Source organism: Nicotiana attenuata, unplaced genomic scaffold, assembly GCF_001879085.1.
Source record: "Nicotiana attenuata strain UT unplaced genomic scaffold, NIATTr2, whole genome shotgun sequence".
Taxonomy (NCBI): Eukaryota; Viridiplantae; Streptophyta; class Magnoliopsida; order Solanales; family Solanaceae; genus Nicotiana; species Nicotiana attenuata.
In genome coordinates this window covers 1-62,959 of record NW_017671614.1, presented here as the reverse complement: position 1 = coordinate 62,959, position 62,959 = coordinate 1, and the positions used below count along the sequence as shown (strand labels likewise).

At 39.8% G+C, this 62,959-nt stretch overlaps 1 protein-coding gene and 1 pseudogene across 2 annotated transcripts; one reads left to right on the top strand and one right to left on the bottom strand.

Annotated features, from left to right (window-relative positions):
* Positions 1 to 19,812: 19,812 nt before the first annotated feature.
* LOC109209313 lies at positions 19,813 to 40,439 on the top strand (annotated as a pseudogene).
* Positions 40,440 to 42,297: 1,858 nt separating this feature from the next.
* LOC109209307 (ubiquitin-like-specific protease ESD4) lies at positions 42,298 to 53,526 on the bottom strand. 2 transcript variants are annotated; one of them, XM_019372555.1, is made up of 9 exons: positions 52,307 to 53,525; positions 51,953 to 52,032; positions 51,757 to 51,850; positions 51,563 to 51,661; positions 50,245 to 50,337; positions 50,047 to 50,166; positions 48,752 to 48,855; positions 43,650 to 43,722; positions 42,298 to 42,842 (listed from the first exon to the last, which is right to left on the bottom strand). In XM_019372555.1, exons 1-9 carry the CDS (start codon positions 53,174 to 53,176, stop codon positions 42,780 to 42,782), a joined length of 1,596 nt encoding a protein of 531 aa, XP_019228100.1. In that variant the 5' UTR covers positions 53,177 to 53,525; the 3' UTR covers positions 42,298 to 42,779. The 2 variants fall into 2 exon arrangements, with proteins under 2 accessions (XP_019228100.1, XP_019228101.1); XM_019372556.1 differs by lacking the exons at positions 42,298 to 42,842; positions 43,650 to 43,722 and having other exon boundaries at positions 48,769 to 48,855; positions 50,047 to 50,126; positions 52,307 to 53,526.
* Between the last annotated feature and the right edge of the window lie 9,433 nt (positions 53,527 to 62,959).

Genomic DNA, 62,959 nt, shown 5'->3' with positions numbered 1-62,959 from the left:
TAAATTAAAAAGAAAAAAAGGGAAACTCAGAAAACCAAATATTTTTTAAAAGCCCTCTTCGAAAAGTAAGAGGCAACATCCAAAATCCAAAAAAAAATATTTTTCTTCTTCTTAGAATAAGAAAAAACAATTGAAAATTCAAACTAAAATGTTTTTCTTTTACTTTTGAAATTCCCAAAGTTCAAATCAAAAGAAAAGGAATTTTCAGAAGTCTTTGTTTCAAAGAATAAAAAAAAAGAGTCAAAATGAAAAATCCAGAATAAAATATATTTCCTTTCTTCTTTTAAAGCATTTCTTTCGAAAATTCAAAAAAAAAAACAAAGAATTGAAAAAAAAAATTCTTTCCCTTAAAGCTTTCATGGTCTGAGTCTTATAAAAAGTAACCAAAAAAAGAGTTAGTTTATTTACTCCATTCTCGATCTTCCCGAACTACACAAGATCTGATTCATACGGGGTCATGATACGTAGGCAATCCCCATCGGAGTTCGATCATACGCCATAAAATTAATTGAGTAGAAAAATAACTAAGAAAAAAAAAACGAAAGAAAAATTGAGTAGAAAAAAAGGAAAAGAAAAGAAAGAGTAGAAAAGAAAGAAAAGAGTGAATAAAAACAAAAGAAGAAAAGAGAGTGAACAAAAAACTCAAATAAAAATAAAATTAAAAAAAGGANTGTTCTTGAGACTTGTTGTTGTCGTCCTTGTGAATTGTTATTGTGGTGGTATTGTTTGTTAGTTGTGATTGTTCGGTGGGATCGGGTTGCGCGCCGCAACACGAAGTAATAAGGTGTGGGTTGTGGTGATAAGGGTGGCCGAGGTAATAAGGGTGGAAAGTGATTGAAATCATTATTGAAATGAAAATATGAGAAAATTGTGAAATCAATAATGTGATAATGTTGAAGGGGAAGAGGAGAGATTGTGAAACTTGTACCAAGTTATATGTGATTAAAATTGTGAAATCATTGATGTGATAATGTTGAAGGGGAAGAGGAGAGATTGTGAAACTTGTTTGGCTTTGACTGTTTCTTTCCCGTGCATTTGATCGTTGATTCTATTGATGTCTGTTACTTGTGTGTTATTTGATTTTACTTGGGGTAAAGTTTGTTCATACATACCAATACAATTCAAATGTACTGACGTCCCTTTTGCCGGGGGCGCTACATTCGTGTTATGATTGTAGGTGGTTCTATAGCAGGTACTCCAGTCCACCGACAGTAGCACCTCATCCACTTTCCGTCAGCTGTATTGGTGAGCCCTTTTCCTCTCGGGGCCCTGCATTGCTCATGCCGCTTTTTCTCCAGAGTCTATTTTGGTATTTGTGTAAGGTATTGCCGGAGCCTTGTTGCCAGCATTTCCATATTATTCTTTAGTTGTATTTAGAGGCTTCGTAGACAGGTTGTGGGTAGTGTCGGGCATGGGAATTTAAAATAGAAATATTGATGTTTGGCAATGATGTATAAAACTTGTAATACCTTTAAAGTGGCGAATGAAGTTGCTAATGAAAATGAAATGAAAATCGTTTGTGATATGTTTATAGAATTTGATTAATGGAGTCCATCTCTTATTTGTTCATGAGTTAGTTTGGGTAGGATGAGACCTAACAGGCTTGCTCGGTCGGGTTTACTCGGTTGAGCACCGGTCGTGCTCCTCGGATTTTGGGGCGTGACAAACTTGGTATCAGAGCCTAAGGTTTTAAAGTATCCTAGGATGTCTCGGAGCCGTGTCTAGTAGATTCCTTCTTATCGGTGTGTTGTCGACCACATCTATAAGTTGGAGGCTATTCAGATATTTAGGAATTCCACCCTTCTTTGATACTCCAATCGTGCAATAGAGCTTAAGTTAGGGAGCTGATTTCCTCTCTAAGTGTTATTCTCAAGATTGGTAACCTTGATACCATTATCCGCGAATTTGAAGCATGTGAGGAGGGATTGATCCCACCATTGAGCCCGAGTGGATTGCCCAAGGACTTGTTAGGAGAATGTATTGAGCTGTGGATTGGTAAAACATATCGCTAAGAGGGAAGTGTCCTTGTCCCTATTGATGTCTCCGCACCATCACATCATGTGGTATATCAGTATGTTACCCACGAGATAGAGCACCATCTCGAGGCTTTTAGTAATATTGATAGCTCCTTAGAGCATATGGACATGTAGCAGAAATCCTCGAGATCGGGTATCATCTCGAGGCTAGGTTGACGCAAGGGTCTTTGATCCTTCAAACGTTGTACGACGGTGTCAATCGTATGACACGGTTGTGAAATGGCCAAGGTGATCCTGCCGGTATGCCTCCCTGGAAGTGATAATGGCTTAGCCAGCATTTAATTGGCCTTCGAGGCAGGCGGACAGTCACCGCTTGCTCTATATATAGGTTTGTCTCCCCTTTTTTGAGGATTCTTTTATTTTGAGCAGCTATCCTTCTTCATAATGTTCTTTTTCTTGCGTTGGGTCTTTCACCATTTTTAATTTTGAAGCCTTCACTTAAGTTCCCGCTCCCCCTATCTTGTTTCAACATAGTTATGGCTGCTACGCTAGGATCCCTTCAGCGAGGAGAGGAATGTTCCACCTCCGGTTCTCGCCTGGTCGGTGGTACACCACCGGTGTCCGATGAGCCAACCTCGATACATTTTGTCTCGAGGGAGGACCCTTCGTCAGAAAAACCTCCAAATGTTCAAGGCCATTTGGAGTATGCTTCGAAGTTCATTTCTCTAATAGGATAGGGGCATCTCGAGTGAGTAAGGAAAGATTGCGGATGGGGGAAAAAAGTAGTATTGCAGTTACCTTCCCCGAAAGAGAGCATCATGGATCATGCAGAGGTGTTTTTGAACGTACACACGAACCCCTTTACATTGGCCCCCCTTGATAGGGTCGTGCTCGGCATCTGTCGGAAATATCGGGCTACCCTGGCACAGGTTCACCCGTTGTTTTGGAGGATAGTATTGATGATGAGATTCTTTGCGGAGGAAGCATGGCTTGAGTTCACCCTTAGTCATCTTATTAGGCTATACCGACCCTTTTACGACAGAGGCCTTCTTACCTTGCGATGCCGATCTTCCAGGCCTTTCGTTGTCGACGATGAAGAAGATGGGGACCAGGGATGGATGAGCCGATTAATCTAAGTACAGACTGTTGACATAATCCCTGTGGAGTTCCTGCCATTTCCTGAGGAATGGAATTATATACGTAACTGGTACACTTGTGTTTTCATTGTTTTGCTTATGCTGGAGGCAGGTCCTGTAAATGCATTTTTCTTCCTCTTTCTCCAGCAATTCCGTGGATGCCATACGAGGTCACTAACCTGACGGACTGGACTTGGAAGCTGGTGGCTCGCTCAACTTATAACGAGCGTAAGTGGCGAGACTTGTCTAAGGGTAGGTGGGAGGCAAAACACCATGGTATGTGCCATGTGATTTGCTTCCTTTTGAAAGGCACTTTTCTTTTTATGCTTACTGACTCCGTCATCGTAGGCATTGAGGAATTTTCAGAGATAAGGTCGTGCCCTCTCGGAGAGGGAGAAGGGTCATCAGCTTCGTGACCGAGGAATAACAAAAGCGAAAAAAATCTTTGCAAGCGAAAGTGCTCATAGCGGGACAAGTCTAGACTAGAGGCTCAGAGAAGATATATCAGCTGAGGCTGTAGCACCCGAGATTCATGGCTTTAGAGAAAAGGTTCCTCCTTTGCAGCCGTCTTCTTCTCCCGTCGAAGGTACTTCGAGGGATGTCCAAAGCCATGGGCCGCCTTCATTGAGCGGAGTATCGAGAGATCGTGTTCCAATCGGGAGTGGTTCTACCGGAGCCGATGGGTCCAGGCCAGTAGATGTGCATTCAACCTTTGACGAGGCTCAACGACTCTACTCAATGGTGAGTTTTGGTCGACTGTATTGGTTTTTTAGTTTTGAAATTTTACCTTCTCATTGAATTCCTTCTCCATAGGCTTTCGACAAGCTCAAGTCTGAGCTGCTCCATCGTGAGGCCAGGTTGCAAAAAGCCGTGGATAGGGAGAAATTCCTCAAGCTTCTTTGCAATAAAAGGGAAGATGAGTTGGTGTACTTACGGTATGAGGCGAGTCGTAGTCTGAAGTACGAAAACTACCTCGAGGGACATGTAATTTTTGTTCCGAGGGGGTGCATGTTTCCTCTTCTACCCTCTGAGATTAATGTTTTGATACTTCAGTTGCAGAAAAGGACGGAGGACCTGGAGCGCCTTTGGGGCGATGTTGGCCAGGCCAGGCATGAGCGTAACGAGCTAAGGGCTCAGATAGATGCCCATGATGTGCCCAAGAAGAATGCTCTGGCCAAGGTTTCTGCCCTCGAGGTGCAGCTCCAAAACGCTGGTGAGAATAGCTCGGTTCGAACGGATATGATTGCAAGGCTCGAGTCTGAGCTTCTGGAGATGAAGGCCGAAGTTGTGGAAGCCCGAGCTAAAGCCAAAGCGATCCGAACTAAGGCTGATAAGAAAGTGGCCGTCTATTTGAAAGACGCCGACGACGCTCAATCTGAGCTAAGGGGGGCTCTCGACCGGGAGAGCAAGAGCAAAGAGTATGCTTAGTGCAAATCACGAAGGGAAACCCTCGAAGAAATTCATGCTAGGGGCTTCGATCTCTCGGAAGAGATACTCGTAGTCCAAGGCGGATGAGTACGAAGCCAAGTTCTTTTTGTCCGATGCCGAAGATAATGAGGAAGAGGCTGATGAGGCCGCAGTCCCCGAGGGGAAAATAGACTAGGCTTTTTTCTTTTTGATTCTTTGTACAATGTTCTTAGAGAACTTTGTAAATGTAGCCTAGCGTTGTTTCATATATGCATATATAAAGAAACCTTTCGGTTTTCTCCTTTCATGAGTTTCTATTTGCTTGTGCATGTCTCTCTTCGTTTTGAATTTGTACGTTCGTCGGTGGTTGGCCAGACGATTTGGCTTTTGAGTAGGAACCCTTAGGTTTACAATTCGGCCCTGAGGCTTGTTGGGCTGGCCCGTAGGCTCTTTACGTATGAGGTCGGTACGACCTTTTTAATTTTATGCTGGCGACAGTGGCTCTTACGCCTTTGCCCTTAGGCGTATTCAGTTAACTGTTTCGGGCTCAGTCTTCGAGTCGAATTTCGACTCGAGCTTATTGACCCTTAAGATTTTGAATGTTAAGCTGGCCCTTAGGCTCTTACGCGTTGGGTCGGTACGACCTTTATTATGGGCTGGCGATAGTTGCTCTTACGTATTGGGTCGGTACGACCTCTTAGTGTAGGCTGGCGACAATGGCTCTTACGCATTGGGTCAGTACGACCTCTTAGTGTGGGCTTTATTTTTCCCTCGTTAAAGACTTTTGAAGTTTTTATGTTCGCCCGACTCTTCGACGGTTCGATAAGAACCTCGATTATGAGCCGTTTATGCGGCGATAGATGAGCACCTCCGGAGGTTTTGCTCGATGGCTGAATGATTTCGAAGCCTGTAGTTTGGAGATGATATGATCGAAGCTCTTTCTCTTAAGTCGAGGGTATCCTGATTAACCGGTTCTGTTCGAAGTAATTGAAGGCCTGTGATTTTATGGCGACGGTTGGGCGTCCCCGAGTCGCGTTAGTTTGGCCGGTACAGCCTTGTGACCGTTAGTCATTTGTATTTGGCCGTAGCCTTTTAGTCCCCGAGTGAAGTAACTTCGGCGTCTAGATCGAGGGTATGCATTTTTAGGGGTCTTACAAGTTCGAATGTATAGCCTTAGCTTTAAGACCGGGATTATGCCTTTTTGTAAGGTCTTATTACTTTTTACATGCCTTGATTGAGGTCTTACAGTTTTGGTTACTTAGTACAAGTGTAGTTCATGCCTTGCTTGAGGTCTTACAGATTTTGCTTTTGCCTTATAAAGGTCTTACGAGCTCGAGGTTGCCCATATGGGGTTTTATCGCCTTGGGTTTTCGATAAGTCGATGGGGTGGCAGTCGGCGACAGTCCCCGAGATATTAAGAGTTTCATGGCTCTGGAGCCGTTTTGTGTGAACTTGGAATTGTCTCATTGAGGCGTTACTAGTTCAAAGTTTTTTGCCCGGAGGTCATGTGACTTTGAGTTTTTGACGTCAATCCCCGAGTGTTAGGGAATTTTCTGGCTCTGGAGCCATTTTTTGAAAAAATAGCAAATTTCTTCGAAGCGCAAAGAGTTTTGATGGGAAAAATATTTCTTGATTACTTGGCACAAGTATACATGTTTTCGCTGTCGAGGGCTCGGTTATTCTATACGGACACGGTTCATTCGACCGTTTGGCTCGATACATCATTTTCCTATCGAAACCCTTTTTAGCACATCTTAACTTCTCCGAGGAGGTGACCTCCGGGGGGGGGGGGGGGGAGCCCCCCAATATTCGAGGTTGATTGAACAGAAGCCTTGAATACTTGTTGAATTTTCCTTAGGTAGCAGATGGATGTTGCTTCGTTAAAAACCTTGCCGGTAAAACCCTTCTTGGGATAAAACCCGATTAAAGGAAAAGAGTGCAACGTATGCTTTGAAACCTAAGGTCTTCAAGCTGGAGATCGCTTCGACTGTTCCAATCGGATACCTGCGCACAGGTTAGTGTATAATGTAAATGAAAAAGGGGAATGATTATACCTTAGCGCTGATGGCGCTTCGAGCTTTGATATGCTCCAGCCGTTTGCTCCGAGGATGCGGTACGGTCCTTTACTCAATTAGTTGGGTGTAGCCGAGAATATATCTCGCTATTGCTTTTTCACTATTTGCTTATCTTTTGGCTCCTTCGATGCTAGAGGTGTTTATGTCGGTGCCACATCATGCACTGCGAACATCTCTCTCGCAGCATGTTGTTCTCTGTAGACGGTTATTATTCCGTCCTTTGTCCGAAATTTCATCATTTGATGGAGGGTGGATGGTACTTCTCTCATGCAGTGTATCCATGGCCTTCCGAACAAGGCGTTGTACCTCATGTCTCCTTCGATGACATGGAACTTGACATTTTGGGTTGTGCCGGCCACGTTGACTAGGAGGGTGATTTCTCCATTTATTTTCTCGCTCGCCATATTGAATGCATTAAGGACTCGAGGGGCGGGCACAATCTGGTCGAGTAGTTCGAGCTGCTCTACCACCCTCGACCTGATGATGTTGGCGGAGCTACCTGGATCCACAAGTACACGTTTAACTTGAGATGTATTCACAAGAAAAGAGATTACCAGTGTGTCATTATGAGGTTGAGACAGGGTTTCGATGTCCTCGTCGCTGAATGTGAGAGCATCCTCGGGTATGTAACCCCGAGTTCGCTTTTCCCTGGTGATGGATATTTTTGTTCGTTTGATGGTGGGTTCCTGTGGGATGTCGACTCCTCCAACAATAATGTGGATGACATGTTGTGGTTCTTCTGTTTCATTCTTTCCGTTCGCCTCTCTTTCCCGAAACTGATTTTTGGCTCGATCGTTGAGGAACTCTCGGAGGTGCCTTTTGCTAAGTAGTCGGGCTACTTCTTCTCGGAGTTGTCTGCAGTCCTAGGTCCTATGACCGTGTGTGCCGTGAAACTCGCACACTAGGTTGGGGTTCCTTTGCGAAGGATCTGATTGTACGAGTTTTGGCTGCCTGGTTTCTCTGATTTTACCGATGGCAGAGACGATGTCTAAAACGTCAATGTTGAAGTTATATTTTGACAATCGAAGTGCCTTTGTCGGTCCTGTGTGTCTGTCAAATCCGACTCTGCTTTCGAGTCCCCGAGGATTCTGACCTTGATCTTCGGTCATTTCGGGGTACGTTACGTCTTGGAGCGTTTCTTCTATCCTCAGTGTATGGTTGGTACCTTTCCTTGTTTCGCTTTGGCTCCTTTGCTAGAAGCCTGCTAGGATATACTGAGCCTGAGGGGGTCCTAGTTGGTCGTCCTCGACCCTGATCTTTGATTGGTATTGATTGTGGACATCCAACCAGGTCACGACGGGATATTCGACAAAGTTTTTCTTCAGCTGCTTCGAAGCTACCGAGCTTCGCTCGTTCAAACCTTGAGTGAAGGCCTGTACGGTCCAATCATCGGAGACTGGTGGTAATTCCATTCTCTCTATTTGAAAGCGAGACATAAACTCCCGCAACATCTCGTTTTCTCTTTGTTTGATTTTGAAGACGTCGGATTTCCTCGTAGCCACCTTGATGGCACAGGCATGTCCCTTTATAAAAGAATCTGCCAGCATGGCAAACGAGTCTATTGAATTCGGGGCTAGGTTGTGGTACCATATCATGTCCCCCTTCGAAAGTGTTTCTCCAAACTTCTTTAGTAGGACGGACTCAATCTCGTCGCCCTTTAGGTCGTTGCCCTTCACTGCACAAGTGTAAGCGGTGACGTGCTCGTTGGGGTCTGAGGTTCCGTTGTATTTCAGAAGGTTGGGCATTCTGAATTTCTTCGGGATGGGTTTTGGAGAAGCATCTTGTGGGAATGGCTTTTGTACGAACTTCTTCGAATCCACACCCTTCAGGATCGGCGGCGCCCCAGGATTTGATCGACCCTAGAATTGTAGGTGCTTCTATCTTCTTCTTGCCCGATTCAATCCTCTTTGTGAGATCCTCGGACATCTTTATGATAGTAGGATCGGCTGTTGACCCGTTGTTGCTTGATCTTTCTAGTATTTGTTCAGCGTGAGGAGCTGCCTCCGGTACTGCTGTGCTTGGAGGTTTTAGGTGGCTTTGTAGTTGAGCAATCGCCAGCTGTTGTGCCTGCAACATCTCAAAAATGACGTGAAGGCTAACATCTCTCTCTTCCCGAGCTGGGGTTTTTTGAGCTTCTTGTTGGTTCTCTTGGCGTGTACTCATGTCGGTGTGGGAGCTTATGTCGACGTGTTGGGCGTTGCGCGAGACCATGTCCACGGGAATTGGTTCTGGTGCATCCTCAGGGTTTCGCGGTGGTACACCAATACCTGGAACAGCTGCACCATTCTCTCCATGGTCCTCAGGACCATTGTTCTCCCGTGCATTCACTGAGTTTGACATTTTGACCTGAAATCAAAGATGCTTTGGACAAGAAAAAGTGTGAAAGATAACTTGCGTTATGTTGTCAACCAGCAAGAAAACAATCACTATTATTTTTAGCCCCACGGTGGGCGCCAAACTGTTTACCTTGAAAATGGTAATAACAATTAGATTTGATTTTGTGGTTCTAAAAATATGTGATTTATTTTTATGCTAGTTGTTAGGCAGTAGAGGCTAAATATGAGTCTAGAAAATAAGATAAGAACTCTAAAACCGTATGTTTAAGCAAACCGAGTGGCTGAGAATCGGGGCCTTGAGCCTGGTTATACGGGGCCTCGAGGTCGAGATCGATACTAAACTATGGACAACCGATAAAGGACTAACAACTTAGGGAGCTTTGATGAAATCTCTTTTTGATCAATAATGAGCAATAAATGAAGAACAAATAATAGAACACAATAAATGTAAGCAATAAATGATAGAATCAAGAGAGAATGTATTTAAGTTAGAGAGCAAAGAATGTTCTTGTATTCAATATTGTGTGTTGTATATTCCCCTCCTTACAAAATGACAAGGGTCCCCTTTATATATGAGGGGGATCCCAATATAGTACAACTGCATTTATTACAAAGAAATATAGCTGATACAACTATTTGCTAGTTTGGTGCAGACTAGTGCTTTTCTTGCAGGTTTTCTCAACTTTGATCATATGCCTTGGGAACTTCCCGATGTCTCGTGACAATCATCGGTTTGCACTGTCTCATGGTCGAGCTTTAGGAACCCTCGGGGTCAAACCCCAAGCCGAATCTTCGAGCCTTTTGGGGGCGGCCTTTACGAGGTGCCTTAACGATCACAGAATCGGACCCTCTGATTTTTACCGTATAAAGATAGTCCCCGCATTTCTTAGATTAAAATGATAAGAAACTATTTTGACACCGATCTCCTCGAGCCTCTTGTGATGACATCATGCTAATGACATGAGATTTTGTGATAACTGGGGCGTCCCATCGGTACATTTTTTCAAGGAGCATTCAATGTAGCCGATTTATTTTCTCAAAGCGATAATATTGCCGCCGATCCATCTCCCAAAAAGCATTGCTTGCGCCTGTCGGTACGTTTCACAAAGACATTGATTACGCCGTCGGTTATGCTGCCACCTTCTATAAATGGAAGCTTTCTTGATTCAAAACTTCATTCAGTCACTTTTCAACAACCTTTAACTCCTTTCTTCTCTTCGTCATCATCCAACTCTATTTCTTATGTTTAAAGCCCGTGACTGTAAGGTCACATGGCAGTGTCCTTGCCGGTTATGCCATGGCTCTTCCTCAGAGCTTTCCCCTACTGAGTGGGATCACACTGGTTTGTTGTTGTTGGCCTGGAATAATGAGAAAGGAATCCCAAATTATCTTTGCATTAAAGGACATGCGGACCATGAACTTATGCTTATCTCTCTTAACTTCCACCTGGTGTGGTGCTTCACTCCTTTTGCTTTCCATGGAGTGAGGTGGTGTCATCTACTACCTGTTGCATCCCACACTGGTGCAACATCTCAAGAAGTGGCTTCACAATAGTAGTGTGTCGAGACCCATACTCGCCAAAGTTTTCACCCAGCCACTTCTTCATCTTTTTCTGCTTCTTCATCTTTTTCCACTTTGGAGGAGGTTCTCGAAGACATCGTTTGGAAGGTCTAGATGGGGTCCCCGAGGGAATGGTTTTTGCAGAAATTGCTCCCAAAGATGTACCACCAAGAGTAGATTAACCTTTATTTATTGCCTTTCTGTTTCTTTGTAAGGACCCTTCGTGGGCTTTTGTAATCATGTGTACGGACCTCTCGGGGGCTTTTGTAATCACCGTTTATTAAAAAATATTTCTTCAATTTGTCTCTGATTTGTACCGGATTTCCCTTTATTTGCGTTTGTGAAGAACCTGAGCACGTGACTTTAACGATAGGCCCGAATACCGGACCTTGGCGTAGGAATTTCCTCGATTTTTGATTGGTTGACATGATTTTCTCTGAGACCCTTTGCCGTTCCTCGGACTAAGTCCGTGTTGACTTGATACAAACATAGGCCGGCGACTTCGAATTGAGTGAGAATGTGGCCCAGATTTTTAGAATAAAACTTAGCCCTCTAAACCCCCGTTGACAGTCCTCGAGGGATAATTTGCTCGAGCATTAGAGGAAAAAATAGCCCTTAGGCTTTCACAGACAGTCCCCGAGTGAGAGTTTGCTCGAGCTCGGGCGGCCTAAAAACTTGATTTGGACTTAGTGAAGACAGCCTTAAGGCATTATAGATAGACCCCGGATAAGGATCCGCTTGGGCTTGGATAGCCCCCGGACTAAAGTAACCGAGAGAGCGTTTCACTTGATTTAAAGGCGTAAATAGCCTTAAGGCTTAATCAGTAATTCTTGAGTGAAAAGTGGCCCGGGCCCAGGTAACTCGAGGGCTAAAGAGCCAGGCAAATGACCCATATTTGTAGAAATCCTCGAGATAGGGTACCTCCTTAGGTTAGGTTTATATGAATAGCTCCTTAGAGCTTGTCTTTTGTTTTGACAGAGATCCTCGAGTCGGGCACCATCTCGAGGCTTAGAGCAATATTGATGGCCCCGTAGAGCCTATATTCATTGTGAGCACGGGATTTTTGCCCTAAGCAATAATTCCCAAAATTTCAAACAAAACAATTTCTTTAGTATTTTGTAATTTTTTCGTGAATTTGGTGGCATTTTTTTTGATAATTGTTGCATTTTTATTCATGCATTTTAATTCATATGAAAACACAAAAATATGCATTTTTTGCATTTAGGATTTAATTTCACAATTTTAGTATTAATTAGTTTTAGAACAAAATTTAAAAAAAATTGCGAAAAATAGTTTCTTTGCACTTTTAATTGTTAATTGTTGCACTTATCTTTAAATAAAGTTTAAATAATTTTAGGAGTTAAATAGTTAGGTCTTTGTTTTGTTTAGCATTTTATAAAAATCAGAAATAATAAATACAATATAACCAAAAGGGGTGAAAAGAAAAAGAAATTAATTGGAAAATTAAAGGAAAGAATGGTCTTAAGTAGATGCCAAAATCTGGGCCCAATTGGCTTCACCCAAGCAAGTCCAATACAAAAATCACTCCAAAAACCGGCCGAATACAGTCCCTAACCCGGTCCGACCCTCCCCTCACCAAAACGACGTCGTTTCGGCCTTTTAAATCAGGACCGTCGAGATTCTTCAGATCAACGGTGGAGAACTATGGTTCTCCACGTATAAATATGTCCGAACAACCCGTCCCCCCCTCAGAACCCCCCCTACCCTCACCGTCTCTCAAACCTTGACCATGTACCACCACCGTTTCCCACTGTCACCCCACAGTCTACCACCGTCCCTCCGCCGTCCGCCGCCGGCCGGAAATCGCTCACGGCGGCGGCCAAGCTCCAAACACACCCAAATTTTCACCATCGACTCCTCTCCCCCTCCACTTTCCAATGCCCAAAATATGTTCCCTAGAATGTTAACCAATTTGCTCGAATATGCGAAAGCAGTGACGCCGCCTCCGCCGCCCACGGCGGCGCCACCACCAAATGACTCCATTTTTACACCACATGTTCTCCCCAAGATCCTCTTCCCAAACCCCTGACCAGCTTCATTCGAATCCTCTTGCATGTTCTCGAATTTCAAATCAAAATCCGGCCTAAACCCTAAATACTCCAAATAACATCAAACTGACATCATATGATCTCCTCCTCCTCCCCATGAAGAATCCACTGTCAGTGATGCTCAAATATTACTGGAGTTGCTCGAATGTTAAATCTAAGAGGCGGCAGAACCCTAGGACCCCATAAGTGAGTTCTTTCTTGTTCTTCTTTGTTAGTTTCTTCTCCATGATTGATATTTCTTCGTGATTAATCAATTTAGAGTTTGATTTTATTTCTTCTCATTTTTTTTATCAATTCGTTAGATCCAGTGTTCGAGTAGGCTAACCTGTTTCTTAATTGTTTACTCTTCATTGTCATTTAATCAATAGTGAGAATTGGTTCGTTTGTCGATTTAGTTGTGATTGAGTTCTTTAAAATCAGGGTTGATCATGATTAGGGCTTAGCTCAAGTTTGGAATTGCTTAAATTTTCTTCAGATTGTGTGTTTCGAACCTGTTTTTCTTACAGTATTTAATCAATCCTATTAGGGCACTGTTTGATTTTGGTTTGTTTAGGCTAGTAATTCTGTATTGATGTTCTTAGTAAGTTAATTAGTCTAGTTTAGTCATTTCAATTTAATCAGTAATTGTTCTTAGTCAGTGTTTGTTTTCAAGTAATCCTTAAGCTTAGGTTAGATTGATTTGGTTATAGCCGATAATGGGGATTTGGGGAATTGAGACCAGGATCGAAGGATTGATAGATTCAGGGGTTTTGTTTGGTTTTGGGTAGTAATTTCAGGGGGTGCTAAGGGTAGTTTAGGCATGGGAAAAGGGTAGTTTAATCAGATTTGATAATTGTTGAAATAAAGTAAGGGTAGAATAGGAATTGTAATGGGTATAGAACCTTCTAGGATGGACTATAGTGCAGGTTTCAGTAAACTTAGGGCAGTAACTTGAGCAACAAGTTAGGAAATCAGGGACTAAAGTGTTAAAAAATGAAATCTGGAAATTGCAGCTGATTTTTTCTATAAAAGGGCAGTCCTCTTTGCTTCATGAACAAGTTTTGGAGCTCAAAAATTCTTCCCCCAAAAATATCTTCAAGTTCCACAGAGCTGAAATTCAAATTCAGATCCAAACTCCTCTTAGATCTTAGCTTTCTTCAAAGAAAAACCAAAAAAAAAAAAAAAAATAAAAAAAAAACCAAAACTCTAAAAAGGGGTTACTGTTTCATTGCTTATTCTTAGATCACTTTCAGTTTTTTCGGATCTGAGTAGTTTGAACTAGCTGGTGGTTCAGTAGTCGTTTGTAGTTGATTTCTGGGTTCACTTGGATAATTTGATGCTGTTTGGGATTGATTTAAAAATTTCCTGATTGCTGATCCTATTTCTAGAGCCATTCGAGTCCATTTGAGTGCATTTCAAGTGATTCGTAGTTGATTGCTTGAGCCTGCTTGGTTTCAAACTTTTCTGGGCTGTTGAACTAACTTCCTAAGCTGTGTATTGTTGCGGTTTGATCATCTCTTGGTCTGCTATTGTACTGCTGCTGCTGACCTCTTCTTCTGTTAAAATTTCATTTCCAGGTACATATTCAAATCACAATTTGGTGTAGCTTTGAGTGAAGTGCTGAAATGAAAGACCTATTCATCTATTTTCTAAATATGTGTATTCATTTTGTCATAATAGCTTAGATACTGATAATGAATGTTGTTCAGGATCATCTCCAAAATTACATAGATGCTAGATGATTAAACTGGATGCTGGATTGTATAATTTGGACTTTGGACTGTTGAATCTGTTTGTGGGCATGATCAGTCTTAGTATGATTTGATGTTGGATCTAGTTTCACATTTTATGGACAAGTAAAAATCAGGACTAGTTTGGATTCACAATCGCCTGTAAAATGACATATGACATCCGTGCTAATCATGAGTTCAAGTTAAGGAGGTTGCTCAAATACTCTCGCATGAAGTAGTCTGTACTAGCAGTTTAAATTTTGCAAGTGATAAGCCTGAACGCTGATTTATTAATATGAGTGGAGTCAATTCAAACATAATTAGTCTATCTTGTGTAGTATTATTGTCGTTTTCAGTTTGTTCTTCATCTAGTGTTATCTAATAATCCACTAGCAGTTAAATGAGTGAAATAATATGAGTATTAAATTGGAAGTTGAATGATCAGTGCTTCGTTAACCTGAGGGGCATTTTGAACAACTTGAATAAGTTTCAGTAATTATCTAATACAACTGAATTGGAATTTGGCCTGGCTTAACCGTTTGGGCTCAATAGCCCATTATCAAGAAGAGTAAGTCTCAGGGCCTCAATGAACGGCCCAGGCTCAGTTGGATGCTTGTGTACGTTTGGGCCTGGGCCCAGGTCTGCTTGGTCGGTTTATGGTGTGCACATGATTTTAACTTTTCTTTTGTTGGGCTTGTCTTGGAGCCCAGTGGCTGCAATAAAGTACAAAGTCACCATTAGGTCCAATAATAAATAGTTAGGGTTTTATTAGAGACGAATAAATATAGAAAATTATAGATTGCTTTAGGATTTGCCCTTTAAAATAAATTGCAATGAGATGAGCCTCGCCAAATAGAGCAAACAAATTACGGGGCCCTCGATAAATGTACATACAAAAAAACTTAGACTTCGGGATGGGCCGTTTAGCGAATTTCACGGCCTTCCCCAAAGATAATAACACGATAGTCCCTTTAGGCGCGTTCTTAATAATCTTACCTTCTTAAATACGGGTGCACATTTATGTGACCCAAATCTAAATCTCAACGGAGTCGAAATGCGTCAAAAGCCACGGGTGCACTGGTGTAACGTGGTTCGAGATACATTTTCACGACGTTGCAATTCTTATTAAAAGACATAAAGCAAAAGTGGTTAAAACAAAAGGCACATAGGTTAGAATATGTACTAAAATCAAATAAACAAGCCAAATATGACAGTTGAGCGACCGTGCTAGAACCACGGAACCCGGGAATGCCTAACACCTTCTCCCGGGTTAACAGAATTCCTTACCCGGATTTCTGGTTCGCGGACTATTAACAGAGTCATAATTTCCTCGGTTCGGGATTCTAAACCGGTGACTTGGGACACCATTAATCTCCCAAGTNAGAGTTCGGTTAGAAATGAGACAATAAGTCCCTTTATGAGAAGGATTGTTTGGAAAAGTCAACCGAATGTTGACTTATGAGTTAGAAGGCTCGGAATGAATTTTCGATGATTCGACTAGTTTCGGGGGATGATTTGTGACTTAGGAGCGCAATCGGAATTGAGTTTGGAGGTCTGGTGTAGAATTAGGCTTGAATTGGCTAAGGTTGGATTTTGGCGGATTCCGGATGGAAGGTGAGATTTTGATCCGAGGCTCGGAATGGAATTCCGACAGTTGCAGTAGCTCCGTTAGGTGATTTTTGATATGCGTGCAAAGTTTCAGATCATTCGGAGGTGTTTAGGTCGGGTTTTAGATCAAATGCAAGTTTCGGAAGTTTTAGTTTAACTTAGGCTTGAATCCGTGGTAATTCGATGATTTTGGTGTTTATGATGGTGTTTTTATGTTACGAGCAAGTTCGAATGAAGTAATAGAACATATTTGTGCATTTGGTTGAGGTCCCGAGGGCCTCGGGGTGAATTTGGGTGGTTAAACGAGAGTTTTAAGGTGTATTGCAGGTCAGATTTTTGTTGTCATATGGTGTCTCCGCTTCTGCGGAAATGGACCGCAGAAGCGGTACCGCAGAAGCGGGTACTTGGTCGCAGAAGCGGTCGTTGGCTGGCTAGGGAAATTCCGCAGAAGCGGAAGGTGGCTCGCACCAGCGGGTCCGCAGAAGCGGTTTTGGGGGAGCCGCAGAAGCGGATTTCGCGTCGCATAAGCGAAGTCCGGGTTTCTAAGTGAAGATGGCAAAAGCGGAAATGTGACCGCAGAAGTGGTCCTGCATAAGCGAAAGCGGGACCGCAGAAGCGAAAACTGGACTGGGCGACAGAAGGGTTTTAAAATAATATTTCATCCGCGACCCTTTCATATTTTTCCTCCATTGTTGACTTTCTTAAGAGCTTTGAACAAGAAAATTCGAGGGTTTTGACTGAGAATCACTTGGAGGTAAGTTCCTTGGCCTAAATATTCGAATCTATGGTAGAAATCCATGTAAATTGTAGAAATTTCATCAAAAACGGGTCAAGCTAGGGCTTGGAAAGCTGTGATGTAAAAATGGAATTTGGAGGGTCAAACGAGCTCCGATTTTGGTAAACTTTATATGCACGGACTCGTGGCGAGACGAGGAATCCGTTGTTGTGATTTTCAGAATTTTTCGAGAAGTAGGCCCAGGGCTCGGGTTTTTACCAACTTCGTGAATTTTAGTACTTTTCGAGTATTTTTGATTGGGTTATATTTCTTTAACCCATATTTATGTATTCGTTGTGATTTTGACTAGATTCGACGCGCGAGGAGGTCGATACGAAAGGAAAAGGTATTGCGGACCATTCTACGGCCGGATAGAGGTGAGTAGTTGGTGTATATGATGGCCTGAGGGTTTGAAACCCCGGCTTATCACATTGTGACGCTAATGTAGGGCGTGACTCGCGCCCCATGGCAGGTGAGGGATTGGTTATGACTGGGGATTGAGACTTAGTCCATCCCGGACAAGAATGTTTCTATATTGGCGACTGATACGCACCCAATATTTAATATATCTGGGCTTATTGCCGTGTTTGGGAGCCTTGTGCCGATCTGTAGCATCCTTAGAGGATGAATGTCATTGTGATAGCATGCTTTGTATAATCATTGTGAGCACGTGATTTTTGCCCTATATGAATTACTCCCATAAATTTCAAACAAAACAATTTCTTTAGTATTTTGTAATTTTTCGTGAATTTGGTGGCATTTTTTTTTTTTGATAATTGTTGCATTTTATTCGTGCATTTTAATTCATATGAAAACACAAAAATATGCATTTTTGCATTTAGTATTTAATTTCACAATTTTAGCATTAAGTAGGTATTAATTAGCTTTAGAACAAAATTTAAAAAAAATTGCGAAAAATGGTTTCTTTGTACTTTTAATTGTTAATAACTGCACTTATATTTAAATAAAGTTTTAAATAATTTTAGGAGTTAAATAGTTAGGTCTTTGTTTTGTTTAGCATTTTATAAAAATCAGAAATAATAAATACAAAATAACAAAAGGGGGTGAAAAGAAAAAGAAATTAATTGGAAAATTAAAGGAAAGAATGGTCTTAAGTAGATGCCCAAATCTAGGCCCAATTGGCTTCACCCAAGCAAGTCCAATACAAAAATCACTCCAAAGACCGGCCCAATACAGTCCTAACCCGGTCCGACCCTCCCCTCACCAAAACGACGTCGTTTCGGCCTTTTAAATCTGGACCGTCGAGGTTCTTCAGATCAACGGTGGAGAACTATGGTTCTCCACGTATAAATATGTCCGAACAACCCCTCCCCCCCTCAGAACCCCCCCTACCCTCACCGTCTCTCAAACCTTGACCATGTACCACCACCGTTGCCCACTGTCACCCCACCGTCTACCACCGTCCCTCCGCCGTCCGCCGCCGGCCGGAAATCGCTCACGGCGGCGGTCAAGCTCCAAACACACCCAAATTTTCACCATCGACTCCTCTCCCCCTCCACTTTCCAATGCCCAAAATATGTTCCCTAGAATGTTAACCAATTTGCTCGAATATGCGAAAGCAGTGACGCCGCCTCCGCCGCCCACGGCGGCGCCACCACCAAACGACTCCATTTTTACACCACATGTTCTCCCCAAGATCCTCTTCCCAAACCCCTGACCAGCTTCATTCGAATCCTCTTGCATGTTCTCGAATTTCAAATCAAAATCCGGCCTAAACCCTAAATACTCCAAATAACATCAAACTGACATCATATGATCTCCTCCCCCTCCCCATGAAGAATCCACTGTCAGTGATGTTCAAATATTACTGGAGTTGCTCAAATGTTAAATCTAAGAGGCGGCAGAACCCTAGGACCCCATAAGTGAGTTCTTTCTTGTTCTTCTTTGTTAGTTTCTTCTCCATGATTGATATTTCTTCTTGATTAATCAATTTGGAGTTTGATTTTATTTCTTCTCATTTTTTTTATCAATTCGTTCGATCCAGTGTTCGAGTAGGTTAGCCTGTTTCTTACTTGTTTATTCTTCATTGTCATTTAATCAATAGTGAGAATTGGTTCGTTTGTCGATTTAGTTGTGATTGAGTTCTTTAAAATTAGGGTTGATCATGATTAGGGCTTAGTTCAAGTTTGGAATTGCTTAAATTTTCTTCAGGCTTCATGTATGTTTAAGTTTGTTTTAATAGTTTGATTGTGTGTTTCGAACCTGTTTTTCTTACAGTATTTAATCAATCCTATTAGGGCACTGTTTGACTTTGGCTAGTAATTCTGTATTTATGTTATTAGTTAGTTAGTTAGTCTAGTTTAGTCATTTCAATTTAATCAGTAATTGTTCTTAGTCAGTGTTTGTTTTCAAATAATCCTTAAGCTTAGGTTAGATTGATTTGGTTATAGCCGATAATGGGGATTTGGGGGATTGAGACCAGGATCGAAGGATTGATAGATTCAGGGGTTTTGTTTGGTTTTGGGTAGTAATTTCAGGGGGTGCTAAGGGTAGTTTAGGCATGGGAAAAGGGTAGTTTAATCAGATTTGGTAATTGTTGAAGTAAAGTAAGGGTAGAATAGGAATTGTAATGGGTATAGAACCTTCTAGGATGGACTATAGTGCAGGTTTCAGTAAACTTAGGGCAGTAACTTGAGCAACAAGTTAGGAAATCAGGGACTAAAGTGTTAAAAAATGAAATCTGGAAGTTGCAGCTGATTTTTTTCTATAAAAGGGCAGTCCTCTTTGCTTCATGGACAAGTTTTTCAGCTCTAAAACTCCCCCCAAAAAAGGGTGTTCTCCAGTTTTCAGATATGAAGACTAACATTCAAAATTCAAAAACAAAAACAATAGAAAAACCCTTCAAAAATCTAAAAAAGGTACTGCTCCATCAGAAATTGTAGGATAATTTCAATTTTTAGCTAGTGATTTTCATTTTCTAGTCTAATACTTGGCTGCTGGAGATCTAGTTTGTTTGCTGAGTTGACTTCGATTGAGTTGGGTTCATATAAGCTGATTTTGGTCAAGTGTTGGTCTATTGATGCATTTTCGAGTCAGCTTGGTATTATTCAAGCTGTTTTGATTGGGTTTTGTGCTTGATTTGGTGCGAAACTTCTACTGGGTCATTTGATATCATTTCCTGGGTCGATTTACTACTGATTATGTTGCTGTGGTTTGCTGTGTATATTGCTGCTGATCCTCCTCATTCCTTTTGTTACTTTGCAATTCCAGGTACACACCTTGAGACTCTGTCGATGTAGCTTCACCAGTTGAAACACGAAATGAAATTGAAGCCTCTGCTGTTGAATTGCATTTTAATGATCCTGTCATATTCTAGATAGTTTTTATGACTTGATTAGTCGTTCGCTTTATTTAAAACTCTGTAATTATTTTGGACTGTTTATAGCTCGTGAACTACTAAGCTAATTCGTGTGAGCATGTGAATCCAGTGGTTATTTGTTTTCATTTNACTCCCAGGTACACGCTTGAATTGACTCTGCTGTAACTTTGAGCTGAAATGGAATACAATTACTCTCTTACTTGATCCTGAAATATGCTGCCTGGACTGTGGGTGTTGGTAGTTAAATAGGCGTTAAGTTTAATTGTACAGCATAGCCTAGAATCGATTTGTATGTGTATAAATCTGGACTGTATAATTGGGACTGGATCAGACTGTTTTCGATACTGTTGAGACATTTGGAATTAATTGTAGTTCATGGTCTCAATATCTGAATATTGCATATAAAGGTTAGAACTAGAAGTCTTGAATGTGAGCCTATTTCTGCAGCCCATTGTATTAATTCGAATAGGCCTGTTAATAATTTAGGAAATGCAAAAGAATGATCATTTGGTGAGCGAGTAGTTGGAACAATCATATGTTAGTTTCAATAATAATTCCCAGATGGTGGCTATAATTTAAATGAGGCTCGTATTGATGTTTGGATTAAGGTGTTTGCATGGAAAGTATTGAAATGTGTTTTAGAATCGGAAATTGTTTAATTCCTTTGAGGCAAAATAACATGTATTGTAAAATCAAACGCGAAAACTACTTCCTTGTGTTGTTGCGTGGTATCGAACCAGAAAATTCATTTCCGTTTGAAGCTGGCCTGCGTTAAAAATGGGCTTTCTCATGAGCCCACTTGGATTGATATCAATTCGAGACTCAAAGTAGTCTTACGCCTGAGGAACACTATGCCCCATACTGGACCCAATATTGACTTCACGCCGCTGGGCCTGGCTTCACTTGGAGCCCGATTTCTTCAGGTGTTAAATCTGTAACCATGTTTAATCACGTCAGGTTTATTAGTTGGACCCTCGGTCCATTTGTGCTAGACTGATCCCTTGCTCGAAATAAGTAATTCTCCTCGAGTGAATCATTAGTCAGTCGAAGGGAAGCCTTAAACCACATTTAGTTCTAACGGGTTAAGCCCATTAACTAGATTGAAGTGAGCCTTAATTAGATAACTCGCCGTGCACGACCCTCATGAATTAGTTTAAGACCGTTAAGCTAGAACAAATTGAGGCGCGCCAAGCCCGATAAAATCTCAGATGCTTGGCCCCGTTCAAATATTTCTTTTAAAACAATTAGAATCCGAGGCGTGCCATTTAGCAAAATGTCATGGCCCTCGCAAAGCCAAGACGCGTGGTTGCTTTAGGCGCGTATTTTAGTAATATTACTTTCTTAAACACGGGTGCACATTTATGTGACCCAAATCTAAATCTCAACGGAGCGTCAAAAGCCACGGGTGCACTGGTGTAACGTGGTTCGAGATACATTTTCACGACGTTGCAATTCTTGTTAAAAGATATAAAGTAAAATTGGATAAAATAAAGGGCACATAGGTTAGAATATGTTTTAAAATCAGATAAAAGCAAATACCGCAGTTGAGCGACCGTGCTAGAACCACGGAATCCGGGAATGCCTAATACCTTCTCCCGGGTTAACAGAATTCCTTACTCGGAGTTCTGGTTCGCGGACTGTTAACAGAGTCATAATTTCCTCGGATCGGGATTCAACCGGTGACTTGGGACACCATTAATCTCCTAAGTGGCGACTCTGAACATTAATAATAAATCCCGTTCCGACTGTCCTTCAATTGGAAAAACTCCTTTACACCCTCACAGGCGTAGTAGTGAAAAAGGAGGTGTGACAATGACCAGATAGTGTGTCTTTAGGATTACACGTTTAGGAATCACCTATGTGAGTGTGAAGTGTAAGCCGCTTCAAGGAGAATGAATGTAAAGGCCCATTCTCTAAGCACTCATAAAACTAGGCGGTGTTCATGGCTGAAATGAACACAACTGTGAGAACCACAGATGGTTAAGGATTGATTGTGTGACTTATGTTGTCTAGGTATACAACAAAGCTCGACGGTTCAAAGATATCAAATCTACCGATTGACCGAGTATTTCCGATATAAGTTCACTACGGAAAGTTCAAAGGGAAACCTACTTATCTAATGCAATCAATTCTTTTTTGTAAAACACATACACGTCCGTGCATTCCTTTAAGTTTATAGTCATTCCCCATTCATGTGGGGGATTGTTGGGTTTGTTATTTAATAAATAATAACAAAAGAGGTGTGAATGGAAAATGGTGGGAAAAGAAATGGAGGGATGACCCGCGACCCGGTCTGGTCTAGCCCGTTTTTCTTTCTCGGATTAATTTAAATTCGTTTTAAATTTTCCACAAAAATTTCCAACAGTCATGGCTGTTCTGAAACAGTGTCACCTGTTCCAACAGCCATGACTATTCTGAAAAGTTGCAAACCTCTTCAGAGGGTCACACCTGTTCCAACAGCCATGACTGTTCTGAAAGGTTGCAAACCTCTTCAGAGGGTCACACCTGTTCCAACAGTCATGATTATTCTGAAAGGTTGCAAACCTCTTTAGAAACATCACCAAGTTGGCTATAAATAGACCTTCAAATCCCAGAATATTTACTTACGAAATTTTCTGATTATCTTCTTCTTCTTCTGCACTAAAATTCCAGTGTGTTTTGCTGTCATCGAGTGGTTCGCTGATCATCGACGTTTTTGGTACCAACACTCCGGTGAGTTAAATCGTTCTATCCTGGGAGGATATATTCCATAACCTCGGGTACTTGAGGGGAATAATTTCCTTAAGGACACACTGTGTATTCAGTGGGCTCGATTTGTTCCTTCAACGTTTCAAAAATTATTTTGAAGTTCGAATATTATTTTTCAGAATTGTTTCTACTAACTTTCTGTTTTATTTTTCAGAAAGATTACTGTTTTATTTACTTACAACAATACAGATAAATAACAGAGGATTCATAGAGTTTGGTACTGAGGGATGTTACTGTTCTTCTGTCTGCTCTGGTCCCAAAGGTTCTTCTAGTTGGTTAACCCCCCTACCAATAGTGTTATTAAAAACCATCGGTTGATAGTTTGAAGTGATGAAGCAATGTGAAGCCAAAATTATCAGTTCATTGGTGAAACCATGTGCTTTAGAGCAATTTGATTATTATAGTATTACATTCATGTGTTTGGTAGTTTTAAATTTTCCCGTAACTTGTACCCTTTACTTTAAGGGAGCCTTGGCATAACTGGTAAAGTTGCTGCCATGTGATCAGGAGGTTACTATTGACCCTATGGTCCGGCCCTTCCCCGGACCCCACGCATAGCAGTAGCTTAGTACACCGGGTTGCATTTTTTGTTTTTTGTATGCTTTACTTCACGCTTTTCTCTTCAAACCCATTCACGTTGCTTTTTTATGCTTTTCGCTTATGAAAACACTACCTACCAATGTGTTTAGTGAGAATAGAATCATAGACTTCCTTTCCACATTCCTGGACAGTAGGGTTTAAGTAATTTCTTAGTTGTTTTATTTACTCCAAGAAGCAGTATTGCATCCTTGTAAACACCATTTGCCTTATTTGCAATGTTTTGGTATTGTTAGTCACACTGTATTGAGGAGTTTATCACAAGCATTTATCCTTTCCTTTGCACTCCTTTTTCTCTTTCATTTGAATATGACCATGTAACCTTATCACGGCATTCTTAGTTTGTCTGGATGTTTATCATTGAGTTTGTTAGTAATGGTGAAGCTTGGGCAATTGTTTAAAGGGATATGGAGCTCAATCTATGCAGGAGAAGCAAAGGCTTTTCAAGTTAATGAGAAACCTCAACTTTAATGGTGAATCTGCTTCCGAGCCGTATACTCCAACTACTCAGAGTTCTGCATGGATTGGAGCATCTGATGGTTTTAATTCTCCTGAGTTCAAAGGAGACTTTGGGGCGGGATTTTTGGATCTGCATTCTATAGATGATACAGAGCTCTTATCTGAGGTATTAGAACAGTCTACCTTTGCACTTTCTCTTATAAGAATTTACATTGTTTAAGCTTATCAAAAAGAAAAAGCACATTGTTCAGCTGGGGACTTCTGTTAACACACACTTTTTCCGAGACTGTTCCCATTTAATATAGATCATAGGATTACTGAGTATGGGTTCATTTCATGTAAATAGTTAATTGTTTTGCTAGAGCTTTCCGTCGATTATCCGGGATGCTATTTAACAGTAAAATGGCAAGTACTCTGTTATCACTGCGATTATTATATTGGAGATGGAATTAGAGTTTCATTTGGGTGCAGTTAGCAATGTGTTGTCAAACTCAAAAATGCAGGGAGGATGGAGCAGGAATACCAAATAAAATTAGGCATTTCTCAGATAAAGTAGTAATTTCCAAGCATTTCTTGCCTCGTACCAGTTGTGAGATCATGCTTTGTCACAATCAGAAAAAATTCATTACCTTCTCGGATAATGAGTTTTAATCGAAGATGACAATGGATTTACTCACCAATGTGCTTGTTAAAGATTGAAACTTTACAGAATTTAAAGAGGTTGTGATGCTGCTGATTTCTTTCTTGTATAGCCATTACTCTCTGACTTAGAATCACACCATCATTTGTTCTAATTAGTACATTTTGGTCTTATCGGGAAAGCGAAGAACCTAAGATGTGTCTATAGCTATGCCTGAGTTCATTTTTTGTTGTATAGAGGGAAATTTTTGAGTACTAATGTTTGCTTTACTTTCATTATAGCATGTTATTTCTGAACCATTTGAGCCATCACCTTTTATGCCGGCAGTAAACAAAGCATTTGATGGTGACTTTGATGCTCCTACCAATCAGCACCAAAAAACATCACCAAACACAGATGCTGCAACTGGATTTCTGCCAGTAGAAAAAGAAAACAATGCGAGGGAAAGCAATGTGGCAAAGATTAAAATAGTGGTATGCCTTTGCATGTATTATGAATTCATGTACCTCTTTCCTTAAAAGAAAAGGTGTTCTTTATTTACAACTCAAACCACTATAGACTAAGACCATTTTAACCACTTGTACACATTCATACCATTATTTTCATTAGTTCTCTACCAAACTCAAAATTAAATCAACTCAAATATTTTACAATAGTGACAAGCTAACATTTATTTTGGGATGTAGACAGTATCTGGCAATACTACAGATTCTTTTACCACTCTTTTTAAGTCTGAGCGTTGCTCTTACCCTTTTCACATGAATTACATGGTTGCTGAGATGATATATCAAGTCTTTTCCTCTTTAGAATTCTCCATAGCTGACAATGGTGTGTGGGCAGGTGCGTAGAAGACCTTTAAACAAGAAGGAGATTGCTCGGAAAGAGGATGATGTCACTGTATCTAACAATGCTTCTCTCACTGTTCATGAACCCAAACTTAAGGTTTGTCATTTGTAGTTACAATTTGTTTACTTCTGCATCATACAATGTGGAGGCTGATGAAGCTTTACAGTAGCTTATTTTGACCTTTTCATGTCTTTGAAGAACTGAGTTTTGGTTTCGTTATGGAAGGTGGACTTGACTACTTACGTGGAGAAGCATGAGTTCTGTTTTGATGCCGTCCTAGATGAACATGTTACAAATGATGAGGTATTGTTTCATCACACAAATGAAAATACTAATGTCGAAGACAACTGATTTATGTGTTAGTCCTGAGATATGTCAAAATGATTTGGACTACCTTTAGCTTTTTACTTTGCAAGGAATTGTATTTTACCATCGCTTTCCTCTACTATCTCATTCTTCAGTTCTTTGACATGTAAAGCATTTCCATCTCAATTTGTTGGGTTCCAGTTTCCTATCATGGCTGTGCGCCTGTGCCTTACGCAATATTTTGCAGGTTTATCGAGCTACTGTGCAACCAATTATTCCTACGATCTTTCAGCGTACAAAAGCAACATGTTTCGCTTATGGCCAGACAGGTCTGTTTGTATTCCGTCACATGTTTGTTTCAGTTTTTTATATAGGGTACTCGTTTATTTTTTTCTGATAGTTAATATAGGGTGTTGAATTATCTCCTCGCCTCTAGATTATTGCTGCTCGATTTGTTCTATAATGTATATGTGTTTGGTATATTAAGTTTCGGAGAATTTGTAGAAGGGGAACAAGCTTGGCAGAGGAGATAATTAAATAGTATATTGAGATTTTCCAATTTCCAGCTATGCTGTGATCTCATTCATCTATTCTTGTTTGTATGGCCCATGCAAATTTGTGAGATGGACCTTTAAATTCTTGACTCATGTGGCTAAAGTGCGAGATATAGTTGAGGTCCAGTCTTGTTTAATCTGCATGGTCAAAAGGTGCTCATTAAATGAGTTATTGAATGCACGAGGTTGAATTCTTTTAATCACTTTGGAATGTTTTTCCTTCTGGAGTTGAAGGGATAACTCTTGGCTTTCTATCTTTTATTTTTATATTCGGATGGTCATTGAAAGCATCATATATGATATGCAGTCATGGGACTGTTGCAGCTCCCACTTGCTTCTTCCATTGTCAGGAGTGGACACATGATTGACCCTAAGCCATTGTATTTTTTTGTATAAATTGGTTTTCCTCTTTATGAGCGTCTATTAATGGAAGTTGCTATAAGCCTATAACTATTGACCTTATATTCGTTATTGCTAGATGGTTTGATTTCCGTTACAGCCACCGTTACTCTCGAGAATCTCCTTAGTTGGTTATCTTCAAATTCACGTATCTTCTTTTTGTTTCTTTATTTATGTACAGGAAGGAAGTGGTAAGACGTACGCAATGCAACCTTTGCCTTTTAGAGCTGCAGACGACCTTGTGAGATTGTTGCATCAGCCAATTTATCGTAGTCAGAAGTTCAAATTGTGGCTTATCTTTTTTGAAATATATGGTGGAAAACTGTTTGTTCTCGGTGATAGAAAGTTAGTATTCTTATCCTACATAGGACATCTATTTCTGTTCTACTTTTATGTGGGATGTCAATACACAACCTATTTGCTTATGAAAAACTTACATGCGTGGTGTGTGTGTGTGTCTGTAACTACTGAGTAGATGCCATGTGCAGGCACAAATCAGACAACTTTAGATTCAATTTTTCTGTACTTTAGTTTTCTAAGCTTGAGCTTTCCAGTAGGTCTCTGTTATACAATATGGAGTTGTCTCTTACTTTTTTTTTTTTTTTTTTTGCTAAAAAAGCAATTGTGCTCACCCATGGTGGATGGGCAATAGTCGATCTATGATGATGATGATGCCCACAGAGGCTTATGTTTTTAAAAGTTTATGTATATATATGTATTATGCATTTCATGTCAGTAGCTCCCAGAGGCACTCCTATGTTCCAGGTTATATCTCCTCTATCTCTCTTTACATTACTGTTTTTATTTATGTTTTCCTGCCTTACATACTCGGTACTTTATTCGTACTGACGTCCCTTTTGCCTGGGGACGCTGCATTTCATGCCCGCAAGTCCCGATAGACAGGTTGACATTCCTCCAAGTAGGCTATCAGTTCAGCGGAAGGTGTTGGTGCACTCCACTTGCTTCGGAGTTGCCTATTTGGTCAGTATGCTTTGGATATGTATTGATTGGTATGGCGGGGCCATGTCCCGACCTTTATGATATTAGGTACTCTTAGAGGCTTGTAGACAGATGTCAGGTGTATGGATACTTGTATGGCCTTTTCGCCTTATGTTTTGAGTTTACAAATGGTCATGTCGGCCTTATAGGCCCGTATGTCACATGTATAAGTTTGCATATCATGTTGAGTCGTCATATGTTGAGTATTCCCTTATGTTTCATTCTTGTTATCTCATGACGAGTTTTCTGGCTCATTTACCCATGATAGTATGATAAGAAAGATATGTTACGTTGGTACTCGGTTGAGTAAGGCACCGGGTGCTCGTCGCGGCCCATTTGGTTTGGGTTGTGACAAATGTGGTATCAGAGCAGTTCTGTCCTAGGGAGTCTACAAGTCGTGTCTCGTAGAGTCTTGTTTATGGGTGTGTTGTGCACCACACTTATAAGCAGGAGGCTGCAGGGCATTTAGGATTGTCACTCTTTCTTCTTACTCTAGATCGTGTGGTAGAGCTCAATTGTAAGAATTCAAACTTCTAAATTCTATTTTATTCGTAATACAATGATACCTACATCGAGAAGGACAGTTGGTAAGAGATTGAATGTGGTTGTAGAAGAGTTGATGAGAGGAACTCGATTTTGCATTGTGCTTAAAATGAGTAAATGTGAGGTCTTCAGTAGATCATGTGTGTACTAAGACGTGTAAGCTTCTTGATAAAGAGCCCCAAGGCATGAATATCTATTCACCCATATGGTTTAAAAACCAACAAGAGAATCAGAAGGCAGATACATGTTTCAACAAATAAAANGCCAGCTAGTACTTTATTATTTTTAGCTCGTCTACCTTTATTTATATGGCTTATTGTTATTCAGGTCATGACTTTAGTGGTCCAGGCTTAGTATTTCAGATGTTGTGCTGCCCGATCTATTGGGCCCCCAGTTTAGTTAGCTAGTATGTTTAGTGGCTAACTCGATCGAATACAGTATCGAGTGCCAGTCGTGCCTCCCCTAGTTTGGGGCGTGACAAACTTGGTATCAGAGGAGGTCGTATCCCAGGGAGTCCACAAGGCGTGTCTAGTAGAGTCTTTGCTTATGGGTGTGTTGTGCACCACACTTATAAGCAGGAGGCTGCAGGGCATTTAGGATTGTCACTCTTTCTTCTTACTCTAGATCGTGTGGTAGAGCTCAATTGTAAGGATTCAAACTTCTAATTTCTATTGTATTCGTAATACAACGGTACCTCATCCAAATAGGCAGTTGGTATGATATTGAATGTGGTTGTCGAAAAGTTGAGTCAGAGGAACTTGATTTTGCATTAAGCTTATGATGAGTAAATGTGAGGTCTTCAACAGATCACGTGTGTACTAAGACGCGTAAGTTTCTTGATAAGGAGGCCTAAGGCATGAATATCTGTCTACCCATATGGTTTAAAAAGCAACAAGAAAATCAAAAAATAGATACAAGTTTCAACAAGTAAAAGGAGCAAGGTGGCGAAGGTTACGAGGTACTANTTAAAAATAAGTTCACAACCAGCCAACAGTGATGCAACAACAAACAACATACTAATCATTCGAAACTCGCTAGGTCTAGTCTTTACGGTCGAGTTACAACTCGTACAAGCATAGATAATGGTAGGAGAAGCATAAACTTACCTTGGACTGAGTAGAACCACGAAACCTAGTCCTTCTCCATCAAAAATCATTCCCCCAACGCAGCTACATGAAGGAGAAAGAGAAACTAGCAAGCTGTCCGGAGTTTTCGGCACTAGAATCACATCGTAACATCCGAAATAACCTAGGGTTTGTGTGGGATTTTTGGGGAGGAGTTTCAGGGGTTCACTCTGGTTTTAATGGTATGAAATATGAGTGAAACAAATGAGTTAATTATCCCTTAAAAGTACCCTCTTGGCCGACTTAATTGAGGCCTCTCCTTTTGGCAAGTAGGTGATGCACCTACTTGTCACCTACCAGCCTGCGCAGCCTCGCAAAAATACGAGTATCTCTCTACTCCGACTTCGTATCGACAAAAGGTTTAATAATTTAGAAACTACACTCATAGATATTCAATTTGGTAGGTATATCATCCCCTAATTCCAAGTATATTCTGAGAAAAGCTCAGTTACATTTGACCTAATTTTCAGCACATTTATGAATGGAACTTGTGATGACCTTTTCCAACTTTTGTTCCACAACTCGATTGACTTCAAAACATAACACCAACTATCATACGACTAAAATAAATCATAATATAATCTCCTTATAATGTTGAACACTCTATTCTCGCCCCAAAAGTACATGTTACAACATTCCCAACTTGTCGACTTTCGACGAAACTTATTTTCTTCAATTCATTTAGCATCTAAGCCTTCAAACCCTCTTGGTACTTGGTATTCATGATCTTAAATATTTGTAACCTCCATTGTAACATGATTAACTAACTTTGTAAACTTTTCAAAGATGATTCCATTTCTGAGCTTACATAAATTGGCTTACGACGTATTCTCACATATGAAACATGGGATGTAACATCATCCCCCCCTTTGGAACATTCGTCCTCGAATGTTGACTGATGCATTTATTAGTCTCATAACCTGTAGCCCTTACGAATACTTTAATATTCTCCTTGACATCTAGGAAACTGTTCTGTGAATAAATCCAAACGTCGGGGCATTCCCCCTTTAGGCCTCTTTCTCACGCCATGACTTGTGGTCGGAATTCTTCCAATCTCGTAACTGTTGCTACCTTATATCATGCAATATGTATGATTGTGTCCTTGTATGGGCGCCTAGTCTTCTCTTTCCTCCATCTTTTAGCCAATCTCTAGGCCTCACTTTGTGAACATATACAGAACTATGACGAGCTTTCCCTCTGGGCATCTATAGGTGTACTAAAGTTCTTCGCTCGGTACTTTGTCGAACTTATGACTTTTGCTATATCTTGTTTTATAGCCTCCGTTATCTGTTCTTATGGATTTACTACATATAGATAGGTCATACTATATCCTAACTCTTACTTCGGTTTATTATTATCGAGGTCTGCCACCCAACTCCAGGTTACTCTCTCCTTGCTTATCCTATATGTATAATTCTAAGTCCTTTAGTGCTTTCTCATTACTATTCATCTTAAGAATAAAAAAACAATCCCATCTCGTACTTTGGAACTTGTACCCATCTATTGTTGATTCATCTTAATGTTGATCTATAACCTATCATTGATCACTTGAAACCTATTTTATAATACATGTCATTCGGACTCACGTTGCATCGGGGAACATCTAAAGTTATTTGCCTAATCCACCTAGGGACGATACTATACTTTAATAACCGTATTTCATAGCGTCCGAACGCGATTCATCTTATGGGGGGTATTCTAATCCCGTGCAACTCATAAAATCCCTTTCTCGTTAAATCGTTACACAATCAAAGGCCTAACCGTCATCCTCTTATCTATCACAATTACACCCTTATTCTACTACCAACAGAATTATATATAATTGACCACACCCATCTCAATTATGCCCTATGGGACCTAACAAATATAGTTTAAGAAAATGATGTAATAACAGGATCAAGCTGGGGTTAGAGTAACCAAAAATTGTGGATGGATTGTCATCATTAGCTAACATTTCTGAAGGGTAGTGCAAATGTATTGATCGGTATGGCGGGGCCCTGTCCCGACCATTATGGTTTTATGTACTCTTAGAGGCTTGTAGACAGATGTCAGGTGTATGGATACTTGTATGGCCTTGTCGCCTATGTTTTGAGTTTACAAATGGTCATGTCAGCCTTATAGGCCCGTATGTCACATGTATAAGTTTGCATATCATGGTGGGTCGTCATATGTTGAGTATTCCCTTATGTTTCATTCTTGTTATCTCATGATGAGTTTACTGGCCCATTTACCCACTATAGTATGATAAGAAAGATATTTTACGTTGGTACTCGGTTAAGTAAGGCACCGGGAGCTCGTCGCGGCCCTACGGTTTGGGTCGTGACAAAAGTGGTATTAAGTTAGTTCATCATGTTAACGTGGAGGTTACAAATATTTAAGATCATTAGTACCAAGTAGCAAGAGGGTTTGAAGGCTTAGAAGCTAAACGAATTGAAGAAAATAAGTTTCGTCGAAAGTCGAAAAGTTGGAATATTTTACCATGTACTTTTGGGGTGATACTAGGGTTATTAACATTATACGGAGATTATATTATGTGTTATTTTAGTTGTATGATAGTTGGTGTTATGCTTTGAAGTCAAGCGAGTTGTGGAACAAAAGTTGGAAAAGGGTCATCACAAGTTCCATTCATAAATATGCTGAAAATTAGGTCAAATGTAACTGAGTTGTTATCCCGATATACTCTGAATTAGGGGATGATCTACCTACCAAATTAAAGATCAATGAGTCTAGATTTCAACGCAATAAACCGTTTGTCAATACGATATTGGAGTAGAGAGATATTTGCATTTTTGTGAGACTGCGCGGGTTGGTAGGTGACAAGTAGGTGCATCGCCTACTTGCCAAAATGAGAGGACTTAATTAAAAGCCCCAAAGTCGGCCAAGAGGGGACTTTAAAGGGAATATAAACTGAGTTATTTCACCTGTATTTCAAACCAAGAAAACCTAATTGAATCCCTGCAACTCCTCCCCAAAAATCCCACACAAACCCTAGGGTATTCCGGGTGTTACGACGCGATTCTAGTGCTGAAAAGTCCGGACAGCATGCTAGTTTCTCTTTCTCCTTCTTGTATCCGTGTTGAGAAACTTATTTTTGATGAAAATGGACCAGGTTTTGTGGGTGATACTCAGTACAAGGTAAGTTTATGCTTCTCCTTCCATTATCTATGCGTTTGCGAGTTGTAACTCGATCGTAAAGAATAGACCTAGCTAGTTTCGGAAGAATGGTATGTTGTTTGATCTTGTGCAATGGTTGGCTGGTTGAGAACTTATTTTTAAGTTAAATTCATGGCTGGTTTATTGGATAAGAGGTGTAATGATGTACTTTTGGTTGTATTTATCAATTTGAAAGAAAAGACAAGTCGAAATGTGTTTAAGTAAACCGAAAAATTATGTTTGAGTTGATGAACTTGTGGGACTGTTTTTTGGCTGTTTCGTGTTGGTATTGGGTTGTCTCTTTTACTACTATTTTTTATGGAGTTGAGAGGAGGAAGGGTGTGGAGAAACACCACATAATGGCAAGGTTGTTTGTTGGTCGTTCGTCATAACATTTTCGGATTGTTTGACACTATTATGGTTGTCGTGTTGTGTAAGAAGTGATAGGGGTATGTTTGGCTGTTTGTGATTGTTTTGACTAGTGTGAAGTCATATATATAGGGGAGGTGCTGTCCGTTTTATTGTAAAATAGGTTGTGGCCGATACATAATAGTTACGACGCTTAAACGATAACGAGAGTGTCAATTCTCTTATTGTAGACTAAGGAGCCATGAAATTGCATAGCTTGAGGTTGGGAAGAATATACAAGGTATGTTAAGGCACTTACTTCTTTCTTTTGGCATGATCTAAAGTGAAATGAATACGCTATTTCATAACGGATCTACTCCTAGCAACTAAGGTTGTCCATGTTGTTCTTTCCTTTTAAAAATATTCTAAGCATGTATGTATGATGCTTGAATTCTATAGAGGTTCATACTGATGGTATGATGTCCGTAATGTTAATAGAAGGTGCAACAACCATACGTCACTCCAAAAGGTTTAGAACGTGATTCCATAAGTCAAACATGCATTATATATATGTATCTATTTTAATCTACCGAGCCGCGCTATAGTCGGCCGGGTACGGCACCTATTCTGCAACCACTGATCAGTTGGGTTTACCAAGCTCCACGTGGCCGGGTACGATTCTACCGAGCCTTATGATGGTCGGGTATGTTTTACCGAGTCCTCTTTGAGGCCGGGTACGATATGATGATGATGATGCCCACAGAGGCTTATGTTTTTAAAAGTTTATGTATATATATGTATTATGCATTTCATGTCAGTAGCCCCCAGAGGCACTCCGATGTTCCAGGTTGTATCTCCTCTATCTCTCTTTACATTAGTGTTCTTATTTATGTTTTTCTGCCTTACATACTCGGTACTTTATTCGTACTAACGTCCATTTTGCCTGGGGACGCTGCGTTTCATGCCCGCAGGTCCCGATAGACAGGTTGACATTCCTCCAAGTAGGCTATCAGTTCAGCGGAAGGTGTTGGTGCACTCCACTTGCTTCGGAGTTGCCTATTTGATCAGTATGCTTTAGATATGTATTGATTGGTATGGCGGGGCCCTGTCCCGACCTTTATGATATTAGGTACTCTTAGAGGCTTGTAGACAGATGTCAGGTGTATGGATACTTGTATGGCCTTTTCGCCTTATGTTTTGAGTTTACAAATGGTCATGTCGGCCTTATAGGCCCGTATGTCATATGTATAAGTTTGCATATCATGTTGAGTCGTCATATGTTGAGTATTCCCTTATGTTTCATTCTTGTTATCTCATGACGAGTTTTCTGGCTCATTTACCCATGATAGTGTGATAAGGAAGATATGTTACGTTGGTACTCGGTTGAGTAAGGCACCGGATACTCGTCGCGGCCCATTTGGTTTGACTCTTACTTTGTTTTCACACCATATGAGATAACAGAAACTAAGAGCACAATGTTACAGTCGAGTGCACATATTGCATTTATTTTATCTGGGTTATCCAACTTGTAGATAAATGTGAAATCTTCTCCTACTTTGTTTCATGAATTAATAGCTTCATGTCTCAATTTTTTTTGTTCTTTTATCAGTGTTTTACCAAATTACTCCATTACTTTTATGCAGGAAACTTTGTATGAGGGAAGATGGGCAACAACAGGTTTGCAAGAATTTGAAGTTTCAGATGTGCAGATTGTGAAAGAGTATATTGAAAAGGGAGACGCCGCTAGAAGTACAGGCTCCACTGATGCAAATGAGGAATCATCAAGATCACATGCAATATTACAGCTAGCTGTCAAGAAGCACAATGAGGTAAAGGACTCCAGGCGAAATAATGACGAAAATGATTCTAAGAGTGGCAAAGTGATTGGAAAGATTTCTTTTATTGACCTTGCTGGAAGTGAGAGAGGTGCGGACACGACTGATAATGATAAACAAACAAGGTAAGTTCTTATGGTATGCACAGCTGGCTGCTCGGCATTTCTTTTTATGTGTGGAAGCAATCAAAGTTTATGTCATGAAGACCGTTCTATGTTGTTAGGTTGCTGCTTTGAAGGATGCCATGAAGTTTGATACTTTAAGTATTGACCTGAAACAGTACAGTACTTTTGCTAAAATTTTCATACTGAGGTGCTTCTTGACTCCTTTTTTGGCAACTCAAGAGCTGTCATGATTTCCTGCATTTCTCCTAATGCTGGATCATGTGAGCACACACTCAATACATTAAGATATGCGGACCGGTATATTGCTGTTATCGTATGAGTTGAATGTTTTATTTTCTTTTATTATGTACTACAACCTATTGACATTAGATCAACAGCGTTAAAAGTCTATCTAAAAGTGGAAACTCAAAAAAGGATCAGAGTGTTGGAAAAAAATAATTTGGGAGAGCAAGACAACAAAACACTCAAACACTCACAACTCACTTTAAGAATGGAGAAGAAATGATATTTTTCATTCAACTTGACTTGTTCCAAATGGCTAGCATACATGGGTATTTATAGTAGAACTCCTACATGTATCTAGCCTAAACTTCATGTAAACACACTAACTAAATTCACATTAGTCTACACTAGTTCATACATCTCATAATGAAGTTCACATTAGTCTACACTTGTTCATACATCTCATACTAATATGAACTAATCTAAATATATTTAATATAAATGTGAACTAATGGAAACAAGTTTATTATAATTTTAACATCCCCCTTAAACTTGTTTCATCACTCCAAGCGCCATCCTTAGCTTTTGAAAAACTTCAATCTTTAATGGCTTGGTGAAAATATCCGCAATTTGATCTTGCGACTTCACATGCTCAAGCTCCACAACTTTATTAGATATACAATCTCTAATAAAGTGATACCTTGTATCTATATGCTTGCTCCTTTCATGAAATACAGGATTTTTGGCTAACTCGATAGCCGACTTGTTGTCAACAAAAATCTTTGTGGCATCCTTTTGTGGTTGGTGAAGTTCCTCCAACAAACTTCTTAACCAAATTGCATGATAAACACATGAGCAAGCTGCAACATACTCCGCCTCACAAGTTGACAAAGTAACAATTGGTTGTTTTTAGAATTCCATGTAAATGCAGAATTTCCAAGAAAGAAAACAAACCCAGTAGTACTTTTACGATCATCAATATCACCAGCCCAATCACTATCACAATATCCCACAAACTTAGAATCCTTAGAAGATGAATAAAGAATTCTATAATCAAGTGTATCTTTGATGTACCGAAGTATTCTTTTTGCTACCTTTAAATGGGAGGTAGTAGGAGCTTCTATAAAGCGGCTCACAAGTCCAACACCATAAAGAATATCCGGCCTTGTGCATGTCAAGTACCTTAAGCTTCCAACAAGACTTTTGAAAAATGTGGGATTTACATTTTCTCCATCTCCATGCTTGGATATTTTAACTCCACATTCAACGGGGGTGCTCACGGGATTGCAATTATCCATCTCGAACTTCTTGAGAATTTCCTTTGCATATTCTCCTTGAGAAATAAAAATCCCATCCTTCCTTTGTTGCACTTGAATGCCAAGATAGTAGGACATTAATCCAATGTCCGTCATCTCAAATTCTCTAGCCATTGCTTCCTTGAATTCTTCAAACATCTTAGGATTATTTCCTGTAAAAATCAAGTCATCTACATACAAGCAAACAAGTAAAATGTCTCCATTTTTAGCAATTTTTACATAAAGTGCATGTTCATGTGGACATTTTGAAAAACCATTTGCTTGAAAATATTTATCAATTCTACTATTCCAAGCCCGCGGAGCTTGCTTCAACCCATATAAAGCCTTTTTCAATTTCAAGACTTTATTTTCTTGTCCTTCAACCTTATAGCCCAAAGGTTGATCAATGTAGACTTCTTCCTCCAATACGCCATTCAAAAAAGCTGACTTCACATCCATTTGATGGATTTTCCATTGATTTTGGGCGGCCAAGGCAATGACAAAGCGAATTGTTTCCAAACGAGCAACCGGTGCAAATACCTCTTCATAGTCAATACCGGCTTTTTGCTTGTATCCTTTAGCTACTAATCTTGCTTTGTACTTTTCTACTTCACCCTTGGAATTCTTCTTTAGCTTGTACACCCATTTGACTCCAATGGTGCTTTTTCCTTTTGGAAGTGTGACCAACTCCCATGTTTCATTCTTTTTTATTGCCTTGATTTCTTCATCCATGGCATCTCTCCATTTGGAATTTTGGAATGCATCCTCAAAGCTTATAGGCTCACTATCCACCAATAAACAAAAATGAGTAAAATCATATAAATCATTTCTTACCACTTCCGTGTTTTCATACAAGTCACGGAGACTTCTACTCTTGTGAGGTGCTTCACTTGAACTTGAACTTGATTCCTCCACTTCTTGATTTTGTGGCGGAGGTGTTGATAGTGGTGAGATAGGTTGCTCCACATCTTCTTCATCATCATCAAATAATGGACTAAAAGAGTAATCTTGCTCTTTAGTCTTCCAATCCCAAGCACTATCTTCATCAAACTCAACATCTCTACTCAAAGTGACCTTGCCATTTTTGGGATTATACAATTTATAACCTTTAGAATTTTGATCATAACCAATAAAAACATACCTCTCACTTTTGTCATCGAGCTTGGTCCTCTTTTCATCATGTATATGTGCATATGCAATGCTTCCGAAAACTCGCAAGTGAGAAACTTTTGGCTTGAAACCACTCCATGCCTCTTGAGGTGTTTTTCCATGAACACGTTTTGTGTGGCAACGATTTAGTAAGTATACCGCACAAGCAACAGCTTCAGCCCAAAATTCCTTTGGCATATTTTTGCTCTTCAACATACTCCTCACCATGTTAAGAATGGTCCGGTTCTTTCTTTCCACAACGCCATTTTGTTGTGGTGATCTTGGCACGGTTAAAAAATGGCGAACTCCATTTTTCTCACAAAAAACTTTGAATTCATTTGAAGTGAATTCTCCACCATTGTCCGACCGAAGTGACTTAATTTGATAGCCACTTTGTTTCTCCACCATCCTCTTGAATTTTTTAAAGGTTTCAAACACCTCTGATTTTGCCTTTAAAAAATAAACCCAAGTTTTTGTAGAATAATCATCAATGAAAAGTAAAAAATAATTACTTTTACCAAGTGAAGATGGCTTGATAGGTCCGCAAACATCCATGTGAATTAACTCCAAAGGGCATCTTGCTCTTGTCAAAGACTCTTTAGGAAAGCTTTTTCTAGCTTGCTTTCCAAAGATACATCCTTCGCAAAATTGGTTGGGATGATTAATACTTGGCAATCCATTCACCATGTTTTCTTTATCCATCAACCTTAAGCTATCAAAATTCAAGTGACCAAATCTCATATGCCAAAGCCAAGAGGAGTCTTTGGCACATGAAAGTAAGCATCTTGGAGCATCATTTTGAAGATTTAAAATGAACATTTTATTATTAGCCATAGGAACTTTAGCTAATAATCTCCCTTTTTCATCTCTCATAAACAACTTTTTATCTTTCAAATGAATGTCATAATTTTCCTCCAAAAGTTGTCCCAAACTCAAAATGTTACTTTTCATCTCCGGCACATATAAAACATTAGAAATTAATTGATGACTTCCATCCTTCAAGCGAATTAAAATCGTACCTTTTCCTTTGATTTTAACACGTGAAGAATCTCCAAAGGTGATTGTGCCACGATTCAACTCTTCAAGTTCCACAAATAAATCCTTCTTTCCACAAATATGGCTACTTGCACCGGAATCAAGGTACCATCGGTGCTTCTCGGCACTTTCTTCTCCTTTGCATGCGAGAAGCAAGGTGGCATCTTCATCTTCATTTTTGCTCTCCACGAAATTATTTTTCTCTTCAAAGTTATCTTTACATTCCCAAGAAAAGTGACCAAATTTATGACAAGTATAACATTCAATATTTGATTTGTCATACCTTCCTTGATTTTGCCTCCATCCTTTCCCTCTTCCACGACCTCTTCTTGAATTAAAGTTTTGGCCTTTATTTTCTCTACTTGAAGGTGGTTGACTACCTCCTCTTCCGCCTCTACCACGACCTCTTCCATTTCCACGGCCTCTTTGTTGCGAGCCACGCCTTTCATCTTTCTCTTTGAAAGAAAATTTTGCTTGCAACACAGAGTGCAGGCATGGTACTCCCTATGATGAAGGAACCTTCTTCAGCACCAACTCTGGCTGCTTCTGCTAAGGCAGAAGATGCTAGTGAGCAAGCTCAAGAATCAGAAGTAAGTAGAAGGGCTAAGGATAGAGAAAGCACATCTTACAATCCCTCTAATGAGCTCGGCAGACAAACCTCTAGTTTTGCTTCAAATCATGCCTTCCCTGGGAGGGAGGAAAGTGGGGCAAATTCTGGTGGTCTGGGAAGGGATGAGTTTGAGGTGAAGAATATCTATGGTGGTCAGAAAATGTACTCAAGACCATACTTGCAAAGTTCAGCTGATACAGAGGACAAGGTGCAGAAAGTATCTCCACCTCGGAGGAAAGTTTCCAGAGATGAGAAACCTGAAAAGCCAGAAAGGCCAGGAAATGGGTCAAGAAAAAGATTTTTCAAGCTCAGAATCAACGTCATGTTACAAACAACAAAAAAGTACAAGTATCTCTAACATAAAAAGTATAGGAACACGACAAAGTGAACTTAGTTCACCCCCTCGTGATGATAATATCAATGAGATACTGGAGGTTGTTTTACAGTCTGCCTTTGCTTTTGTTTTTTATTTATTTATTTATTTATTTTGTCTTGAACAACTGCTCTGAAATTTTCTTTCTTTCCGTGTGAAGGAAGAAGAGGCTCTGATAGCTGCCCATAGAAAAGAAATTGAAGATACAATGGAGATCGTTCACGAAGTAAACAACATACCCTATTATACTTGTTGAACTAACTTTCTTACCTTTACCTCCTTCCAAAACCTAGGAGGTGCGTTGCCAGGAAATTTCCTCAATTTATGTAACATGCATAGCAGTTTGCCAAATGCCAACTGCGTATTATTTTCCCGAATCATCTTAATTTGTGAATCTCTTTTGGTAATTCCCTTAGATGCAATACCCATTCAGCTAAGAGTTTTGATGCTTTTATCTGTGAAACAACACACCCATGTCTATATGGATTCCGTGCTTGCTTGAAATGTTAAAATCCTTTCTTGCCCATTTTTTCTTAGTCTTACTACAAACTTCCCATGTTTTGTGCTATGCTTTATTTTCATATAAAGAAGATGGTAGTAGGAAAATTCGTCACTATTAGTTCTCCTTGTTCGTTCTACTTGTCGCAAATAGAAATTCAGAGATTCTTTAACATTGATCTTGAATGTCCATATTTCAAACTCTCGTCCATCTTTACTTTTTTTTTTCTCTCTTTGTCTAGTGGTGATATTTTCAGAGGAGATAGTTATACTTTATGAATGTTCTATTATGCCCTCCTGAGTTGCCTATTAACAAAACCAATCAAAAAAAGAAAATGTTTAGACCTGGGAAAGCAAAAACAGAGACTGTTATCAATGTGCTTGAGATGATTAACGTATTTTACCTTTTGTTATAGGAAATGAAACTGTTAGCTGAAGTTGATCAACCTGGTAGTCTTTATGTGACACAACTGAGCTTTATGCTATCTCGCAAAGCAGCAATTCTGGTCAGCTTCCAGGCGCGCCTTGCCAGGTTCCAGCATCGACTGAAAGAGCAGGAAATACTCAGTAGAAAGAGGATACCACGCTAGGCAACAAGCTCATGGCTACAATCAGAGTGGCAACATTTTCTACCTTGTTTTTACTTGTCCCTTTTGTGATACTTTCAAGATATATCTTATTCCTCTCTTGCCCAAATTGTGCACATAAACCATCAAGCAAAAGTTTTATAGAGCGGTGGTTAGACCGGCCATGTTGTATGGGGCTGAGTGTTGGCCAGTTAAGAACTCGCATATCCAGAAGATGAAAGTAGCAGAAATGAGGATGTTCAGGTGGATGTGCGGGCACACTAGGATGGATAAGATTAGGAATGAAGATATTCGGGAGAAGGTGGGTGTGGCTCCCATTGATAACAAGATGCGGGAAGCGAGGCTCGGATGGTTCGGGCACATACAGAAGAGAAGCTTGGATGTCCCGGTAAGGAGTTGCGAGTGGTTGGCGTTGGTTGGTACGAGGAGAGGTAGAGGGTGGCTTAAGAAGTATTGGGGAGAGGTGATCAGGCGGGATATAGCGAGGCTTCAGATCTCCAAGGACATGGCACTCGATAGGAAGCTGTGGAGGTCGAGCATTAAGGTTGTAGGTTAGGAGGTGTTTGAGCATATTTAGTCTACCAGTGTGAGGCTAGGCTTATAGTATTTAGTCTTGGATTGCTAGTGGTCAATGTTGTGTTTACACTACTTTCCGTTTTCATAGTGTCGGGCCTTATTTACTGGTTATTATTTCTGCTTTCCATCTATTTACGGGTTCTTGTGATGTTGTTATTATTTCTATGATTTTTTGTTGATGGTACTGATATATTGTTTTTTTTTTTCTTCTTCTTGAGCCGAGGGTCTATCGAAACAGCCTCTCTACCCATCGGGGTAGAGGTAAGGTCTGCGTACACACTACCCTCCCCAGACCCCACTTGTGGGATTTATAAGGGCCGTGGTTGTTGTTGTTGTAAACCATCAAGCAGAAGTATCAATGAGCAGGTTCACCATCAAGCAGAAGTATCATTGAGCAAGTTCACTTAAAGAGAAAAGGTTGATGGCCTCTTCTGAACTTGCACTAACAAAACAGATATTTTAACATGGCTTTGGTATCATGTTGCTCCTGTTGCGGGTTAAGGAGGCTTTTTTTATTCTCTGGCAGTCTCGCGAAGGAGCGATTTTGAGTTGTAAACTGGTTGCGGTCAGACATATGCCACTGTAAATTATCAAGAATGTATTATTCCAACTTGTGCTATATTGCCCAAAGTTTTAGTGGTTTTGTGGGATATTAGATGTTTATTGCAACTGGAAAAGAAAGCTTGAAATGTTTCTTACAATGGAATTGAAATACTTAGTGTATAAAACAGCTGTGATTAATATCTACTCTGAGCTTAGGATTTCCATACTGTTTGTTCTCTCTTGAGTTTTGACTTTCGACAGATCCAATTTCATTTCACATTATTGTATGCTTATGTTGTGCGGACTCTCCTAAACTGCTGCCTCTACTTTTGGAAGATCCGACACGCATGCACCGACACTTTCATAGTGTTCGAGTAACATAGGTGGCAGGTTGGTGTGGTGATTCATCAACCCACTCGCCGCAAATATTGAAGTCTCTCAATTATTCCTAGCGAAGAGAATATAATTAATTGAAAAAACTGAAGAACGGGAATCTTTGCATTCGTGAGGAAAGAAAATACATTAATGCTGTAACCTTTACAAATACAAATAAAAAGTAATAAAAAAAATTGTATGCTTTCTAAGCATAAAAATCTCTGAAAGGCCAAACACCTCCTAGAATGTACACCCGCCTACTGTGACTCTGGAATGAGAAAGCCTAACCAAGAAGGCAAGCTTGCTAGTTCCGGCCCTTGGCATAGTTACAGGCTAACCGGAAACATAAACTGAATAAGCACAACTGTAGACACCAAACTTAAGTGCCAAGTAAAAAATTAACACCAGTTGATTTCAGATGACAAGAATTTTTTGTCACAGAAAATACAATGCAAACCAAACGCGTGCTGGACATGCCTATACATACCTAAATAACAGAAGATCATACAAATGAAATCCTGAAAGTTCATTTCTTTGATGAAAATAGATAGAATCTCGTGATTACAACTTCTGAGATTTCTCCAAAAGAAAGTTGATTTCAGGTACTATATGTGAGAAATGTAAAGACCTACACAAAAAGGAAAAGGGAAAAAAAACCTAAAGCACTTTCAACCTCAACCTACAAAATCACGCCTTCATCAGACAGTAACTAGCTGGATCTTAAACTACCATATAGACAAATCAGACAAGGCCTTCAAGGAATTGTTAGCAATGCATCAATCATTCCAACGAACTACGTAGTCATCCTTTGCTGACATAGGATATTTAACACTGCAGCAAAGAGTCTTTTTACTCTGCTTTCAACCTTAAGATCTCCTTGGCAGTCCTTGACCTAAAATACGGCATATGTTCCTACAAGAAAAGGACAAGATTGTTTACAGTTTCAACATGCATGTTTTCTGGCAGAAAATGTGTCAGAATAGCTAGTATATCACCACCACCACCACCCCAAGGCCCCCAGGTATCTCTTTTTTGTTGTTGTTGAGAAAGGTATCAATTCCAGGTCCCCAGATATCTTTAAAACAATATTAGAAAAACAAAGATACCAGATTCCAAAAGGGAGAAAAACTTCTATCACGTAGAACATGGAGCAAAGTAGGAAAACTATGCTTCCAAAAACTACAACATCCCAACTGCTTGTTGCGAAGACAACTACGACATCCCAACTGCTTGTTGCAAAGACTTGCCAGGAAAGAATTACAGACCCCTTCATCCGAGTGGTAGAGATGGAATTCTTTATAACCCAAAAGAAGTACTAACATGTAGGAAGGAATAGGCAAGCTACGGAGTTGTTCATGGCCAAGAAATGTGTAAACTTCAAAAACATGGAAACGAACATAGAAGGTTTTCAGGGGGGATAAAAGAGATAGAGAAGAGATGCAGTGAACACAGTTCCTGGAGAGATTTTTGCATTCTAACGCAGATAGCACAGGAAGATCAAAAGTCACATTTTCTGTATCATGAAACCCTAAGTGGCAACTTTTAGTATAACAACCCCCAATACACACACACACATAATGTGTTTGTTTTTTTTTCTTGTGTGTGTGTGTATACATAATGACAATATTATATTCCCTTCCTACTTAGAAACCGGTTGGCCTGGTCACTTTTCATAATTTCATCCAAAGCTGCCATGAGTTTTGCAGCACATCAGTTTACCTGACTAAAACGGAGTCCTATATCTCTGCTGTAGAAATCAGCATATTTGATCATGAACATACCGCAGTCAAACCTGTTCATAGTGCAGTTTTTATCAGTATGATCAGAAAACAAACTTAATGAACAGAAATCAGTAATAAATTAAGCACTGATAGAAATCCAAAGTTGATTCATATTTCTGGTAACCCGAACCAGCTGAAAAATGGTTTGGCAAAACCATGGAAATAAAATTTAGAGTCAGTTAATTCGACCTTCACGCTAGTTTAACAAAACTTAATACATCTACCCCTCTAGTTTGATGTTTCATTAGATCCCTTCTCTTTCCGTTAGCCTCTGCTATTAGAACATTAAAAGCACAGAAATTTAAGTTCTCATCCATTTGCCCTCTAACAGTAGAGTATTTAACAAAAAACATAGAGCTATATTAGAGAGAGAGAGAGAAAGTTTCATGGCCACGCTCGTTCCCCTTCGAGCGTAGCCTCTCCCTTCCCTAGCTTTGCTGATAGACACACATCAGAAAGAACACTCGTCGTCAGAGATATGGTTTATGTAAAGGCTAAATATACATCCCACAGCCCCATAGGCCTGCTCCTCTCCTTATTTTCCTTTTTCTTTTTGTTGGTGCATTAACATTTTTAAGGAGCATATTTTGGTCAAATTACTAACAATTTGACACCATCAACTTATCCATTAAGGAGGACGGTGTTAGTTAATTCTCAAACTGGAAAAGGGAGGTCCATCGAATATTGTTAAAGATGTCTAGGTAATTGAACCTAAAATTTAAATTCAGATACTTCGAAATATTTTCTGGTTGGTTGCAAAATTGTGCACAAGAAAAAGCAATCCAGTTAGCATAACGAGATTCAAAGAGGATTACTGCACAAAGCAGAACAGGGCAAGAAGCAACAATTTGTACTAGCAGCAAAGATATTGTGGTCATCTCAAACCACATCATGCCATAGAGATAAAAATTAACGGAACCACTGATTCTGAAGAAACACTTGGGTTAAGTCTGTATACTATTGACTGGGAACTGTCTGGAACATATAGAGCTAAGAAAGCATTATGTTCTACTTCAATAAATAAGGAACTGTTAATAAAATATAGGGCACAGGATAATGTGGTGTATCTGATCTATATGAAAAATAATGAGCAAATGAAGAAAATTTTATTTAAAGTCATGCACTCTAAAGTGCATCAAATCCACTAAAACTAATTACGCCAGAAGAACCACTAGTGTTATAGCATAGAACTTCTTATGTATACTTACACCAGAAAAGACATAAGACATTTCTCATCCAAGTGTCAAAGTGTGAAATACAGCTACTGCTACAAAGAAGCACCTTTGTAGCACAAACTATTCATACTTTGGACATGTTAAGTTTCATCTAAACCAGGCTTAAGGCAACTTAAAGCATTAGAAATAAAATCATTCTCCCCTAAATAACATGTTATTCTGTAGCATTAAAATGACCATCTTTACTTAGACGGGCATCATTGTGATGCTTACTTGGGATAAAGGAGTCGCAATGTATTAGCAGAATGAGATTTCATCCCCAAAAAAAAAATATTAGCAGAACGAGAACTATTCATGACTTTAAAAGAGACATCACAAATACGGCTACGGGCTATCAATAGGAAGTCTGCTCAATAGCATAAAAAATAAAACCAATCTGCCATATAACATGTTATTCTAATAGAAATACAAGGACCATCTTTACTTAAAGGCTGAACACTTTGATGGCCCCTTGAACTTGCCAAGAAATTATATTTAGACACTTCAACTAAAGGTGTGACCTAAAATGTGCATATTGAGCACGTAGTGCTGACATGGCATAGAGCTTGTTTTACACCCAAAATCGAGCGTGAGAACGGATGAGAAATTTCATGTTTCCACACAAATCAACCCCTCAACTCTCCCGCTGCAACTCCATCCTCCTACTACCACCGCACCACTTCCACAATATCATCCCCTGTCGGCTTCAAATGAGCCTCTATATAGGAACAAAAAATTATCACTACGGAAAATTTGACCGGAAATAGAAAAGAGTTATCTTGCCGGAAATATGGCCGAAACTCAATCTACATGCAAGATCCATAGATGATAAAACTGAGTGTGCACACTGCAAAGATAAAAGAACTTTTTGCAATTTTTGTCGGGTCAACATCTCATAGGTCTCAAGTCTGGGCTATAGAATTAAAACACCTGGCTCATCTATGTAGATAGAGAAAAGGGCCAATTGAAGTGCCGAAAGGAACTAAATTCAATTAGCTCAAAAGTTTATCATCTGCAGTTAATCTGTTCAAAGGAATCAGAATAGACTCCACCACCACGACCACAATTGTTATTGGCTTATTGCACTCAAAACACTGCTGCCCTCCAGGGCCAACAGATGTCCATAAAGGCCAAAAAATAAGTAGAACTAATGAAGAATTGTTGCCATCCACCATCACCGACCTCAGCACAGCTTCCTTCACACCACCACCACAAAATTGCGATCACCCATTTCGTCCAAACACACACAAAACCGTGCCCACCTCTGAGTACTCGCAATCTTTCACACCAACAAACGCAATAAAAGAATCAAAACAATCCTAAAGTTTCTCTTTGTAAAAGAGATTTCACCAGTGAGTTGAATTTTCCCGATCAAGTTCTTTTAACTTTCTTTCACTTAGTTTTCCTACCAACTTCCGATGGCCCTCCTCCCACGAAGCTTATGGTTTTCCAGAGACAAATGTGAAAAGGGAAAAAAGATTGAAGGATCAGAGAAGATGAGCAACTGGAGTGACTGGAGAGAGAGAAAGAGACTGGGAGAAGAAATTGACGGCGGGGTGGAACGAGAACAGAAGGGGATGGGGTAGAATGGGACTCAGTTGACAAATCATTCTTTTTTCCAACATGTCTATTTCATATCGGTTACATTTTTTATGTCAAATGTGTGAAACTCGTGGGTTTAAGTATTTTGGTTGACTGCCAAACATGTGTTCAATAAGCACATTTTCAACATATGTCAAGTGGCATACATTAGGGCGATTAAGGAAATGTACGATGGAGCCATGACCCGGGTAAGAACAGTGGGAGAAGACTCATAACACTTTTTAGTCTAATGGGGTTGCACCAGGAATCAGCTCATAGCCTAGCCCGTTTCTATTAGCCTTAGTGATGGATGAATTGACACGTCATATCCAAGGGGATGTGACATAGTGTATGCTATTCGGAGATGATATTGTACTGGTTGACGAGACTCACAGGGAGGTGGGAGACAAACCGTGGAGTCTAAAGGGTTTAGGTTGAGCAGGACTAAAACAGAATACTTCGAGTGCAAGTTCAGTATGTGAGGCTTGATACACGAGTTATCCCCAAGGGAGGAAGTTTCCAGTATCTTGGATCTACAATTCAAGGAAGTGAGGAGATTGACGATGATCTTACATATCGTACTAGAGCGGGTGGGTGAAATAGAGGCTCGCATCTAATGTCTTGTGTGACAAGAATGTGCCGCCAAGACTTAAAGGTAAGTTCTACAGAGTGGTTGTTAGACCAACAATGTTGTATGGGATGGAGTGTTGTCCAGTCAAGAACTCATCATATTCAGAAGATGAAAGTTGAAGAAATGAGGATGTTGAGATGGATGTGTGGGCATACTAGGAGAGATATGATTAGGAATGAAGATATCCGGGACAAAATGGTGGACAAGATAAAGGAGGCGAGACTGAGATGATTCGGGCATGTGAAAGAGGAGAAGCACAAATGCACCAGTGAGGAGGTGTGAGAGTTGACAATGGTGGGTCTATCGAGAGGTAGAGGTAGGCCGAAGTAAAGGGGAGAGGTGATTAGGCAGGACATGGTGCATCTTCAGCTCACTGAGGACATGACCTTAGATAGGAGGATATGGAGGATGCGAATTAGGGTACAAGGTTAGTAGGTAGTCGAGTGTTGTCTCGTTTTATAGTGGGAGAAGCTTGGTGCTAGTTTGGAGCTTATCATTTGCTTCTCCTTTCATACCAGTAGTATTAGTACTATTCTCGTATAGTCTTATTCTTCAATTACAATTACTATTCTCCTATTACTACCTATCGTTTCATATGCTTCGGTTATCTTATTATTATTTTTACTGCTTCTTTTTTTCAAATGTTTTGCTATGCTTTCCTTACTATTTTTCCACGCCTTCTTCACTACCAGTTTTCTTTTTCAAAATTGCTTTGAAATGTTTTCCTCAAGCCGAGGATCTATTGGAAACAACATCTTTATCTTTACAAGGTAGGGGTAAGTTCTGCGTATACACTACCCTCCCCAAACCCCACTTGTGGGATTACACTAGTATGTTATTGATATTGTTGGAGGGGAGCCTTGGCGTAATTAGTAAAGTTGTTCCATGTGACCAGGAGGTTACGGATTCGAGCCGTGGAAATAGCCTCTTGCAGAAATACAGGGTAAGGCTGCATACAATAGACCATTGTGGTCCGGCCCTTCCCCGGACCCCGCGCATAGAGGGAGCTTAGTGCACCGGGCTGCCCATTTTAAGTTGTTATTGTTTTCGGGTGTTCAATAGGTATCACCTTTAATTAAAGTCCAAACGAAACTTTTTGGCAAGTCTAAGGGGCCGCCTATGTATTTAGACGTCCTTAAACATAGATGATTAATATGCTTACATGGGATAAACGGTTCACAAAGTATTAGCAGAACGAGAACTATTCATGACTTTAAAAGAGACATAAAAGATACAACTACCAACAGAAAGTCAATTCAACAAGCAATTTTGACGAGGTCCCAGAAAAAGTGATCTCCTCAGGTACTTAAAGACAACTAGCCATAGAAAGGGAAACGCAAATTCAAGGTCAAACTACAAGAATACGATTTCTCATTTATATATTTAAATGAAAATATCTTTTAAGTTTTATGAAAATTCTTGAGCAAACTCCAACAAAGCCCAATTAGCTAATGAGGCTGCACTTCACATAGAAAGATTTGTGTCTTTTTTTGGATAAGCGCATAGGAATAATAATATATACAAATGAGGTTCCAACATGTGGGAACAAACTGTTAGACCAATAAGATTAAAGTACCATGCCTTTATCAATAAAAAGATTCAGGTATTACGCACCCATTCTTTTGCTCTGGGAGGTCCTCTACAAATTCTTGCTTCCACGAGCTAACATCAATATCTTTCTCATTCTTGTCCTTCACCTCGTCAATAAAGTACCTAGTCTGCACATTTAGTTTTCAGTTTCCGCAAATCAGGACATCCTTCTATTTAAAACAAAATCTCAATATACATGAGCAACAACAACAACAACAACAACCCCAGTAGTTTCCCACAAGTGGGGTCTTAGGAGGTTAAGATGTACGCGGTCTTACCCCTACCCCTGGAAGGGCAGAGAGGCTGTTTCTCAATAAACATGAGCGTATCTTCCAAAAACAAATTGCAGCAGCCAGTGTTACAAGGAGCTCTTGTTTTATTTTTTATTTTTCATTCAATTGGTTTTCCTGCAAGTGGTGTTGCTAGTTGCTACAGGATTAACCACGACATAATGCCATGGTATCATAGTAAGAAAGTTACATTATCCTCCCTGCATTTTAGTCCACTAGACTATGGTAAGATTTCACTAGAGACTAAATGTGTATTCTGAAGCAAACAATAGCCTATCTGTATTTTATTTTTTTAGATCACCACGAAATCCCCAAGAGATAATGGTGCAAGGTTCGGAAACCGGTGGATAATGGGCCCACCCCTCAACCCTTTTTACTATCTCTCACTTTCTTTTCAAGAAACTTCTTGCACACTACCAAATTCCATCAGGAATTAGGTATAAGATCACACCCAAGTACAACTGACAGCATATTACAACCAAAACTGGGAAGAGATTAAGACAGGAAGGAAACAAAGGAAAATACAACAAATGGAAACAGTAAAACAAGAATCAACAAATTGAAACGAAATAATGGGAAGAGGAAGACCTTATCTACACCTAACCAGTCATGTTAAAAGCCTAACCAATTGGATCATGTGATCCCAATGGATATGAATAGCAATTCAACACAAACCGCAATCCCATCTGCTTAGGAGACAACATAAACAAGATTAAAATATCCCATCTAATGCCACCCACTATTAACCAGCAAATTCTATCATCATCAGTACTAACTTCTCCTTTTTCAATAACAGTGGTGTCCAGGCCTCATCACTACTAACTTATTAAAAGGCTTAATGCATGTACTAATGTGTTTATGCCTAAGTCTCCAATTATAGAAATAATAGTAGTATGTGGCAGACTGCATAGAACCTACATTGACACAGTACAGTCAGGAAAAAATTAAATAGAATTAGATTTGAAAATAGAATGTCACATATGCATTCATTTGAAAAACCATTTCCAGGTAAACAGATGCAAAACATACCAGCACTCTCAGTACTTTATTATCTCTTCCTCCAAGTGAATCAAGATACTGGAACTTTTCATCCTTCTTGTTGATGACAGCTAAACACCAATGTGTTTTTTGGTGGATAGGGACAAAAATCTAAGTAGATTAGGACATATCAATCAATATACAATAGACAACAAAACTAGAGTATGAATGAATGCTGATAATTCTTACTTTATCACATTCAAAGAGGCTGTACCCCAGCTTCCTTTGGGATGTCCATCTTTTCACAGATTGATAGTTATAGCCTCCCTTGCCACTGATTAACTGAAATTGCAGAAAATGTCCACAAGAACAATTAGCAGATGTAACCTTCTCCATGTAGGAAACTTAATATAAGAATTTCATACACAGTGATGTCACTTTGGAGTTGATAACACTATCTGACATAGCAACCTCGTCCACTGAGCAAGATGTGATGATATGCAGTAAAAGGATATTTCAGGGCACATGCTAGACATCTTACAGAGGCTATTGACAAGAAAATTACAAGACCAACTTGAGGGAGAAACCAGACAGTGTCAACCATCGGATCATTCACCATAGAGCACGCATTACTCAGATTGGAAACAAAGTTCTCTACAGAGATCAGCATAGCAGATAACAAATACTTATTAACAAATTGTGGCAAGAAAAAGTCGGTGATGAAATAATTGCAAATCATGATCCTTGCAGATTTCTTCACTGTGGAGACTAAAACACTATGTGATTTCTTTCTATATGTCCAAGACTTGGTGGATAAAGTTACCCGGTACCTGTTGCTAGTGGGAGGTAGCAGGTATACAGTGAAATTAGTCAAGGTGCGTGCAAGCTGGTCCGGACACCACGGTTATCAAAAAAATAAAAGAGAGAGAGAGAGAGAGAGAGAGTAGTCTGTGATAAAGAAGAGAAAACATGAACTTTCCTTCTCATCGAGGGAAAGGTTAAAGAGAAACAAGAGGAAACATGGTCATTGATACTCGGGTGTAATTTCATGTCAGAGCAGGCACTAGTTAGTACATTCCAATCAGCATCCTCATTTTTTCTAAGCTAGTGTTAGCGACAGCACAAAGAAGATGCTAAATATGTACATTCCAAGAGTCGTAAGGAGAGAAAACGAAAGAATTAAGAAAATCATTTTTCAACTAAGGAAAGAAACGATTAATGATCGAACATGCCAATCTATGCTTCGGGTATCCATGATTAAAGTGCAATTTTTCTTCTCCGAGTGAAGTGAAGAGCAGAATGGGTGAAAATATGGTTAGTAACTTCTATGTGTGTGTCTTATGTAAATCCATAATAGGTTGATACTCAACAACTTGCCAAACAAACTCCAATTCAAAAAGAAAAAGATAAAGGAAATAAGATTACCCCTTGCCATGAAAAACATTCATGGTATGAAAAGAAGACAAGTGACATAAACCTAGAAAGCTGATAAGCATAGAATGCAACCTAGGAAGCAACTGAATAACTTTGAAACTCAAAATTTTGAGCTTAAAGGCAAAGCACCGACCTTCTTGTAAAAGAATGTGTTAAAGAAATGACATCTCAAGAACTTTTGGGGCTCCCTTTTCTCTCTCTCTTTTAACAACTCAAGATACACATTAATCACCTGCAAAAGATGAAAACCTCGTCATTCCCTTGCTCCATTTCCATTACAGTATTTTCTATAACCACCAAAGCTAGGTAACTGGCATAAAGTAATACCTCATCATTCAACCATGCCCCAGGTCTCAAACACTGCAATATCTCTCCAGTAATATCTATATTGGAGTTTTCATGGGTTACCAAAACCTTCCTCCTGCAAAAATAAGTCCGCGAGAAAGGACAAACATATGAAGAAATTTCAATTTTGAAAATTGGAGCCTTTTGAAAAGAAAAATGAAGTTTAAATAAGTTATACCTGCTATAATTAGATAAAGCATGAGAAACTTCAGCCTCTTCCTCCTTATCAAGTTGCACAAAGGGTTCTGTAATCACATCCTGCAAGTAATTAAACCATACAACATAAGGACATAAGCGCTAATGCATACCAATGACATTATACACAAGGATCCAGTAATGCAGAGTTTTACACCGAAAATCTAACACTGTTTCAGTAATGCATATTTAGTAACGCAAAGATTTATACTGAACCAAATGCTGTATTAATAATGCTAGAGATTTATGCCTGGATTACTTTTGTTATATTGCAAAAGAAACGAGCCCTTAATGCATGCAAACGTCATTACAAAGAAAAAGGCTGCAGCAATATTACCTCCTTAACATATTGTTCATCTTTCTTTTGAGGCCTCAACAACTTATATGTTTCAAGAATTTTCTCAGTATACTCAATGTGAAACTGCAGGCTATTTAAACTATCATTTCTTTTCTCAGCTGAATCCAACAATTTCTTATACGAAGGAACAAAGGATGCTGATGAAGATGAATCATCAAACTTGCTACTACTCAAAGATAACGAGTCCATCATCTTTTCTGCATTCTCCACCTTCAACAAATTCACATCGTCATCGGACACTGTTACAACTGAAGAACTCTGAAGCTGCACATCCGTAACAACACCATCATCAGAATTATCCAATATTTCAATAATACCATCACTCTCCTTCCATCTCCCACCTGACCCATTAGAAAGACCCGTTTTTGCATTACTCTCCTTCCTTCTCTGACCCGACCCGTCAAAAAGACCCGTTTTTGGAACAACCCCAGTTCCCAATTCCTCAACATGTGAATCCCCATCATCATCATCAATGTTTATTAACACTTCTTTATCTTTTTTCTTCAAGTACCTTAAGGTTTTAATAGCGCTTCTTTTAGTTCTATATAACTGCTGAACTAAGAAATTCCCCATTATTGAGTGGGACCCACCTCCAAATCTTGAAGAAGATGGCCTTCTACAAGGAGCATGAATTTCCCTTTTAATGGGAGTGATAAAAGATGGGTATTTGATGAAAAGCCGTGTCGCTGTTGATGTTTTGGTGGGAAAAGAGTGGTGATCTAGCGTTGTTTGGTTCATAGAAAGCCTAGGTTTTTTGGAAATGTGAGGGTCAACGTTTGAAGCTGGGATTTTGTAATTCAAGGTGAAACAATCGTCACCGCGTTTTCGATAACTCGTTAAGGCCCCCATTGAAGTAGTAGAAATTTGCCAGGTTTTGCTGGATATTGCCGAATCATGTATGCATGGAATGGATGTTTACATAGTTGATTTGATTGGAAAAAAGGAAACAGAGGGAAATCCCAAAATACAAACGGCGGAAGTTCAATAAACAAAATACTCCTATGGCTATGATATTCAGAGAGGAAAAAGGGAAGAAGAATATGAGAGGGCGGGGTGAATTTCGACGAAATCACACGAAATTAATTGTATGGGGAAAGGGTTCTTGGGGATTTCGCGAATTGGGTGGGGAATTGGAGAAAACCTTTTTGCTGTTTTGGATTCTTCACTTTTTAGACCTTGTTTGTTCTACTACTAGAGCTCCAACAAATTATGCTACACTTATGTTTTTTTTTTTTTTTTTTGGGGTAGGGGGCAGGTTGTAAAAAAAAAAAAAAAAAAGAAATTTAGTGGGCGTTTGGACATAAGAATTGTAAAATTCCAAAATAGGGAAAAATGTTATGAAATATTATTTTATAATGGATATCTATAACTCCTAAAGAAATTATTCTCACTACTCTTCTCCATTATGTAGATAACTCTCACTACTTCTCACCATTATAATTGTAACTCTCACACCTCCATAACCTCCCCATGATATTTTCCCATGATCTCAATAGTTAATACCATGTTTATGATATCCCTTTGTATACCTCAATGTCATCCTATAAATAGAGGATTTGGACATCATATTGTACACACTTGAATACATGGAAGAAATAAGAATCTCTCCTCTCTTGCTCCCTACATTCTTGTCTATTTTCTTGTATTATATTATTACTTTGAGCTAAGTTTCTTAACACGTTATCAGCACGAATTGCTCATTTCATGATCTTCTACGTCAAGATTATGTGAATTATAAGCAGACTATGAGATTAAGTACAATAAAAAAAATTATTGGATGATAATGCAAAGATAAGTTTTTCATCCTTATAAACTCATTCACCCTTTCATATATTTGCATTAACTTTACGTGCAATATTTAGTTGAATTTTTTGAATTGTATCAAGCGATGAAATCAAGGAATCGGGAAGGTATGTCTTTAAATTATTTGCTACATCTCTTACCGGACAAGGATTCATTGTTCTAGAAAATGATGCTACGCTACTGTGCATGGACGTTGGAGTACCCGTGATCTTTTGATAGAAATGTCCATTCTATTAAATTTATTCGACATACAATTGCACAGATACTTGTTATTCATATATAATCACGAAGTGGTATTATTTTTAAAGGCTTGCTGGTAAATCTCTAGGCATTTTGGCCTATTATGCAATTAACTGAGGGTAAGACGGTGGGTTCAAGTCCCAACGCTCCACGAGAGCAAGACATCGGGTTTGAGTCCTGGTGCAACATGATGATAAGAGTTGGGTTCGAGTCCCAATGCATTATAGCCTTACATGCCTTTATATGGGTAAGGCGTTGAGTTTGAGTCTCAATGCACCATATTGATGATCTAATGATGACTAATGAAAATAATTTTTCATGACTGTATGCATGTACGAGGGCATGGCAAGCGACGAAATAATAGTTGTCATCACTATGGTAACTGTAAAAGGAGAACAATAAGGGTTCTCGAAGTAATCCTTCAATAGGTGAAGGAAATATTTACCATCAAATTGGTATGAAAAATTCATAAAGCACGTCGCGATAATTATACTCCATTCTTTGAAGAGAATGTGACTTGTGCATTGAGAATGCAGATTCATTCCTGAAGGTGAATGTAACAATATGTGATAAAAGTAATGAATAAAGACGTGCAATGCATGATTGGATATACACCACAACTCACCTCAAAGGGAGGTTTGAGAGAAAGAGAAATAATGAATATTATTGTGTGATTACATGAATATGTCATTGGTCGCATACATGTGGTACGCCAAAAATAATTTGACATGCCTTATAAAAGGTTATTAAAGGCAAAATTAAAGCAAGAAAAGATTTTGCTTATGATGATTTTGACCATGACAATTATTATGATAAGATAATTTTCTCTGTGGAGGAAAAATTCACCACTTGGATGGTGTTATAAAAAATCTTGTAGTGCAAAATTATTGAGAGCTCCAGAAGAGCGAATTTGTTACTGCCCGAATAAATAAAATTATTCATGGCATTGGTGGTAGTAAGTCTCAAAAGAAACTTTTTGAGTTTCAAATGTATTAGCCAAAGTGGTTGGCATATTGAGACTATAAATGAAAGGAAGATTGATTATCTTCATATTACTATAACATACCGGGTAAATATGAAAGGTTACCCGACTTTTCTTCTATTTGTACTACAGATGTATAAATATGATGATAGAATCACATGCCATAAGTAAACTAGAGGTTTATTGAAACAAATATTAGTTGGCATGACCGGTTGACCATTCCGGTTCAATTATGATGTGAAAATTGATTGAGAATTCACATTGGCATATATTAAAGAAATAGAAGATTCTTCAAGAATTCTCTTGTGTTGTTTTTTTCTCATGATATACCAGTTAAGGTTGGGATTGAATCCCTTGATATCTGGAATGAAAAAAAGGTGATATATATGTATGGGCTCAATCACCTGCCATCTGGACCTTTTACTATTATATGATTTTAATAGATGCATCTATTGTATGGTCACATGTGCGTTTGTTATCAACTTGCACTTTGGTTTGTGCAAGGTTGTTTACTCAAATTATTAGAGCACAGTTCCAAAATATATATTATGACCATTTATCTTGATAATGCTAGTTTAAATCCAAGTTGGTTTAGCAGAAATTGTATGCCTCCAATTATAGCTAAACCATTGGTTATGAGAACAAAATTGGCAAATAGAAATTTGGTATGAGGTATATTATTTAATATACAACAGCACTTGTACACATCTAGCCAACAAGTTATGATAAATTCTCCCCATCAAGTTATGATAAATTCTCCCCATCACAATTGGTTCACGGTTATTCCCATCTAGAAATATGGATGTGCTATATGATTTAATAGTCCTGCCACAATACACAAAGATAGGTTCCCAAAGAAGGTTGAAAAATGCGTTGGTGATCCTGACATTAGGGGGAGAAAATGGGCAGCTGAAAAAGTGATACATGAAATGAATTATTATGAATACATCTAGATCCTCGTACAAGAAAATGTGAACTTGAAGTTCAAGTGATAATTCATTTCTAAAATATTTCCAGGCACATTGCTGATCCAAAGCTAAATGTCACGACACCAACCGGCCCGGTCGTGATGGCGCCTCTCGTGAAGACAAGGCCAGCCAACCAACCCATTTCGCCTTTTCAAAATAGTTAAATATTGATTCACAGTTTTAACATAATTAAATAACCACAGTCTAAACAAAGATTTCTTTATTAAGTGCGGAATACAACCCAAACACAGCCCAAACCGGGGTGTCACAAGTCACGAGCATCTATAAGAGTGTAAATACAATTACAAGGTCTAAAAATACACTGAACAGGAATAATGATCAACAGAGAGAGAAGCGGTGCTGCGAACGCTGGCAGTCACCTCGCTAAACTCCTATAGCTCTGCTTCCAATCAGCCAAAACCCGCTACCGGGTGAATCAATACCTGCATCTGCACACGAGGTGCAGGGAGTAATGTGAGTACTCCAACCCAATAAGTAATAAGAGTAAATAAAGACTGAGCAGTAGGAAACAATGAATCCATATTTACGTTAGGCTCAATAAACACGACAGGCTTTCAAATCATAATACGAGTCAATCTTCCCTTTTAAAATCCAGCTTTTAGAAGAAAAAAAATCATTTTGAAATACTTCTAGCAATTTCAGTAGGGGTTCAACACCATTTAAAATAATAATAGAGATTTAAGCAATAATCGGCCCCTCGGGCAAAGCATAGTTCGTAAAACAGCCCCTCGGGCAAAACAGTAATCATAAGCGCTTCATAACTTGAAGATCTCAGTGGAAATAACCAATGCCAAATCAATGATTAATTTCTGAACATCTCATAAACCCCAGTTTAAGTAAAAGTTGTTTTAAAATATTTATTCAACTTACCGACAGAGGCTCAATATAAAGATGAGTGAAAGCAGTCAATAAATCAACATATTCGGTAGAAACTCACTTTAAAGAGAAGTGAAATCAATAAGTTCATAAACAGGCCTCTCAGGCCAACATCACTCATGTGCATGTATATATCTATCACCCCTCGAGCTAGCCTCTCTATCACTCGTGACTCAACTCTTACCCATCAGTACTCGTACTCAGCACTCACGCTCAATAGGTATCATATAGTAATCGTTGCGCGCGTGCAGCCCGATCTATATATCACTGCGGCGCGCAGCCCGATCCACATATATAGTCGACTGCGCTCACTGGGGGTGTGCAGACTCCGGAAGGGCACCTACAGCCCAAGCGCTATATCGCTGCAGCGTGCAGCCCGATCCATATAAGTATCGCTGCGGCGTGCAGCCCGATCCATATCCATATATATATGTATTGTTGCGGCGTGCAGCCCGATCCATAGATATATATAATCCTCACATCTAGGCCCTCAGCCTCTCTCAGTCATCAATCTCACACTCGGACCCTTGGTCTATCTCAGTAAAACAGGGAACTCAGCCCAACACAGTTTCCATATTTGTTTTTAAGAATATAGTAGTAAAGCCAGATTTGAGTGAATAGACAAGTAACACATGACTGAGGACATGCTTTCAAACAAATAAAGTGAGGAAAAATAGTAAAAGATGCCCCTAAGGGTCTCAATAAGTCGGCACAAGGCCCCAAACATGGCATACAGCCTAAGATATAATAGTATCAAACAATTAACTATCAAGTGCGCATTAAAATAATTGTTCGGGATGGACTAGGTCACAATCCCCAGCGGTGCTCTACCCCACGCTCGTCATCTAGCGTGTAAGTCACGTCAAAGTAACACAGCGATGTGTAATCCGGGGTTTCAAACCCTCAGAACAGCATTTACAATCATTACTTACCTCGAACCGGCGAAATCTCTAGCTCGTGACGCCTTTGCCCCTCAAATCGGCCTCCACGCGCGTTGAATCTATCCAAAATCAAAACGAATACGTCACAATATGCTAAGGGAACAAAACCCAAGCGAAAATAATTAATAACCGGCACAAATCCCGAAATTACCAAAACCCGAGCCCCGGGCCCACTTCTCGAAACTCAGAAATTTTCACATCAATAGATTCCTTATCTCCTCACGAGTTCATACATACCAAAAGTTCTCAAATCCGACCTCAAATGGTCCTTCAAATCCCTAAATCAAATTTCAAAATCTCAAGCCCTAGTTCTTCAATTTTAGGCTTAATTTCCATGAATTTCTAGGTGGATTTCACAATATAATCGAGTTTTAAGACCAAAGTTCTTACCTCAAGTCGTTTCCCCTTGAATCCTTCTTTAATTTCCTTCAAGAATCTCCAAAAATGAGCAGCTATGGGTGAAAATAGACCCACATTCGCGAACAAGATGACTTTAAAAACATTCTGCCCAGGCATATTTTTCTTCTATGCGATCGCGGAAAAACCTTAGCGATCGCGAAGCAAAAAAACTCAGGCCTCAGATTAAACCCTATGCGATCGCAACACAATAAATGCGAACGCAATACACTGCAGAATCACTCTATGCGATCGCGTACAACACTCCGCGTTCGCGAAGAACAAATCTCAACCAAAACCTCAGTTCCACTTTACTTTATGCGAACGCGACCTGCCCTACGCGTTCGCGATCATCAAATTTCATCCTACTGTGCGATCGCACCTCAACTTATGCGAACGCGAAGCACAATTGAACATCTCCCTCCAAAGCTTCTATGCGATCGCGAGAGAACCAACGCGATCGCAATGAACAAAAGCCTGCAACTGAACCTGCAATTTTCTGAAGTCCTCAAAACATGAAATTGATCCGTTTAATCTCCCGAAAAACACCCGAGGCCCTCGGGACCTCAACCAAACCTACCAACATAACCCATAACATCATTCGAACTTGTTCCAATCATCAAAACACCTCAAACAACATCAAATTACCCAAAACTCATCGAATTCAAGCCTAAGCTTTCCAAAAACTTCCGAAATACACTTTCGATCAAAAACCCGACCAAACGACGTCCGAATGACCTGAAATTTTGCATACACGTCACAAATGACATAACGAAGCTACAACAACTCTCGGAATTCCATTCCGACCCTCGGATCAAAATCTCACCTATCAACCGGAATTCGCCAAAATACTAACTTTGCCAATTCAAGCCAAATCCTTCCACGGACTTCCAAAATGCATTCCGATCGCGCTCCTGGGTCATAAATCACCTAACGAAGCTAGCCAAATCATAAAAATTCTCATCCGAACTCATATAGAAATAAGTCAAATCTTGGTCAAACTTTTCAAATTCAAAACTTTCAACTGAGACTGTTTCCTTCAAATCCATTCCAATTTTCCTGAAAACCAAAACCAACGATCTACATCAGTCATAATACGTTACACGGGGCAAGTTATGCCCGGGAACTGGCGATTAAGGTGCAAAAGCTCAAAACGACCGGTCGGGTCGTTACATCCTCCCCCACTTAAACACACGTTCGTCCTCGAACGTACCGAGAGTCGTTCTACAAGCCAACCCATCGCTGAATAACCTTACCATGCATATACCCGGGGGTGATCCCACGTCACCCTATCTCATATAGGTCCGAATACACGTAGTAGCTGAAATTACACAATCCAATCTAGCCCATAAATCATAGAACCACATTTCCACTACCGATATCATCTACAAGACCAAAATCTCACATCTATACTCTGAATAAGCCCGAACCAGCTGTAATAACCCATACCTACAGCCTCAGGTGCAATTACATGATAAACCACATAACTTTAACGCTCGTAGCAATAACTTCTATTCACAGCAACTGCAAACAATACCCAAATACCGGTAGAAAACCTCTCATCAACTAAAGTCTCATTCCAACACTTCCATATACTGCCAATGATAAATGAAACACGCAATAAACCATAACCATTTCTCAGACCAGCCATCTATAAGGTTACTTCTCCTTTGGCAAGGACCATAGCAAATTTCTGAATCGAACCTCGATATTTATCCATCAAACATGCTGAAATCGAATCCGTTTGTATTCATTACAGACCCCAACGACCTCATCTAATCCAACATAATTACTCTGGTGACACGACACACCAAGACAGGCTAAAGCCACAACTTGCGCAGTCCGCGCACCAATAAGCAACAATCCAAACATACTCACATCATGAAACTGACTCAAACGAAAGAGCTGTACCTCAAGCTCACCAGTGTCATCACAACACACGGCTGAGAACCTGTCTCGCATCATAGAAATAGAACACACGAATCTAACCCGCAAGGTCATATCTCCACATAGCTTCGCTGCAATGCGCGATCCTAACCAAACATGGCTCCACGTGAGACACCTCAAGTCACTATGCTCGAGATTGACAACCACGCACAATCTGATGTCTGGAACCAAAGCAAATCATTACACCTGCGGTGAAACAAATGACATACATCACGCAAACCCGATAGAACATAACCGACACGCCATTTACCGAGCAATTACCAATTACTCTTCCCGCTCGACTTCCATTATGAAAATTTCGATAGAACCGCACCATAGGTGCCTATAACCAACAGATCGTAACGTCTCATAACACTGAAAGGTAACTCATAGATCCCCCTAACCGCTAATAGCTCACAACAACTGAATCAATACATCCTTCACCAACAACAACTCAAAGTCAACAAAACCATCTCGATGCTGGACACATACCCACATAGGTCTACCAATAGACCACACATCAGCTCTTGTTACCCACAACAGATAAATAATCCTTCGAAGGTTCAGAATGACTGAGTCGTAGCACATACTAACATCTGACTAGCTTGCCCACAATTGCCATCCACAACCACGAGCTAACCTGCGTATGAGAACTTGTAGTCTCCAAGTCCACAAGGCACACGAATTACCATATCTGATCCCAATTCCGCCACTCGCATACACATCTCACCTTTAGACTCAATCTTTCCATGAGATATACTTTACGATTCTTCTGTGCTGCCAAGCAAACTCAAATATCAGCAGCCGATCCGACAAGAAAGGGCCGCAATACTACCGAAGTACCATCAACTTAACCACGTTGTCTTTTCTGAAACGTATACCCTCGTCAAATCCCCTCAATTAGCAATACCACTTCCTTAATCATCTGAAACTGCTCGTGCTGCCTAAGAATTTCATGAACCTCCTTCCAGAACTAAATCGTAATTTTACACATGCAAATCTCGATCCTCACAACATACCGCATATACCGTACCGTCCTGGATAACATGAGAACTTCGTCTCCCTTCCGAGCCACAGACCACTACGCACTCCATTAGTCAAGAACTCCGCGTTGGTCCTATCTAGAAGAAAAATCACTATACATCCCATGCTCCGCATGCCCATAGAAAATATACATCTCCAACCCACGACAAAAACCATCAAGAACTCTCCGTGTTCCCCTTGCACAAATCCGACTTGTCAAGACCGAATCCTTCTAACTCAATCGAGCTAAGAAAGCCATCAAAACCTAAGAGCATCGCTGCAAAATACCTGAAAGAACTCATCGCCTCAAACACACACAAGGAATTAATCATATCCTTACCATACCGACTCGGTCTATTATCAAGCTACTTCATCTATCTAAATTTCCTTCTGATTCACTTTCAACTTGATACTCCCTCTTGCTGTAGCACCACAATTTCTCAACCCAGGTTTACCACACGAGGCCCAAGCATAAATCCACACCGTCTATGACCCATAAGCCGCTGAATACTCTCTTAAATATTCCCAAAAGTACCACATTCCAAAACACCTTACTCTAAAAAACTTCCTGCGAATCTAAACCCGTTACCTTTATCTTCCTGATACTAATACATAGAATCCCATAATTAACATAGAAATACCACAAGTCTTGAACTCTTCCAATGAAAACTCGGTTTCTAACCACACATACGACTTTGAGATACCCAATTGCTACATGAAGCATCTTGAACACATTAGAACCATTTTCGAGAGTCATTCACTCTATTCATACTGCACTTAGCCCGATCAACAGAACCGAACAACCAGCGTCTCATTGGCACTTCTGACACTGCAGCACATAACCTTCCTTAGTAAAAAATTTCCTTTACTCGAGCCATCCTCGGGCTCAATCTCCGCATCCAGAACTGATTCACCACACGCCTCGAATCGGAACCAACATAGCACATAACCGAGCAATCAGCTAATCAATAGCAAACTCCCCCACTTGGCTCGAAGCCATAGATCAGAATACCCTCAATAACTCATAACTCTTATACTCTATTGATGCCACAATACCATAGTGAGATTAAACTCAAATCCTTTGTAAGCTTGTGTAAACACAAATCATCTAGTACTTTAAATCTTTTGCAAATCTCGCAACAGTTAAGCCCACTCTTAAGCTGCCCAAATTAAAATTCCAACACATATATTTCACTTGTAATGATATCTTCTAATAGACAACACAAGGATCACACAACCTCAGAACACTCCGCAGGAGATAACCCACCTGCTTTGCCTCTATCTAACATTCCTGTATACCTCCCACCGCCATAAACTGTACACAGTCACTTAGTCTTCATGAGTCTGAATTCATACCGCAACATGAAATTTACTTCACTGCCAATTAGGAGACATGAAAAGATCTTTCACACGCCCATAACTCGGGGCTATACCTCGAACTCACGATGGAATTCAA

Excerpts from the sequence above, each read along its gene's own strand:
- LOC109209307 (XM_019372555.1), bottom strand. The coding sequence starts at position 53,176 with ATGGGGGCCTTAACGAGTTATCGAAAACGCGGTGACGATTGTTTCACC. Across the intron at positions 52,033-52,306 it reads ATGAACAATATGTTAAGGAG|GATGTGATTACAGAACCCTT; the intron begins GTAATATTGCTG and ends AATTACTTGCAG. Across the intron at positions 42,843-43,649 it reads TAGGACTCCGTTTTAGTCAG|GAACATATGCCGTATTTTAG; the intron begins GTAAACTGATGT and ends CTTTTCTTGTAG.